Source organism: Peromyscus maniculatus, chromosome 17 (genome assembly GCF_049852395.1).
Source record: "Peromyscus maniculatus bairdii isolate BWxNUB_F1_BW_parent chromosome 17, HU_Pman_BW_mat_3.1, whole genome shotgun sequence".
Taxonomy (NCBI): Eukaryota; Metazoa; Chordata; class Mammalia; order Rodentia; family Cricetidae; genus Peromyscus; species Peromyscus maniculatus.
In genome coordinates this window covers 45452058-45518226 of record NC_134868.1, presented here as the reverse complement: position 1 = coordinate 45518226, position 66169 = coordinate 45452058, and the positions used below count along the sequence as shown (strand labels likewise).

The 66169-nt window shown below is 47.0% G+C and overlaps 1 protein-coding gene and 1 non-coding gene across 4 annotated transcripts; one reads left to right on the top strand and one right to left on the bottom strand.

Annotated features, from left to right (window-relative positions):
- Window positions 1-5569: 5569 nt before the first annotated feature.
- Rab11fip1 (RAB11 family interacting protein 1) lies at window positions 5570-42445 on the bottom strand. Of its 3 annotated transcripts, none has more exons than XM_006982918.4 (6): window positions 41979-42444; window positions 24492-24937; window positions 21966-22755; window positions 19198-20970; window positions 18195-18303; window positions 5570-6041 (listed from the first exon to the last, which is right to left on the bottom strand). In XM_006982918.4, exons 1-6 carry the CDS (start codon window positions 42362-42364, stop codon window positions 5823-5825), a joined length of 3723 nt encoding a protein of 1240 aa, XP_006982980.1. In that variant the 5' UTR covers window positions 42365-42444; the 3' UTR covers window positions 5570-5822. The 3 variants fall into 3 exon arrangements, with proteins under 3 accessions (XP_006982980.1, XP_006982982.1, XP_042118608.1); XM_042262674.2 differs by having other exon boundaries at window positions 5687-6038; window positions 41979-42445; XM_006982920.4 differs by lacking the exon at window positions 19198-20970 and having other exon boundaries at window positions 41979-42441.
- Window positions 32224-32334, top strand: LOC121823607 (U6 spliceosomal RNA). The gene has a single exon (XR_006065121.1). It is a non-coding gene; the product is annotated as a U6 spliceosomal RNA (small nuclear RNA).
- Window positions 42446-66169: the final 23724 nt, after the last annotated feature.

Genomic DNA, 66169 nt, shown 5'->3' with positions numbered 1-66169 from the left:
CAGCTCATAGGGACTAGTTCTCTTCTTCCATGGTGGGTTCTTAGGACCCAACTCAGGTCCCCAGGTTTGTGTGGGAAGTAGCTCTTGTACAACGCCATCTTGCTGGTCACCCAGTATTTAATATGAGGCTTTGAAAAACATTTGAGATTGAAAACAAAACAGTGCTCTTTCTGGTAAAGGGCGTCTACTTGTGTAAGAGGAAAAATCCTGTCAAGAGTCAGAGTCACAGCACTGGGAACTACTCAAGGCGACCTGGCTGACAGCAGATGCTTCCTGAGCCCTCAGGCCTTGGGAGTCAGCGTCTTCCAGCTCAGAAGTCCAGATTTGGGCAAGTTTCCTTTCTATGCTGTTCATATACTCTATTGCTATATCCCTTGTTTTATATCTGTCTATCTATAACAAAGGCTTTTATCTATCTATCTATCTATCTATCTATCTATCTATCTATCTATCTATCTATCTATAACCAAAGCTTTCTGTTAATAATAGTCAAGTTAAGGACAAGGTAAGTATCCTTCCTTGAATTGGAATTTGAAAACCCTAGGCTGACTGACTGTAAGAGCTAAGCTTGGTAGCATTAGCAGGAACCAAATTGAAAGAATTCCAAACAAGAGAACCGAACCTAGTCATTTATGAAAACTTAGGAAAAAATAAAAATTCCTACTACTACCATAAAAAAAAAAAGAAAAAGGAAAAAAAAGCTCAACCCAAAATGAGAGAAGAGAATACGAATGAATATGAATCTGTTTTCAAATTCCTTAATGAAGATACTCTATCAGTGTCCTATGGAAGCTCCTGGCCCCAACCTAAAGCACCATGGGCTCTGCAATGCGATCTCATCCCTGTGAGAAACAGTATCTGCCCCTCTCCAGTCTTCAGAGCAAGGCCTAGGAGCCATGCTCCACACCCAAGGCCAGCAAATGCTCTCCTTGCTCGGACAGACTTAGTCACACTCCACACCCGAGGCCAGCAGATGCTCTCCTTGCTCAGACTTAGCCTGGATGGGAAGTCGAGCTGAGGACTATAAGCCTGGGAAGAGAGGCCTTCATCTGCCCTAACAGCCTCTATCAGATCAGCTGAGCTGACTGACCCCGGATCTGCTTCTCAGATGGGGGTACTTCTGAACCCCCAGGCAAAGACTTCCCTCTGGAGACTTCTGGGTAGACATTCACAGGGTGTCAAAGCCATGGTCCCTCGGGATAAGATGAGGACGACAAAAAGTCAGGAGATGCTCTGTCCTTTCCACGAGGTACTCAGGCACTCTCTGGCACTGAGCGTGGTGGTGGCTGCAGGACTTCACAGGAGAGGCCATCGTGGGATATGACCACCCTAGGAAGTTTCCCAACAAGACAGGAGGAACTTTCTTTTTTTTCAGAGCAGAGGACCGAACCCAGGGCCTTGCTCTTGCTAGACATGCGCTCTACCACTGAGCTAAATCTCCAACCCCCAGAAGGAACTTTCATCACACCCCAAGTGAAATACAGACGCAAATCTTTGAAAGGTAGTATCATTTTATTTAGTGTTAGGAAATTTAGAGTTAGGAAATTTTAGGGTTTTGTTTGTTTTTAAGACAAGGTCTCCTATATCCCAGTCTGACTTATAAAACTCCCCATGCTGCTAGGATGAAGTTGAACTTTTGGTCACCTTGCCTTCACCTCCGAAGCGCTGGCTGGGATTACAAGTGTGCATCACAGTGCTCGGCTTCTGTAGTACTTACTGGCAATGGCGGGGGGAGGGGGTCAAACCTAGCGCTTTGTGCATGTAAGGCAGGCACTGTACTAACTGAGCTACATGCCTGATCCCTTAGGTATTTCTTAAAAACAATACCAAGTAAGTTCAAAATCCCCAAAGTAACACTCAGGGAGCAGTAATTCTGTAATTTGGAAAAAAAAAAAAAAAAAAAAAACAACCATTGAGCCTTCTTCAGCTGGAGAGAGGGGAAAGCCAATTTAGTAGCTCAGAGTGGGTAGGAGAATCCAGAGTTGGTGTGGGTTCGTGTTTCCCATCTAAGGCAACTGACAGATTTTTTAGTCTTGAAGGATCCTCAATCAATACCCTCCCACCCTCACCATAAAAAAAAAAAAAAAAAAAAAAAAAAAAAAAAAAAAAGAAAGAAAGAAAGAAAAAGCTGGGGGTGGTAACATACTGATATTCCCGGCACTTGGAAAGTGGAGACAGGAAGATTAGGAGTTAAAGGTCATCAGTAGCCTTAAAGCCATTCGGGGCTACATGAGAACCTGCCTAAAAAAAACAAAGACAAAAACATCACCAAGTAGGGTGGGGGGTCTAGCCCTACATTCTCCAGTACTTGATAACTCAGTGGCAGAGCACCGGACTGACGTGCACAAGACACTGGGTTTAATCCCCAGCACCAGGAAAGTGGAGGGAAAGAAAAAAGGTAGGCTGGAAGAACCTGGGGGGTGAAGAACTCTGGCCTCGCTAGAGCAATCGGCAAAGCATCACGGACCAGCCTCTCTTGACGCCCCATGAACCGAGAAGCTGGAAGCACACAGCTCGTCTCTCATGCATGTGCCCAGCTGTGGAGCATGGCACAAGGCAGGGTTGCTCGCTCCTTCCTTCTGCTGTGGAAGTAAGGGTTACATACCGGAGTAAAACAGCCAGGCCAGTCCACACGCCAAAGCCAAGAAGGAGATGATAGGAAACAACTGGGTCAAGGGCTGACTGTCCTTAGGAAGCTGACCTCCAATCGGAGTCGGCTGGCATTTAGTCCAATGCCCCCTCAGACCCTGGTTGGCCTTTCTGGAGGCAGCCAGGCAAGGGCAAAGAAAAAGCCCCTCTTTTTCCAGAGCCCAGGCTCCTCCAGGGCCTCTCACGCTGGCTTTGGTGGCAGCTACAGGCACAAACCAGTGGCCAACCTCAGGAGCTCCAGGGCTCACCACGTCACCAACCTCTGCCACCAGGCTCAGCTTCCCTTGGTATCTTCCCTCAACCCCCAACTGCATATTCAAGAACAGTTATTAAGTGGGTGTGACCTCTATGTACTTTGTGAGCTACAGCCAAGTTAGAAATGCAATGTTTTCCAGTGAAGACCTTGAAGTCAATTGCCCTACATTCTCCAGAGTTCCCAAGTGGCATTTCAGAGCACAGGAATTCACTCCACCTAGACAGTCCTCTCTAGAGCTGACTCAATAGCATACCGAAAGTCCTAGTAGCAGCAGAGACCTCCAAACCCATCATTAACAAGGCAGTTAGTTCTCCAGGCTGACTCCTCCCAGAATCTGTCCTCTCCTCCCCCAAGTACTTAGGTTATCACAGTAAAAATGCCTTTTTATCAAGTAAAAAAACAAAAACAAAAACAAAAAAAACCATGATGCAGAACAGACATATACATGTACATTTTCAGAGTTCAAGTGAATATAGTTCTTTATAGGCATGTTAATGAATTTCACAGTACTAAAAAAAATTACACATCATCCCAGAAATCTGCAGTGCTCCCTAGTATTGTAGGAGAGGTTAAATAAAAATAGGTGTGAATCATTAACAGCTAATTAGATAAATCAAGTTACAGTCTTGCCCTTCAGATTAAAGTGCTCCAGTGTAAGCAGTGCTCCTCATCTTCAGGATGATAAGGACACACAGAGAGAGATTCTTCATTGGAACGACCACCACCTCTACCCTGTCCATTCCACTGGCCCGTGACTCCCCCTAACAGAGATGTTAAGATTTCACGAGATTTTTATTACAACCAAGAAGAGAAAAATGAACATGAAACACTTTAATTCCAGTATGAGGTGACCAGCAATGAAATTCCCTCTATTGATGAAAATGGGACTGAGTTTAAGGAGGAAAAAAAAAATTTTATATATATATATATATATATATATATATATCTGTATTTTAAAACAAGATTGATACACATAAATCTAGTTTATATATAAATATATATAACTATAACTATATATCTATCTCACTATATATAGTTTTATATGTATAAATCTAGTTTAAAAATACAGCAGTCTACCAGGCATGGTGACACATACTGGTGATCCCAGTATTTGGAAAGACAGAAGGGACGAAAGTTTGAAGCCAGTGAGATCCTGTGTCAAAACAGCAGCAACAATGAAACGCCCCCCGATCAGGAAGTAGCAATCAAAAAGCACGTGGGGGGGGTGTCAAGCACTCGACCACTGAGCGCTTACCCAGCCCTGGCCCACCGCGCCTTCATCTTGAGGAATTGGCGGACTCTGGCTCCTCCCTTCTAGGAAGGCTGCCACCAAGACCAGCAAATGGAAGCATGGCCATGGCCAAGGCCCCTTCCTAACGTCATTCTCTACCTCACAGACTGTTGGAGTAAGTGTCCGGATCGCTTAGTCCTCTCTCCAGGCACCGGAGAGGCCAACTGAGCAGCAGGAACCCTGACAGCTGGAGAACAGGGACTCTGACCATTCCCCAACTCAAGTGAAAAGTGACTTTTGTTTTCTTTGAATGTGCACCGGTGCTGTGCCTGCATGTGTGTCTGTGTGAGGGTGTCGGATCCTCTGGAACTGGAGTTGCAGGCAGTTGTGAGCAACCGTGTGGGTGCTGGGAATTGAACCTGGGTCCCTCTAGAAGAGCAGCCAGTTCTCTTAACCGCTGAGCGGGCCTGAAAAGTGATTCTTTAATTCCTTCATATCTCCGGGACATGGCCCTATGGATCTACAACGCACAGGGTGTGTGTGTGTGTGTGTGTGTGTGTGTGTGTGTGTGTGTGTGTGTGTGTGATCGTGCAAGCGTGCTCGCATTTGTACATGTGTGGGGTGTGCTCACCCATGTGGGACCATATGAAGGGCAGAGGTTTATTTAAGGTAGCTTCTCATCTTATGAAGACAGGGTCCCTCACTGAATCCGGAGCTCCCTGTTTCAGCTGGAACAACTGGCCAGTGAGCCCCCAGGACCTGCCTGTCTCTGCCCACTCGCCTCTCTGAGCCCACCCCCCACGAGGCACCCGCCACTACTGCTGGCCGTTTTGCATGGGTACCAGGAATGCAAACAGATCCTCAGGCTGGCAGGGCAAGCCCTTTACCCACTGAGCCGTATCTCCCCACCCACGAGGAGCGTGTTTTTAAGGCTAGAAGGGAGAAGGAACTGGAAGAGGCAGTTTGTTCAAAGTCTAAGAAGCATGCTCAGAGGCGTTCTGTAAACAGCTGAGCTCCAGGCAAGAGGCCTCAACACGGTGGCGGTAATCCCAACACTTGGGAAGCAGAGGCAGGAAGATCAGAAAAGGCTAATCTCAGCTATACAGTGAGTTCAAGACCAGCCCGGGCTATACAACAGCCTTATATCTATCAGAACAACAGCCTATATAAATCAGAACAATGCCCCCCAAACAAGAACCCTACCAAAACAACCCTTGAGTCTGAGAAGTTTACAGGACATAAAAATTTAGCATCTACCACACCTGAGCCGCTCAGAGGCCAGGAAAGGAGGTGAAACAGTGCCCATAGTACAGAGTCCCTTTCTGATGGCACCCTAAGCCTGGCTTCGCGGAGGATACATCCTTGAAAATCTCAGGATCAAAGGGTGACAACCCCAGTGTTAAAATACATTAGTTCCGATGGTAGCCCCTGAATCGGTGGCTCAGGATCAAACCTTATATTTACAACTTAGTTAAAGGCACAGCGGCATTTAAAAATAAAACGCTGGGAATGTATAGAAAAGATACATTGTAATCATTAACCTGGTTTCAACTAGGAGAATTAACTCTCGACAGACAGCACACTGGCGACAGGAGACTGTGTGCTGGTTACTAGGCAGACCATGCCCTTGACCTCGAGAGGTAGTGGAAACAAGCTCACAAAACATCTCCGTTTCCTTCCTGCGATTCACATCTTTCCGGCCTTTTTGCCAAGCGGAGTGGACACTCGGAGGATGTTGGGGGTCTCCTCCATGACTCGGACCAGCAGGTTGTCGATGTAGTCTTCCAGCTCGCGCACCTGAAACTCCTTCTTGCTGATGGTTTCCTTCTGTTTGAGGACCAGCTGGATCAGCTCGTCGTGGGTCAGCTGTGCGTAGGCGAAGGCGGGGTCCGAGGGCTGGTACTTCTTTGGAGAGGGAAAGGAGAGAGAAACGGTTACCAGGCAACAGAGAAACCAGACACCTGAAAGGGATGCAAAGGGAATGTCAGCAGCCACAGGAGCCTCTCGGAAACCCATCTTCTTGTTATTCTTCAGCGTCTCACTGCGTAGCCCTGGCTGACCTGAAACTCACTCTGTAGACCAGGCTGAGCACAAACTCACGGAGATCGGTCTGGCTCTGCCTTCCAGGTGTTGGGATTAAAGGCGTACGCCATCACACCTGGCTTGGGAATCCACTTTCAACACAGGTTGAAACCAGGTGGCTGGCTGACTGAGAAGTACCATGGACTTTGTAGAGTGTGCATGGGTTGGTTGCGTGTGTGCGTTTTTACTTCCTTCCTTCCTTACTGTCTTTTTGCTCTATGATCCTTTGGCAACTGTAAAAACCAGGGGCTTGGGAGCAGCTCAACAGCAGAACACTTCCCTACCACGGGTAAAGGCCCTAGGTTCGATCCCTAGCACACTGGTTCAAAAGCAGAAACCTTCCTTGGCTTAAAATTCTCAGACCTCTGGCCCTGACTCTGGGTATATGTTTCCAAGAAATGTAATGAGGAGGCTGGAGAGATGACTCAGTAGTTAAGAGCACTGGCTGCTCTTTTGGGGACCCGGGTTCAATTCCCAGCACCCATATGGTAGCTCCTAATCACCTGTAACTCCAGTCCCAGGAATCCAGCACTCTCTTTTTAGCCTCCTCTGGCACCCCGCCCCCCCAGCCTCGGTAAAACAGCCATATACATAGAAAAAAAGAAAGAAACATAATGAGGCCTTGGTGGGGAGGAGGGGAAAAGAAGTAGGAGGCATCATCAGGTAGTAGTCGTCACATCATCAGCCAGGCTCAGGTTGGAGGCCGAGGCTGATGGACCACTTGATCTCTTAAGTTTGAAACCAGCCTTTAAAACACCTGCTATCAATACAGAGCTGGGATAAGCCCCAAGGCAGGGCAGAAAGACGATGTGGGGGAGCACCCTCCTGCCAACCCAGCAGGGTACCCGCCAACTCAGTCCGTCGGCCACTCCTACACCCGCTCCGGGACCCCACGGACACTTACCCCGCAATCTCAAAACATGTATAGTGTAGCTAAAGCCAAGTGCCACCAGACCGGACTGTCTGGGTACACGGTGGCCTGTCCCAAAGACTGACTGTTCCTGTTTCTGATGGGAACATGTACCCGGAATTGTTGCTTTTCGGGAGCATTTATCATCTGGGACAAGGAGACGGACTGCAAGCCCAAGGCCATGAGCGATAAAGCCTCGGTAAGAAGTAGCAAGTCACATCAAGGTCTTCGGAGGGAGGCAGAGGCAAGGCCTGGCAATCTGCTGCTTAACAGATGTACGAATTCAAGGACGCAAGACTCCAGCGCAACTCAAGGTGACTCCTGCCCAAAGAACTCCAAGGCAGGAACAGGTTTTTGCCCTGGGGCCCTGCCACTTTCAGCTTCTACCAGGAAGACCGATACCTTAAGAGCCTACCATCTCCAAGCTAGCCGAGACGGACCTAACAGTAATAGTTCAACAACAGCACAGAAGCCCCTGTCCCCTCCAGGGAGCAAACTGCCCGAGGAGACAGAATTCAGAGGAATCCCACTCGCTCACTGGCTGGCTTAGAAACACACGATGCCGTTTTTCACATACCCAGCAAGCTTGAGTCCAAGTCAGGTGGCCCAAGAACAGCTGGGCGATTTCTCCAACATCTGCTTCTCCCCTCCCTCTCCCCCCTGCTTGCTTTCAGCTTGTTGAGGATGTGCAGTCAGAGGGGGTGACCTTTTTGGTTCACCATTTGTGTTCTCGCTGCTAAGGATTAAATCCTGGGTTTTGTGCACGACACATAAATGCTCTGTCCCTGCAGTCACTCTGTGTGTGACTTCCAAAACTAGATCAAACCAGGCATGATCGATGGCACACGTGTAATCTTAGCACTCAGAAGAGGCTAGCCTGCATCATGAAGCAAGCTCCACGCCAGCCTTGGCTACAGCGAGGCAGTATCTCAACAACAACAACAAAGCGTTGTTGGACACACAACAATGTGGATGTATTTAACACTACTAAATTATGTTAAAAAACGGTAATGATGAGGCTGGGCTGTGGAGGCACACAACACCTTTAATCCTTGCACTCAGGAGGCAGAGGCAGACAGGTCTCTTCGAGTTTGAGGCCAGCCTGGTCTACATCTAGAGTCCTTGGCCAATCAGGGCTACAGAGTGAGACTCTGTCTCAAAAGAAAAAGGTATGGCGGGAAGCTTTCAGGTCATACACGCTTTTGCCGTAATAAAAAAGGTGTCCATTGATGTTTCACATCAAGAAACATGCCCTGGAGGTTTTTAGATCACACCTCTACAATATAAGGGTTTTATTAAGAAACACTAATGAGTGGTTGAATGTGTAGCTTGGTGACAGAGTGTGTGTTTAGCAAGCATGAGGCCCAGCGTGATTAAATCTGTAACTCGGGCCCTCTCCATCCCTTCCTTCTCTGCAAGCCTCGGTCCCATGCAGCCCATGCTGGCCCTAAATTCCTGACCCTCTGGCCTCCACCACTCAATTCTGGGGATTACAAGTGTGTGTTACACACCAGCTTTCTTTTTTTCTCTCCTCTTTGCTGGTCTCCCCTTCTTTCCTTCTTCTTCTTCTTTTTTTTTTTTTGGTTTTTCGAGACAGGGTTTCTCTGTAGCTTTGGAGCCCGTCCTGGACTAGCTCTGTGGACCAGGCTGGCCTCGAACTCACAGAGATCCACCTGGCTCTGCCTCTAGAGTGCTGGGATTACAGGTGTGCGCCACCACTGCCTGGCCCCTTCTTTCTTTTTGAGACAAGGTCTCGTGTAGCCCAGGCTGACCTCAAACATGGGTGGCCTTGAACTGCTGATCTTCCTGTCTTTCCCCAGGGCTGCCATTACAAGCATGTGCTACTATACCCAGTTTATATAGCCCATCAACCCCAGGGCTTCATGCATGGTAGGCAAGCACTCTACCAACTGAAAGAAATCCCTAGCTCTTTCCTTTTATTTATTTATTTTTTGTTTTTGTTTGTTTTTTTTCGAGACAAGGTTTCTCTGTGTAGCTTTGCGCCTTTCCTGGGACTCACTTGGTAGCCCAGGCTGGCCTTGAACTCATAGTGATCCGCCTGGCTCTGCCTCCGGAATGCTGGGATTAAAGGCGTGCACCACCACCGCCCAGCCTTTTATTTATTTTTAAGGGTATATTTTATAATGTTGGCATCAATGTAGAATTAAAAAAAATTACATCATTTATTTTCAGAGTGAGAGAGAGAGAAAGAGAGAGAGAGCTTCCGCATGTGAACCATGGGACATGTATGTAGGTCAGAGGACAAATTGGGGGAGTCAGTTCTGTCCTACTTTGCGGGTCCCAGGGACTGAACTCAGGTCATTAGTCTTGGTAGAGAGTTCATTTATAGCTAAGCCATCTCCCCTGAGAACAGCCTTGTACGTTACTTTGTACACATAATTAAATTTTAGTTGAAATTGATTTAATAGAAAAATTTAATTCAAGTATATTTTAACCATCACTGTACTACTAGATATTTATGTTGTTTTCAACTCTCACAATTATAGGTAACATTTCTTTAAAAAGATTTGATTTAATTTTGATTGTGTGTCTGTGTATTGTCTGTGTACACAAGGGTAAGTGCCCACGGAGGCCAGAAGCGGTTGTCAGATCACCTGGAGCTGCACACTGCAGGCTGTAATGACACACTCCTGCAATCTCAACACTTTGGAAGGCTGAGGAAAAAGGACCAGGGGTTCAATGCCAGCCTGAGCTATATGAAATCTTGTCTCAAAAAAAAAAAAAAAAACAAGAACACTGAGAGATGGTCGGTGGTTAAGAGCACTTGTTGCTCCTGTAGAGAACCCAGGTTCAGTCCCAGCATCCACATGGTGGCTCACAATCATCCTTAATTCCAGGGGATCGAATGCATTCTTCTGGGTCTGTGGGCACCAGGCATGCATGTAGCACACAGACATATATGCAGGTAAAACACATGCACATTAAAAAAAAAATCTCAGTCTGCATTCTGTAATCAAAGAGTAAAGGATATATCTACAACTTTGAAATCATTAGAAGCTATAAAATAATCCAGCATTATAAATAAAAAGGCATCAGTGGCCAGGAAGAGGAAAGGTACCGAAAAATATTCACTACTGCAAATGGTGGCCACTGTCAGGTGTGAGGTCTCAGGAGGGCTGTGTTGAAGGCTGTGCTGGAGTTTTCCCTTCAGGTTCTTGTCAATGACAAAAGTTCAAATGTGTGTCCAGCTTCTCCAGATACCACACACAGCATGAGACTTGTGGACCTAGATGGACTTCCTATTTTAAAGTTAAAAGCATTAAAACCATCTGGGTGAACAACACGCTCCTAGTCACAAGTTATCTGCAAAGACTGGAGGCGCTTCAGCCCTCAATGACAGCAACCTCTCCAGGGCACGGGGAACGTTCCGGAGGAGGGGGGGTGGGGATGGCAAGGAGCCTGGTGAGATGCTGTCTTCATGAACACACGGCAGGGGCGATTTACAGGAACATAAGGTAGGAGAAGTGCTGGTCAGGAGGAAAGGATGTCTGCACAAGTGGGAGGGGAAGGAGAACTATGAGGTGAGCATCATCACAACACACTGTCAGTCGCTGTGAAACTGTTAAAGCCAGCAAAGTGACTGCTTAAAAACAGAGGCCCTGAAACAACAGCCAAGGGGGAGAACAAAGCCAACACACCAAACACAGTGTTGCAATGACCCTGCTAGCTTCTCGCCGACTTTGGCTGTGTGGTTTCTCTTCCCAACTCGCTTATTTTGAGGTTATTCTTACAAACACTGACTGCTTTATGCTCACTACAAAGCTGCCATTCTCCAGGAGGCCAACAGCAGTCAGTCTCCAAGGAGCTTTCTATATTTACCTGGACTATTTACTTGGGAGGGTCGAAGACCAAGAGATTGACGGCAGGCCAAGGGGCAGCAGTGGGCACACAGGTCACGAAGTGAGAAGGGTGCTTTCCTTCTGTACTAAGTTGTTGTCTTACTCAGTCCCGGGAGAGAAAGCCTTGACCAGATGAACTTTGAAGAGGAAATAAAATGGGAACCAAGGGCCTTGCTTACTTTCTGAAAAGGAGGCATTTGCTTCTCTCTGGGCTCAATGCCTAGTACATCAGTCAAGTCAATCTGCCAACCAATCAAAGATAGATAGATAGATAGATAGATAGATAGATAGATAGATAGATAGATAGATAGATAGATATGATAGACAGACAGATGATAGATAGAAAGAAAGAATAGATGATAGACAGACAGGCAGACAGACAGACAAGGTTTGGTTTCCAATCCCCACATGGTAGTTCACAACCATCTTTAACTCCAGTTCTAAAGAACCTAGTGCCCTCCACTGGCCTCCATGGGCACCAGGCCCACACTTTATGTGTACATAACACATGTAGGCAAAACACTCACACATATGAAATAAAAATAAATAAAATCAGAAGAAAAAAAAACACAAAGCAGTCTGCATTAAAAGGAAGTGGGAAGGGGAAACTGCTAGATGGCTAGATTTAGTTACGTCATCTTTATGTTGTCCTCTGGCTCAACTTCCTAGTAACTACCAGGAAAACAAAACAACAAAAACCTTCTTGGCAGAAAAACAACCAACCAACCTCCTGGGAGATAGTGCTGTTTCTACCGGCAACTCTCACACAGAAGCCAGCAGACCAAGCCGGAGGATGGATGGAGTTACAACAGGTACAGACTGTGGGGGCTAAACCATTGCAGGTACGTGGTTCTGGCGCTGGAGGTAGCTCTGAAAGCAATGCTACCTTGTTGGCCCATTTTATAAGGAAAGAGGTCAAGGACAGAACTAGGTGATGCTAACGTGTCTTCAGCAAAAATTATCACTGCTAAGCCACTTTTATTCAAGACTCCAATCTCCAAAATCCAATGACCGATTACCCCAGCTCCTGATGGCAGAGGCAGAAGGGGAGTTAACCATCATTAATCACGGAAAAACGCCCGCAGGGGGCTGGAGCGATGGGTCAGGGATGAAGAGCATGTACTGCCCTTCCACAGGACTTGAGCTTGGCTCCCCGCAACCACCTGAGGTGACTCACAAACACTTGTAACTCTAGCTCCAGGGACTTCAATGATTATGGCCTTCTAGGGCACCTGCCCTCATACCCACAAAAAGACACCTATCTTAACAATAATAAAAATACAGTATTTAAAAAAATGCTTTTGGGGGCTGGGAACTGTGTGGTCTAGCATGCCAAAGCCAGTATCACACATACATACAACAACAACAAATTTTTTTCAGAAGTGACAGGAACATTTTATTTTTTAATTTTTTTCCAAGACAGGGTTTCTCTGTATAGTCTTGGCTGTTCTCAAACTCAGAGATCCTCCTGTCTCTGCCTCTATGCCTGACAAAACCTTTTTATTAAAAAATAACAGCCAGGCATATGCCTTTAATCCTAGCACTCAGGAGGCAGAGGTAAGAGACCTTTGAGTTTGAAGCCAGTCTGGTCTACCAGGGCTACATACTGAGACTCTGTCTCAAAAACCAAAACAAAATAACCCTTAAGAAACTATTATAAAAATAGGGTTTTTGTTTGTTTGTTTGATAAAGGTGTTAGTGCACACCTCTGATCCCAGCACTCAAGAGGCAGAGGCAGGCAGATCTCTGTGAGTTCAAGGCCAGCCTGGTCTTTCAGGATAGTGAGGGCTCAAAAACCAGAAAGCGTAGTTCTTAGCAGCAGTCTGAAACCCCCTCAAATATCTGAAACAGAACACATCCCTGGCCAGTGCAGGTCACCAGTCAAAGACCGGGGCTCCAACAAGGCAGTATTCTAACTCTGATTTTAAACTAGAAAGGGGTTGGGACACACCTCATTAGCAGAGTGTATGTACACTTAGCAAGGAAGAAGTCTTGAATTTTATCCCTAGCACCCTCCAAAAAAGAAAAAAAGTGAGTATTTAAAGGACAAAAGCCAAGAAATCATCCCAGAATGAGAAAGATGCACAGACAGGAGCTGGAGAGGTGGCTCAGAGGTTAAGAGCATTCACTGGCTGCTCTCCCAGAGGTCCTGAGTTCAATTCCCAGCAACCACATGGTGGCTCACACCCATCTATAATGACATCTGGTGCCCTCTCCGGCTGGGCACACATACTTGCAAATAGAACACTGTGTACGTAATAAATAAATCTTAAAAAAAAAAAAAAGATACACAGACAATACATCTAAATGTAAGGGGCAGGCCTGGATTGTGGCGCAAACCACTGAACAGGGTTGTCCCCTTGTTGGGAGAACCATGAAATACATGCCAGAGATGAGAAAGCTGTTAATTCAACAGTACACTTCTGGATTTTGAAGAATTCCAGTACACTTCAGGACTTTGAAGAATTCTTTTGTTCTTAGGAGTTGCACACTCAAGAATTTAGGTGGGGCTGGGGAGACGGGCCAGTGAGTAAAACGCTTGCCATAAGGACTTGAGTGCGGATTCCTAGCACTCACAGAAAAGGCCAAGTGTGCTTGCATGTGCCTGTGATCCCAGGGCTGGAGGGGTAGAGAGTAGGTAGGATTCCTGGAGTTGGACAGCCAGCTAGTTCAGATGGATCAGTGGGCTCCAGGTTTAGTAAAAGACCATATCTCAAAAATACAAGGTTTAAAAAAAAAAAGAAGCCCTGTGATAACAGACTGAGAGAGAATCAGGGAAACAATACTTTCAAAACAGTCTCCAAAGAAATATCTTAGGATAACTCTAATCAAGCAAGTAAAAGACTTACATAATAAAAACTTTAAGATACTGAAGAAAGAAATCAAAGACGGCATCAGAAGACAGAAAGACCTCCCATACTCATGGATTGATAGATTATCGGTGAAAATGGACATCCTACCAAAAACAATCTATAGATTCAGTGCAATTCCCATCAAAACCCCAAAACAATTCTTCACAAAAACTGAAAGGACAATTTCAGCTTCATATGGTAACACAAAAAAAATCCAGGATCGCTAAAACAATCCCAAATAATAAAAGAACTGCTGGAGGTATCACCATCCCCTACCTCAAATTGTACCATAGCGCTACAATAATAAAAATAACATGAAATTAGCATAAAAACAGAAACGTTCATCAGTGGAATCAAATTCAAGACCCAGACCAAAAATCCACACACCTAAACTGATTTTTGACCAAGAAGCCAGAAATACACACTAGAAAAACAAAAAAACAAAAACAAAAAACCCCAGCACCTTTAAAAAATGGCGCTGGTCAAACTGGACGTCTGTACGTAGAAAACTATAAATAGGTTCATACTCATCACCTTGCACAAAACTCACCTACAAATGAATCAAGGAGCTCGACATAAGGCCAGACACCGTGAATCTGACAGAAGAGAAAGTGGAGGATAGTCTTGAACTCATTGGTACAGGAAAAGGCTTTCTGAACGGAACACTGATAGCACAGGCACTAAGATCAACAGCTAATAAATGGGACTTCACGAACTGAAAGGCTTCCATATGGCAAAGGACATCATAATTCAGACAAAGTGAGAGACTACAGAATGGGAAAAGATCTTTACCAGTTACATATCCAAGAGAGGGTTAATATTTAAAATACTAAAGAACTAAAAAAAAAAATGGACATGAAGAAAATGACCAAATTAAAAAATGGGTTTGGAACTAAACTGAGCTCACAAAAGATGAAATACACATGGCTGAAAATCACTTAAAGAAACATTCAACATCCTTAGTCACCAGGGAAATGCAAATAAAACTACTTTGAGACTTCATCTTAGACCAGTCAGAATGGCCAAGATCAATAAAACAAATGATAGCTCATGCTGGTGAGGATGTGGACATGGGGGATACTCCTCCATTGCTGGTGGGAGTGCAAACCTGTACAGTCACCATGGAAATCAGTGTGTCGGTTCCTCGGGAAGCTGGGAATAGATCTCAAGAGCCAGCTGTACCACTCTTGGGCATATACACAAAGAACTCGACACCCTACTACAGAGACGCTTGCTCATTCAATTATTCATAGTAGCCAGAAAGTGGACACAGCCTAGATGTGTATTAGCTGATGAAAAGGTAAAGAAAATGTGGCACATTTACACAATGGAATATTATTCAGCTGTTTAAAAAACTAAAATCATGAAATTCACAGGCAAATGGATGGAGTGAGGGAAAAAAGAATCATCCTGAGTGAGGTAACCCGGACTCAAAAAGACAAGCTCGGTATTGTACCTTACATGTGGATGTTACCTTCTAAAGCTTCGATAGCTACGATCTATATAAGGTATACAGAGGTTAGGTAGAGTAAGGCGGGCGGGGAGGGGAGGATCTCCCAAGGAAGGGGAAATAGAATGTAGAGTTATGGAGAGAGGGGGGTTGGAACAGGAAGATTAAATGGACACGGGAAGGGAAGAGGAAGATAAGGGAGAGAATACAGGGCGAGACAATTACCACTGAAGGCCACTCGAGGAGTCATGTGGAAACCTACTACAGTCTACGTTTTTCAAATATATACACACATGAAGGAAATACAAATGGAGTCACCGAATAACGGGGAGGCAAAGCCTCAACTAGGCATCTCTCGGCACCAAGCGAAACCTCTAGCACCAGGAATGAGTTATATATAATTAAGTTACTGGCCAAAGGGGCCGCATGAATCCCCCAAACCACTCAGGTTATTCTAAGGCTGCTGGTTACTCCCCACAAACTGACGGAAAAGCACTATTGTCAGAGACAACACCCACAGAACTCACCAAACACAGAGAAACCACACTGGGGCCTAACTAGAGCCTTCACACTTCTGACCAGAGTCATGCACTGGAAGGCACTCTACACGCTACCAGAGGAGAAAGGAAAACGCCGGCCCAGCTACAAACCCTTCAATCTACAGCGGTGGTCTGCCTGCACCATAGCCTCGTGCAGTACGGGCACAGAAAGTCAGGAGGGGTGGCGCCCATCTTTAATCCCAGCACTCAGGAGGCAGAAGCAGGGAGATCCCTGAGTTCGAGGCCAGCTTGGTCTACTAGTGAGTTCCAGGACAGTCAGGACCTGTCTTCAAAAAAAAAGGTGGCTCAAAAGTTGTGGGAGTAACCAACCACTATCTGATTGGATTAAAAAGTTACTCCAGGAGATGGAACCCATACCCGACAACGCTCCAGTGGCAAGAACCTTAGACTAGACAGACCTGGACCTAGGAGAAAACCAGATACTGCTAAAGGAACCTAGCAATAAAAAGACTCCTAACTACACTCTGCTATGCCTATAGATCACTGTGTCACTCACAATCATCAGAGAAGCTTCCTCCTGCAGGAGGTGGGAAGTAATAAAGAGACCCATAACTGGACAATATGCCGAGACTGAGGGGTCTTAGAACAGTTAGTCCTAACTGGAATGTCTCTATTGAGACATTCTAATCTCTCCCCTCAGGCCTCAGGGAACTAACTCTGTGGAAGAGGAGGAGGAAGAGGGAATGGAGGACACCAGGGAAAGAAGTCCTGTTCTAGACACAACAGGACGGATACACGTAACGAACTCACGGAGACTGGGGAAGCATGCACAGCTTAAGGCAGACGGGGTCCCAGTGCCGAGAGGGAAAAGTGGATAGAATCCCCATCCCTAACCAAATAGCTGTCTCCAAATGACAACCACTTGCAAAAGGTTCCTACAGGGGAGTCTCACTGGGCACACAAACCACACTTTAGGGCAGGCCCATGCCCAGAGTAGACGGCCAATATAAAACAAACACAGTGGTATTTTTGTAGATTTTCATATTGTTTTGTTTGGGGATTTTTTTTTTAACCTTACTGACCTTTTGCTTGTATATCATCGTTTCCGATTTTGTGTTTTTATGGGTTTCTATTTCATTTATCTGTGCGTCTCTGTGTATGTGCTTTTTCTTTTGATTCTGGTTTTAGTTTTGGAGAGAGAGAGAGAGAGAGAGAGAGAGAGAGAGAGAGAGAGAGAGAGAGAGAGAGAGAGAGAGAATGTGCACACACCCACACAAACACCTGGAGATGCACATATAATTCACACCCAAGAACATTAGACGTGAAAAAGGACATGATGCATACAACCTACTTTTCCCATGGTTCAGATTTAACACACCCAAACTACACACGCAGTGGTGTGTGGAGAGAGAGCAGGCGGGACAGGAAGGAACAGGAGGAGACAAAGCGAACTGGGTCATCCGGAACAACGGGCGAATCTGGAATCTGGATGATGGTCGACAGGAGTTCTTTGTACTGTGTTTGCAACTTTTTAAATGTTGGAAACTATTTTGAAATACAGCGATAAAACCCAGTACATCTGTATCAAGAATTTTATATTCTTGCCTAAAGATAAAAAAGAAGCTGGGTGGTGGGGGGCATGCCTTTAATCCCAGAATTCAGGAGGTAAGGGCAGGCGGATCTCTGAGTTTGAGAACAGCCTGGTCTACAGAGCGAGATCTAGGACAGCCAGGGCTACACAGAGAAATCCTGTCTAGAAGAAACAAAAAACAAAAACAAAGAGAGAAAGAGAGAGAGAGAGAGAGAGAGAGAGAGAGAGAGAGAGAGAGAGAGAGAGAGAGAGAGAGAGAAGGGGAAAAGATGAACACTGCCTATAACACCAGCACTCAGGAGGCTGAGTCATGAGGATTGCCATGAGTTTAGGGCAGCCTAGGCTACACAGTGAGTTCTAAACCAGCCTGGGCTACAGAAACCTTGTCTTAAAAAAAAACAAAACAAAACAAATAAATAAAAAAGTACCACCATACTCGTAAACAGACAGTGCCAGTGACAATCGCGTTGCTAGAGACCGGAAAGAATTCAGTGAGAAATAAATAATTACAAGGAAATGTACTTATCCATTTAATGGACAGTCTGGGGGTCCTCAGAGGTTATCCGGACTCCAGACTCAGAGGTCTGCGTAAGTAATTCCCAGAATTGCCCAAGGTCTTTAACTTTTGCTGCTGTGTGTTCTGAGATAGCATCCTCCTATGTTGCCCGGGTTGGTCTCCAGACTAAATGAGCTCAAGTTCTCCTCCCATCAGCCCCCTGTGCAGCGGCAACAACTGAGGGCAGCTGTAATGGTGATGCTCTACACGCAAGCTCTGCAGATCTTAACAAACTGCCAACTCCTCAGAACACACACCTTTATAATGGCTTCGTTGATCAGGTTCTCACTGATGATGGCGGCAGTTCCCAGGCTAGGGTTTGCAATCTTGGTGGGTGTTGTGTTCATCGGCTTCACGGGATGAAGCCTAGAAAGACAAGAAAAGGATCCTTAAACTTTCCGTAACCGCAAAGCTGAGAACTACCCATCTCAAAGATGGCTGCCGGCAAGATGAGAAAGGGGGCAGAGAATCATCTCTGGCCCAACATCCAGCTTATGCATCAGCTCCTGTGGAATTCAAAGTAAAATAAATCAGAGAGCCACACACAACCAGCAAAGCTCATCCTTGTCTTTGGGGGTAGGGGTGGGGTTGGCGCAGTCCCCGACAGATACAAAGTCCTTCAGTCTCCTTATAGACACAAGAACATTAAGACGGTCTCTCAGGCTGGGACGCAGTACTTGCCCGGCATGCACGAGGCCACAGGTTCCATCTCCAGCCAGCACTGCAAAACAATTTTTTTTCATTAATTAAATAAATAAAATAACGTTAACAGTAAAGAAGAAACAAAGAAAGAAAGTTCCTCATCCTTGTGGGTAGCTACAGACTAGGACTCCACTGAGGGGTTCTCTCTGCAGAACCTTCTGGCTTCTACAGTAAGGGGGAGTGCAGATCACTCTTTGAGCAGTTCTCAGAGGACGTTTTCAGCCTTGCTTTGGTCTACCACTCCGTCTACCGCTGGCTTCTGAGACCCTGGAGACACAAGAGCCCCACACTTCCACAGCCACAGAGCTCCGTCACACTGGAGAAGCATTCCTAAGCAAGCTATCTTGGAAGACTTAAGTTCTTGCTACACTTGCTGCTGGATCTTGAGTGATTGCAAGCACAAAGTACATGGCCCTGGTGTGACCAGCCTTGCCAGCAAAACAGGCAAACTCTGGCATCAGGACGTCCCTTCGGCTTGAAGACATGGTCTCTGCAGGTAAAAGCAAAGAGAGGGCATCTTTCCCCGCGCACAAAGACAATCTCCCCATCATCTCTCACCTGTGCTTGGCTGCCCCAGCTCCAGCACTTGGCGGAGCTGAGACTGGGTGGATCTCTGAGGGTGTGACCCAGGCTTGCAGAAGGGGCTTCTTCTTGCCAACAGTTTCAACTTTACCAGCAGGGCCCTCTGCTGTTGCTTTGTTTGGAGGTTCCGCTACACTGCCGTGGTGACTGTCAGAATATGGAGAGCTAGGCAAAGAGCGTGCAGCAGGAAAGGTCTCAGAGGATGAGGGGCTGGGCACAGGAGGGTCCTGGGATATGTGGGGAGGCGGATCTGGCCTCCCCCTTTGCTTCACTCCCTCTTCCTCGACAGCCCCAGGGCCTGGTAACTGGGTATTCACACTGGAGCTCTGGCTCAGAGGTGGCTTAGGAGTTCCCAGTGCTGCTGTCTGCTCGGAAGGAGCCGCCGTGGGAGCTCTGGGCCTGAAGTCACGGCGATTCTCCGTGAGCACTGACCCGTGTGCCTTCTCCAGACGGGAAGGTGACATGTTCGTGGGTGAAACTCCCACTCCTGGATCAACAAGCCTTGCTCCACCCCCTCCATCCCCAGCCTCATCAACTCTCTCATCGTCTGATGCCACTTCTGGAATGGAAGGAAGAGACAAACTCAGGTCAGCCATGATAGGGAACTTCACGTCAGAGGCAGACGGAAGGTCACTCAGGGGGTCGGACAGCAGGCCTTCATGATCGCTGGCTTTGCTCTGATACTGAGTCACGAAGCCCTCGCTCTCCTCAACCCTCAAGAGTTGGGTGCTCCTTGCTGGGCTGGCCTCACTTGTGGGATCTTCTGAGAAACTCTGGCTTTCAGAAGCTGCCGTGGTCACAGGTCCCTCCCCTGTGCCTGCTGTGTGGGGACACTCTGGAGACTCTTCACCGAGCGCGTCTCCGGCGACGGCCCCTTCACGTGCCAGCTGCTGCGGGTGACTCTCGTCCTCTTCCTCAAGCTCAGTGGGTTTTTCAGTGTCTTCCTCCACAAAGAGCCGTTCAGAAAAGGACACGCGCTTCTTGGCTTTCTTTTGAGCTCCACTGGCGGTCGGTGTTCCTCTGAGTCTCTGTGCTGTGCCGCCAAATGGGGAGGCCGCCTCTTCCTCCTGAAGAGGGGGCGTCGCTTCCTTGACTGCAGAAGTCACTGCACCGTTCTGATCGTTCTCCACAAAAGACCTAGACCGATGCTCAGAGTCTGTGCTTCTCGCCGTGGGAGACTTCTCAGCGGGGTCTTCGATGCTGCCACTGCTGAGTGAAAGCACAGAGGGCACTTCCTGGGCCTCGTCAGGGGAGGGGACCCAGTGCTGCCCTGGGAAAGGAACCGTCTGGAGGTCTCTGTGCTGCCCCACGGGGTTGTTTCCTGACGCGTCACTGCGGCCTTGGCCTTCTGTCTCTGTGCCTGTCTCCCCGGCCTTGCCCTCTGAAGACTCTTCCGTCCCTTTCTGCACTGGGATGCTAATTTGTTTGCAAGGTGGTCCCGAGGCAGAAGAACCACTATTCGGAGCTGGTGTTAGACTCTCCTTCTGAGAAACTGCTTTGAGGAGCAAAGAAGGTTCTTCAGAATGGACCTCCCCCTGGCCTGCGGGGGGCCAGTGCTCAATTGGAGTGGAGGTGGAGATGGGAGCTGCCAGGGGAGATGAGAAAGAGGAGGAGGCAGAAGGACTTTCAGAGGACTGTGTCTCTGAAAAGACAGGTGCCCGGGTAGAGCTAGAAGGGAGAGCAGGAAAGAGAGCAGAGTCAGGGGAAGGAAGCCTGGCCTGGGGTTGAGCCGCTGGAGGGACGTCCAGTCTGCAAAAAGGACACAATAAAATCTGCACGTCAGTTGCAGATGCATTTCAAAAAACATAAAAATAGTAGTCATTAAAGGAGGACAGATGTTTTTACACTTGGGGCAGTATCTGCAAAGTCAAGGGAACCGCATGCAATTCTTGACGTACAGATGGGTCACCTTGTTTTTCCTCAGTGCTGGGGAATCAAAGCCAGGGCTTCGTACGTGCTAAGTAAATATTCCACAACCGCGACATACTCTCCCCACAGTCAGGGACGCCACTGAGCACCAAGCACACCTGTCACACAAGGGTCTGTAGCAATGCACAGCAAGAGACAGATCCAGCTGGAGCAACCAACAGCCTACAGCTCCCTTAGTGACACAGTATGACAGGGCAAAAGCATCTCAAAAGGCTTCACACAAGGCAACAGGTACGGATTCTGAAGAGAAAAGTGTGCACAATCTCCAAAAAGTCTGTCTCCCCGCCCCCATGCCAGAGAAATGTCAACGTGAAAGTCACTCAGAAAAGCAGCTCCTTCAGTTTGGGCAGGCTCTTATGATCAGGCACAGAGGAAACAGAGAAAGGTCACAGGTACACTGAAGGGTGGACCAAGGGTCTCTCACACCTGCAAGCCGATGCCAAGTACCGGGGGAGAGGCAGCCACCTCCACTGGACAGCATGCACGGAACACTGCCCATGTACCCACCACACCCATGAACGCCCAGCTCACACGCTCAGCATGGGCCACCAACTGTCTCCTTTCACCGGAGTCTGGTTAGCTCACTGAGAAAAACAACTTCCAGCGACGGATGGCTGAGCTGTGGTTTTAGGCTGGGAAACACCCGTCCTTTGTGCTGGGCAGGTCAGGCCAGCAGAGGTGACTGGTTCAAATGACTTCAGACTAACATACCTTCACATACACATCCTGAGACGGACCAGGTCTGCTCCAGTGGAGACCGCTAAATACGAAGTAGTGCCCGAGAAAGGTCCCATAGGTCAAAAACTAAGACTTACCTAGGCTTCACAGCTTTGGTCTGGGGAGTCCTTGCAGCGGGAACTGGTGGCTTTGGTTCAGACTTAGGCTCCAGGCCGGCTTCTGGGTTTGAGATCGGCACATCTTCAAAGGGGTTCAGGGAGTTGCCCCGCTGGGAGGCAACAGGCACAGCATCTCTCTCAGACCTTCTCCCGAGCTCTTCCTCTCCCAGCTGGGCTTCCACGAGCGCGGCTTTCCCTTCCTTCTCTTTCTCTGAGGCAGCGGGGAGAGGTTCGCCTTCGCTGCTTTTGGCCACATCTTTCTTGCCCGTCACCAGAGAAAGCAAAGAGGACTTCTTGGTCTCCTGCTTCTTGCTGTCTTTGGTCTCCTTGGTAGCCTCCACGGTTGCTGGGGACACGCTCTCTCCGCTCTCTCCACTGGTCAGAGGCCGGTAGGACGGCAAAGACATGGACTTCACAGACTCCTTGGTGGAAGTGTCGGACAGTCGCCTGTCAGAGGTCACGCCATCTCCTTCCCCCGGTTCCTTAGGAGACCGGACAGCCAGGTTTTCGGTGGACAAGAACAAATGCTTCTTCCTGAAACCCTGCGGGGACGGGGAATTCGAAGGGCTGCTGTCGCGGATCTCACTCTTGACCTCTGGCTGCTCCATGTAAACATGATTCCCGTTGATACAGAGGTTAGATCTTGAAAGGGAGTCATTCTTGGACCGGAGGCCTCCGAGGAAGGACAGCCCTTCTTTCTTGGGAAGGCTGAAGCTGGTCTGGTTCAGTTGTGTATGCTCTCCACTGGATGTTCTCTTGTGGGACAGGACTGGGAAGAAAATAAACAGCAAAAGGGGATAAGTTCTGGAGAGATGGGTCAGTGAGTGAAGGTATTTACTGCAAAGTCTGGTGACTGAGTTAAGTCCTCAGGACCCACGTGGTCAAAAGAGAACTGACCCCCACGAGCTAGCCTCTGACCTAACGACACTCTAAATAAAAAATGAAGCTGAGGATACAGTTCAGAGGTAAAGTATTTGCCTATCATGCACAAGGCTTTCTTTCTCTCTTTCTTTCTTTTTTTTCTTTCTTTCTATCTCTCTCTCTCTCTTTTTTCTTTTTCTTTTTTTTTTTGGTTTTCAAGACAGGGTTTTTCTATGTAGCTTTGGAAACCAGGCTGGCCTCAAACTCACAGAGATCCGCCTGGCTCTGCCTCCCAAGTGCTGGGATTAAAGGCATGCACCACCACTGCCCGGCCATGGAGTTCAATCTTTAGTGACGATAAAAAAGAAAGAAATTACAGGAGCGAGGGATTTGAGGAATAGCTCAGTGACGGAGATCTTAATCAGCATGTATGACGCTGTCATTTTCATCCTCAGCATTGCAAAGACAGGCAGAGAGGAGGTGCGGGGTGGTAATAAGTAGGTGCAATGGGTAGGGGCACCTGTCAATCTATCAGCATTAGCACACATCTTCAATCGTGATCACTGTCGGAAGGGGCTAGTGTAGCCTAAGCAACACACAGGATGGTTCTCCACAAGAAGAATTCCCAGCCCAGTCAGCAATGCTGACATTAAGAAAGTCTGTGTTAGGGACAAACAGCCAAACGAATGGAAACACATGAACTATGAACCAAAGGCTGAGGGGCCCCCAAATGGATCAGGCCCTCTGAATAGGTGAGACAGTTGATTGGCTTGATCTGTTTGGGAGGCATCTAGGCAGTGGTACCGGGTCCTGTGCTCATTGCATGAGTTAGCTGTTTGAAACCTGGAGCTTATGCAGGGACACTTGGCTCAGTCTGGGAGGAGGGGGCTGGACTTGCCTGGACTGAGTCTACCAGGTTGATCTCAGTCCTCTGGGGGAGGCTTTGCCCTGGAGGAGGTGGGAATGGGAGGTGGGAATGGGGGGTGGCCTGGGGGAAAGTGGAGGGGGACGGGAGGGGAAGAACAAGGGAATCCGTGGCTGATATGTAGAACTGAATGATATTGTAAAAGAAAAGAAAAGAAAAAAAAATAAAGAAAGTCTGTGTTAAACCAATGGAAAAGGCAATGTTCTCAACAGAGTAACAGAAGCTGGCCACTAAAAGGGATTCAGTAAATGAAGTTCAAAATCCACAACTCGAGTTAAGGAGACTGGACTACTTAGCTTCCATCAGGGATGTGCCGCATGGGAGCTAAGCACACAACAGAAGCTCAACAGACACCTGAGGAATTAATGAAGTATCAGACACACGACAACGTCCTCCAACTTCTATTCTTCCATATACAACAGGGTATGGGTCAGTGTGAGAGCATTTGCCCAGCATACCCAAGGCCCTGGGCCAGATCCCCAGGACTGTGAGAAAACAGAAAGCAGCAAAAAAGCCAGCCAAACAAACACAAACTCAAATGCACTTATTCTGTGAGCTCCAAACCCTTGGAGAAGACGTTTACATTCTCTTAGACAAAGCCCTAGTGAACTTCATCACGGTCATGGCTGTGCTAACTAAAACCTGTAGACCCGCGCCTCTCCCTCCTCAAAGTCAGAGAGACCGGGAAGGCGGGTGAGTGAGCAAAGACAGGAACTCACCATCCGAGGTGGAGGAGGACTCGTCCTCATTGTCATCACCGTCCCACCGGGACGGGAAGTCTCCAGGCCGCAGCAGCACTCGGTCCGGCTTTGAAGTAGGCAGGACGGACATGGATTGGGAGAGCGGCGTCTTCTGCAAATTCGACTTGGAAAACAAAGTCTTGATCTTCGATTTCTTTTTCTTGTCTTTTGAGGAGGAAGACTCCTCATCGCTGTCGACCGAGGGTGTCGTGCTGGGGACGATGGCAGACGCAGTGTCCGAGGCGCTCTCCTTATGCTTCCCTTTGATCTTGTCCTTCAGTTTTCCGAATGGACTCCGAGACTTATCTTTCATGGAGAGATCGAACATGCTGGCTGTCATGTTGTTTCTCATGAACTGGATATCGACCTCAATTTCCCCTCGCTCTTTGTCCTTCTTTCCTGGCTTGGACTTCAAGGTGTACCATCTGAAGGAAGGAAGGACGAGAGGTTACCTCTGGATGGAAGCAGCTCCAACGGGGCTCCCGATGCGTCAGTGAACTGTCCTCTCTGCCGCTCTGACCTCTCAGACAAATGCTCTGACACTGTCTCAGTGAGGAGGAGGAGTAAGCGGGCGTGGGATAATACAGAACTTCGCTTTTATTTACCCATTCATTTTTGTAGGGCAAAGGATCGAACAATGGAGCCAAGCAGAACAGGCATGTGTTCTGCCCTCAAGCTATATCCCTGGCCTTGCACTTTTATCTTTGAGGGTTTTTTTGTTTTGTTTTGTTTTAGTTTTTTTTCTATATGCTAGACAAGATCTTAGAACATTCAACCTTAAGTGAGATATCTCTATCAAATCCTTTTCCCCAGGGCTCAGGGAATGCTGTGGAAGAGAAAGTGGAAAGATTGTAAGAGCCAGAGGGAACAGAGGACATGGAGGAGACAGTGTCTTCCAGACACAACAGGATCTATGCACGTATGAATTCACAGAGATGGTGGCGGCATGCACAGGACCAGCACAGTTAGTCTAAGTCAGATGGGGGCCCAGCATCCCTAACTCAAAAGCTATCTGTTAGTATCCTGACCTGCTCCTTGGAAACCAACGTTAATATTCTGACCTGGCCCTTGGGGCTGCCCGGTGTCCTGACATAAAAGGAGAACCTCTCCCTTCTCCTCTCTCTTCCACTCTCTCTATTCCCAGGAGGTGTGTACCCTCTCCCCGTCTCCTCTCTCTCTCCCTTCTGTCTCCCTCTTTCCCTATCTTCCTCTTCTTCTCTCTATTATAACAAACTCATTTCCTCACGGATGCAGTGCCTGGGTTGTGAATGACATGCCACCGCCCGCTGCTACATCTGCCCGGCATGTTTTCCCTCACACGTGGGATACCCTGGCCAGTCGAGGTCCCACGCATGCAGTATCAACACTATCTCCAACTGACAACCACTTGCAAACAGAAACTAATTTTCTCCAACTGAGTCTTTCTGGGTGTACAAACCACACCTAAGGGCAGATCCCGTGCCCAACAGTAAATGGCCAACAAAGGAACTCAACAGTGTATTTGTAGACTTGTCTCATATTGCTTTGTTTGGATATTTTTTATTTTATTTTATTTTTTTTGGTTTTTCGAGACAGGGTTTCTCTGCATAGCTTTGCGCCTTTCCTGGAGCTCACTTGGTAGCCCAGGCTAGACTCGAACTCACAGAGATCCACCTGGCTCTGCCTCCCAAGTGCTGGGATTAAAGGCGTGTGCGCCACCACCGCCCGGCTTTGGATATTTTTTTTTTTTTTTTTTTGGTTTTTCGAGACAGGGTTTCTCTGTGTAGCTTTGCGCCTCTCCTGGGACTCACTTGGTAGTCCAGGCTGGCCTCGAACTCACAGAGATCCGCTTGCCTCTGCCTCCCGAGTGCTGGGATTAAAGGCGTGCGCCACCACCGCCCGGCGGCTTTGGATATTTTTAACCTTACCAATCTTTTACTTGCATATTATGATTTCCAATTTTGTGTTTTTATGGGCTTTGCTTTCTGTAATTTCTTTTTTTTCTTTTCTCTTTCTTTCTTCCTTCCTTCCTTCCTTCCTTCCTTCCTTCCTTCCTTCCTTCCTTCCTTTTTTAAATTCTGGTATGTTAAGCCAGGCGATGGCAGTACATTCTTTTAATCCAAGCACTTGGGAGGCAGAGGCAAGTGCATCTCTGAGTTCCAGGACAGCTAGAACTATGGAGAGACCCTGCCTCGGAAAAAACAAAACAAAAAAATTCTGGTATGTGTGTTTTATTTGTCTGTTTTTCTAAAGAAAGAAGCATGGAGTTGGATGAGTGGAAAGATCTGGTCTTGCAGCAATCTGGGTGAAGTTGGGGGAGGGGAAACTGATCAGAATATACTGTATGAAAAAATTATTTTCAATAAGAAAAAGAATAACACTCAAATGTGCCTGAAAAAAGCAAGACCCCACCTCAAAATACAGAGAAGAGTTCTATCAAATTAGTTCCAATGTCATATTTTCCTTCAGTAGGGACAGTTATTATACAAATTTATATATAAATATCAGATGGCTCCACAGTTAAGAGCACCGGCTGCTCTTCCAGAAGATCCTGGTTCAATTCCCAGCACCCATATGGTGGCTCATAACCATCTGTAACTCCAGTTCCAGGAGATCCAACACCCTCTTCTGCCTCCACAGGAATCGCACACATATGGTGCACAGACATACATTCAGGCAAAACACCAATACACATAAAATTAAAAAAAAAATTTTTTTTAAGCTTATAGAAAGGAATAAAGCCTGGCAGGGAGAAAGGGAACATATAAAATTCAGTTTCAAAAAGAAAAAGAGGATAAAAAAAGCTACAAGTGGCAAATGTTGTATTATGATGGCACTTACATGAGGTACCCAGGGCTGTCAAATTCATGGAGATAGAAAGTGGGACAGGGCTGAGGGGCCTCCCGGGGGGTGGGCGGACCAGGGAAGTCATGCCTGAAGGGTAATAAACTCTAGTCCAAACTGGAAAAAAGGAAGATTCTGGAGACAGATGGTGGTGCCGGTTACACGATGTGAAAGGATACACAACCCACACACTTGAGCTGGCTGAAATGGTAAATCTTAGGCTGGGAATGTAGGTCAGCGGTGGAACACATGCCTATAGCATTATGAGATGCCTTGGATTCAATCCCCAGGTTCATAGGAAATAAAAAGCTGAATTTTGCATTTTGTCACAATTTGAAATAATGAAAAACTGACCAGAAAGCATTCACGTCTGACTTAGCTATCAGAAAAGAATATTTCAAACATCATTCAAGTATTTTACATGGCCCTTTGCAAGCTACTTCAAGATACGGCAAACGCCAGGGTACCAGACCTATTCTGACCACAAACTTCAGAAGGGGATTTCCTTGGCATTTTTTTCCATCTGGAAACCTGATCTCTGGAGAACTGGGAGCTCAATTCATTGCAGGTGCATTATGGGACAACCAACTCCAAGTACCTGGCCTCCAGAGAGCCACCCACAGGCCATCTCACAAGTGGAGAACTTTTTTTTTTTTTCTTTTCTTTCAGTGACCTACTTAAAAGCCCAGGGCCTGGACTTTAAGGAAATGATGGTTTTGTCCAAATGAGTACAACTTCCTCTCTCACCTTCAACTGCAGCTCAGCAAAGGCCAACCTCTCCCCTGCCATTTGGCTCACTCTGTACACAGGCACGTAGAACCCTAACCCTGCAACTGCACTTGCAGCGTGCCCTGCAGCGTGTGCATTTGAGCCTCACAGAATGGCATGGAGTGGATGATGCATTCACTTTACAGGCGAGGGAGACGAAGCTTAGAGAAACTGCTACAATGCCAACGTTGCTGCAAAGCGTAGCAAGGATTCTCCATGTTCTGAGCTCCTCTTCCTTCTCCTGACCAAGAAGCTCTATTTAAGCTGATTCTCCTGATTCATTTTCAAATTCTTTCTGAGGAGAGTCTAAGACACTTTCTACCCTCTGTGTGTGTATGTGTGTGTGTGCATATGTGCACACATGAGTGAGTTTGTATGTGTGTGGTGGGGTGCTAGGGATCAAACTGCAAGGCCTCAGAGGTGGCAGGCAAACTGCTCTACTGCACAGCTACAACCCAGTTCACACACTTTCAACTCAAATATCCCAACAATCAATGGGGAGGGGGAAGCGCCAACGCAGCCTGCCACCTCTCATAACCTGTGAGAGGACCACTGAAGATCCCCCACACAGAACTGCCAGGAAGAACTTACTGCATCAACAATCTCAGCCATGACCCAGCAAAATGATGGGAGATGCCAGCTCGGACTGGCGAAGAGAAATCCTTCACGGATTTCTAAGCCACAGACGTGAAGGAGTGTCCAGGGAGAAACAGCCACAGCTGGGAGATGCAGGCCTTTTAACTTGACTCTCCCAGCAAGCCTCTTATCATTCCAGTATATTGTTGTTCCAGGGCAGGGCCTGGCCTGGAATACTTTGCATATTTGTCAGGAGGTTGAGAGGATTATTTGTATTTTTCTTCCCTGACAGTCACGTGGTAAACGCGGTTGCCTTGGTGATGAAAGGTGTCTGGCTTTTGTAATATTACTTGTAGGCACCTGAAAAGGAGAAGTGGCTGAAAGGTGAATGTGAAACTCAGTTGACCACAGCAGGGGCTGCAGGCAGTAAGGCCACTCAGGGAGAAGGGCTTGGGGGCAAGTGTTCCTCCACTAGTCTTCTGAGGTATGCAAACACATCCAAGACCTTCACAGCGCATGCATGCCACCTGACCACTCCTGGCAGCAGGCTTGCGTTGGTTACCTGGGCCAAAGCGCTTATTTTAAGCAAACTCCTAGCCAAGCCCAGAAGGCTCCCCACCAATTATTACCCGCCACTCAAGCCCTGGAGTGGACTGGCTTTGGAAACTTCCAGCACCACATGTGAGCAGGAACTTCACCAACTCTTCTTGCCGCTGATTTTCATAAGCAAACCTGAAGTCAGTCAGCAGGTGACCCAGGAAGTTCCAGGGCTCCTTTTAGGGGCGTGAAAAGCAGAGTCACGGGTAGCAAGCATCCCAGCAAACGCCATCTAGAATGTTCCGACTACAGCAAGGAAAGAAAAGGAATGCTTCTGCCAATACACTCCTGTTAAAAGGCTGGGCCACTGAGAGATGCTTGGCATCATTCTAACCAGACGCCACAGTGAAATCGCCTGGCAGTAGACAAGATGTTTTCTTTTTTTAAAAAAATTCTTTATGTACATTACATCCTGACCACAGTTTTGCCTACCTCCACTCCTCCAGCAGCCCTCCCCACCTTTCCTCTCCCCTAGATTCACCCCTCAATTTCCAGAGAGAGAGAGAGTGAGCGCTTGCAGGCATCCCAGGGATTTCAACTGAACACGGCATAACAAATTACAGTAAGACTAGGCACAAACCCTCATATCAAGGCTGGATGAGGCAACCCAATAGGAGGAAGAGGGTCCTAAGCATAGGTAAAAGTCAGAGATCACACACACACACACACACACACACACACACACACACACACAGTTAGAAGTCCCACAAGACCACCAAGCATCACAACCAGAAACCATAGCATAGAGGCAGAGGACCTACCTCAGGCCCATGCAGGCTCCCTGACTATTGATTCAGTCTCCGTGAGTCCCCTAGGAGCCCTGCTTGGTTGATTCTGCAGGTTGTGTACTTGTGGGCAGACGAGATATTCTAAAGAGACACTTGTGTCCCAAGTATTAAAATTTCCTCAGGAGTCTCATACCGAGGAAAGGAAAAGAAGGAAGCCTGGTGCCGGCTAGAGGAGGAAACACTCTCCCAGGAAGAGATGTCACTCGGTTCTGGCAACTTTTCATATGACTATGTAACAGGGTACACTGGAACCAGGTAACGCTGTTGGATGCTGGGGAGGGGGTGCCACACCACAACAGAACTGCTTAGTTATGCATACTGTTTGCCCTGTATTTATACCCACCTCAAGTCAGAGGGCTAGACCGCTTCCCACTGTGGCCATAAACCCCCCTTTCCCGCTTTTCAGTATTACTTGTCTCTTTAGTGGCACCCTGGGGTCGGTGGCAAGCCTTTGATCTGCCAGAGCCCAGGCTTTGAGCCTGAAAAACCCATTAACAAAGTTCACGAATGACTCACCCGCTGGAATCCCAAATTGGATTATGGCTGTGGGCTTTAACATTACTATCAACACCATTTTTTTGGGGGTGTTTTTTTTAATTCACTTACTTCCTGTCCCCCCAGAGAAGCAGTTAATAAATAATCTCTGATCCAGCATGGCCACGCAGCTGCAGCCGCAGTGTAGATGTTCCGGCATTACCTTTCACATAGAGCTGGAAAGCGTCCGTTATCTTTCGATCAGGGTTGGGCTCAGTTTTCTGTTCAAAGGGCAGAGTGCAGCAGGAAAGCCATAATCCCATGCAACAAGTTTATTTCTAAGGCCACGATATGAAAAATCTTTCACCTATCAAAAAGTAAAATCCTAAAATCTTGTGTATATGAGGCAAGGGTCCCTCTATCTATCTATCTATCTATCTATCTATCTATCTATCTATCTATCTATCTATCTATCTATCTTGGTTTTTCGAGACAGGGTTTCTCTGTGTAGCTTTGCGCCTTTCCTGGATCTCGCTCTGTAGACCAGGCTGGCCTCGAACTCACAGAGATCCACCTGCCTCTGCCTCCCGAGTGCTGGGATCAAAGGCGTGCGCCACCACCGCCCGGCTCTAGGTAATATTTTTAAGTAACAACCGGTACAGTATAAAAATTCTGATCGCATGAGATACCAGCGAACAAGAAGCTTGGTTCCTTACGTGTGTTGTCCTTTCCCCATGCTCTCCTAGAAACAACGACCAGTTCTGTATTCTCCCACGTGAAAAATAATCTACCTCGTGGTGTTTATGTAGGGGTTCTTTTTTTGGGGTTGGATGGATGAGGGCTCCAAGATAATATAACAGCTAAAAATATATAAAATACTGTTTATGTTTCCTAGATCTAAACAGTGGTGTCTTAAGGAAATAAACAATCACATTTATAATCCTAGCTAGCACTCGGGAGATGGAGGCAGGGGGATCATGAGAGACTGACCTGGGGTACTCAGTGAGACAAATCCTGTTCTGGTTGGGGACAGGGAGAAGGAAGAAGGGAGGATGAATTAGGGGATGCTGAGGAAGACAGGATCTTCCTCCGGAGATGAGGGAAAAGATGAGCTCTCCCATCACATCTCTGCAGGCGTAAAGCTCACACTGGTGGGTCAAGTGCCAGGAGCGCCTCAGAAACATTCTGTGGCTGGAGCGAACACGCCTTTCCCGTCCCAGAAGGGGGGCACCTGTAGAGACATCGTGGTCTTCAAGATCCCACGCAATCGTATTTAGACGCTGTGCACCGCGGTTACTCGGGGAAGGGACCCACGGCTTGACTCTAGCTGGGGAGAAGGGTCGGCACCAAACACCGCAAAGCATTGGTTGAACCGCGACAAGGACTGCCTGCGTTCTATTTCTTTAAAAAATTTTTTTTTGAAAATTACATTTATTTGTTTCTTCTTTATGTGTGCGTGCACACACTGTTTGCAGGGGAGCAGTCATGCCATGGCGGGCACACCTTGGAGGAGTCGGTCAGGAGTGGCTCCTGGGTACGGCAGTAAGTCCTTTCACTCACTGAATCTCGCCGCCGGTCCTGCTGCCGATTTCTAACTTTAAGCATCGGGAAAACTGCTGGACGCTCCCTCACTGTGAAGCATGCAAAAATATTCCACATAAAAAGACACTTCTACTGTGCTCACTCCAGCAGCACAGATACTGGAAGGAAAAAAAAAAAAAGGAACGCTACAGAGAAGATTAGCATGGCCCCTGCGCAAGGATGACACACAAATTTATGAAGCGTTCCACATTTAAAAAAAAAAAAAAAAAAAAGACACTCCTACTGAAGTACAAATTCATCACAAACAGGACTCTCAACTAACTTAAGCACAAATTGTCATCCCCATGGAAACCCAGCATAAAACCCCTGAGGGCTATGGCTCCTCCGGGAGGAAGGAGGAAGAGAACAGCACCCTAAGGGTGTTTGGAAGCAGGACACAGTCTTTTCCTAGACGGAGATGTCTTATGAAGCCGCTCAGGAACTGTCTTCCCCAGGGATTATAAATAGGGCAGAATGCCACACTGTGGGCTGCTGAGATTCAAAACCTCTCTGCCCTGGATAGCATGGCAGTGGTGTGGAGCAACAGAGACGGAGATGTTTATGACCTGTAACACGTTGGCAGTGTGTACTCTACAGCAGCTATGCAGTTGAGCAAGTTTTGTCGTGGAATGAGGTGGGCAGATGTCAACAGGGTCTAACTTTGATCACAGAGTTACCCATTGGCTAACCTTCCACTCCTGAGCCCTTCCTGCTGCCCACTGTCAGTCACTGGGAGAACGAGTCCGCCCTTGAGAGCAGGGGATGGATGGCTCCTGCTGATGTTTGAACACCACCTCTAAAACAGCCATTTTAGTAGCACTGAAAAGCTAGTTATCAGGAGCCACCAAACTTAGTCCCGAGAGCTGGTAAGTGACATGAAGAAGAAAACCCAGGAAAGGCGGGTGAAGAAGGATTTGGAGGCCAGTGAGATGGCTTAGCAGATAAGGGACTTGCAGCTGGCCCAGATGACCAGAGTTAGGTCCCTGGGATTCATGTGGGAGGAGAGAAGCAGACTCAAGCTGTCCTCTGAACATCATATGATGTGCACTGCAACACACACACACACAGAGAGAGAGAGAGAGAGAGAGAGAGAGAGAGAGAGAGAGAGAGAGAGAGAGAGAGAAAGGAAATGTAAAAAAATGCTTTGGGTTCTTTCTTATATGATGTCTGATCTTTAGAAATTCTCATAGAAAGTGATCAACACAACAGGGTATGGTGGAGTTCACTTGGAATCCAGCACTCTGACTTGAGGCAGGAGGATTTGGGATTTGAGAGAGTATTGGCTAGCCTGAGCTACATAGCAAGATCCTGTTGTCTCAAAAATGAACAAAAGCAAAAACAAAATCACCTGCTCACACACATACAAAAGTAAGACATGTTACAAGAAAAAGAAAAATCAGTATGCCTTTAAAAGTGCACTCAAGGGGCTGGAGAGATGGCTCAGAGGTTAAGAGCACTGGCTGCTCTTCCAGAGGTCCTGAGTTCAATTCCCAGCAACCACATGGTGGCTCACAACCATCTGTAATGAGATCTGGTGCTCTCTTCTGGCATGCAGTCATACATGCTGTATACATAATAAATAAATAAATCTTAAAAAAAAAAGTGCACTCAAGCCCATGCTAATCCAATGACTACAGTTTCATATATCTCCTCTACGTTTCTTTTCCTGTATAGTTAGCGGCTTCAAACTGAGAGATTTGCAACTTGCCTAACCCTTCTCTGGTTCCAGGTCCCCCTTAGAGACAAGGCTGAGGGGTACCTGCCTGCCTCGGAAGGATGTCATAAAGTTTAGATGATTTAATACATGTAAAGTATCTAGAACAAGACCTGCTGTGGGTTGCAGCTATAATTACTACTTAGCCAGAATCAGAATGCACAGGCAATTTTATTTGTAGCATATGGCACACGCCTTACAATCTTCATATCCCCAATTCTGATGGCTACATGACATCCCACCACCTGAGTAGCCTACAGTTGACCCAGTCACAAGGTTCCTGACACAGAAATGGAGAAGATGAACAGTTCTAACCATGTTACCAAATACTCAAACATGCCTATCTAACGTAAGTATCAATGGACTTGCATGTGAAGATGTAGGAAAACATTCACCTACACAATTGGTGTTATATAATGTCCAAAAGGGTGTTTTTTTTTTTTTTTTAAATGGAAGAACTTAAAATATCATGATCAAAGTCTAAGTTCTGGAACTTGTTGGGGAATGTAAAGATCATCACCGAGGGCTTTAGGACTTTTATCCCAGTGGGTGGATGGGAACCAGAGGCTCCTAAGATTAGCAATGCCACTGGGCACGACAGTCGGTTTCAGCATATGGATCGGGGTGTTTCTATGCAGACAACAATAATTCAAGCACCCTTATTAAAATATTTTCTAAGAATTAGAAAATTTAACTCAGTCAGGTGGCCATGGCATATGCCTTTAATCCCAGCACTTTGGAGGCAGAGGCAGGAGGATCTCCTAGTTTGAGGCCAGCCTGGTCTACATAGCCAATTCAAGGACAGCCAGGGCTGCACAGAGAGACCCTGTCTCGAAGAAGAAAAAGAAAGGAAGGAAAGAAGGAAGGAAGGGAGGGAGGGAGGGAGGGAGGGAGGAAGGGAGGAAGGGAGGAAGGGAGGGAAAGAAGGAAATTTAACTCATTTTTCAACATGGAAGCCTATCATCCCTAACATTATCTCCTTACAAAGTTGATCGTATTTAAGAAAGCCACAAATGGTACTACTGTGTAAGACCTGGGATCTCAGCTCTTGCCTAGCTATAACTGCCACTGATGTTATCCTGTTTGGCCTGCCAAAGGAATTAATTTATCACGACAGTGACATCTCTCACCAAAAGAGAATTTGGGGATGGGAAAGGAAAGCCCATAGTCTGATGCTTCCCCCAGGCCTTGGCCAAGACAAAGAAAACAAACCTCAGCGACCAACATCAAAGAACACTCAGTCCACTCCTTACCCTGTCAACAGATGAACTACTCCCCCCCAAGAGCTCCTGGCAAGGGAGCAGAGAACCTGTGATTTATCTCGTAATCACCGTAAGTTCAAAGCAGGAAGAAAACATACCCAAAGAATCTTATTTTAAAATCGCATCTTAATAACACATGATTAGTAAAAGTGAAAAGTTCCATGTTGGTGAACGGCGGGGTCACGTTCACTGACCATGAGGGACCGGTGCTCTGAGAGAGCACAGCCCTGAATAAATACCCCAGGACTCAGCCTGCTGGGGCTGCCCTTCAAATCAGACATTCTTGGTGATAACAAGAGGCCTTTTTAGGGCAGGCTTCCTGGAAGCTCAAATTCTTCGGGAGGTTAGCTACGTCCTTGGTCATAGAAGGGCACTAAAAAAATGAAGTGTGTGGTCACCACATCTCCAGCAATCCGTCTCCGGTGCCGCCTGTACCCGCCTTCCACTCGGGTAGCTCAAAGGCCAGCATTCAGGGAAGGTCATTTACAGCCGCCTTTCTTCTTTCCGAGGCACATTCCTCATGTCCCCCAGGGAGACCCTGGACGCTCAGACCCTCGGTTTTTCTTTACCAGATTATCAACGTATCCCTTCAGGAAAAGAGGCTCTCCTGGCCAGGTGTGAAGGTACACTCCTCTAATTCCAGTACCCAGGAGGCAGAAGAAGCTGGAGGCTGGTGGGTTCCACTAGACTGGACCACTTGTTTCAAACCAACCAACCAACCAACCAACCAACCAACCAACCAACCAACCAATCAGCCAAACAAATCAAAACCTTGAATGCAAACTATCATTACCATGCAGGAATCCCAGCTATTCACGCAGTAAGCCACTCACTGACTCTCAACAATGACCAAGTCCCTGATCACACAATAAACAAGACAAGAGTGGTCAGGTGAAAGCAGACACCTCAGGCATGGTTTCTTGAGGGCATGACCTCTGTCTGACTCAGGGCACACCTTGTGGGGACAAAGACCCGCTTGCCAGTACAAGGCTTGGATGTTACAGTTTTGCTGGAGTCAAAGGCCCTGAGGTTGAGGCCTGCGCTAGATCCAGAACCAAAGGGCATGCTGGGAACTGCTTTAAGATGAAAAGATCAAATGGTCTCCTATCACTCTCTCTTCCACCCCAGTCCTCAGCACCCTCATTCTTCGGGGCTAACCCAGAGCTGGCTGTCCCTCCTAGAGGAGACAGGGAGAAGCAGCATTTCCCAGGACAGAATGTTTTAATGGATAGCTGAGCGGCTACATGTTGGAGCTGATGGCGTTTTAATGAGTACACGTACTGCTTATAATATAATTATTACATTTCAAAGTTAACAACTACCATTCAAATGACCTATCAGATACTAACAAAACTCTTCCTTGGAGGGTAGCTATAGAAACACTATAAAGGTCTTTGGATAGAAGGGAACTTAGCAAGATGGAGAGACCCAAGTCTTTCCAACACTGAGTCTTATTTTCTGTACAGGGCTCCTCTCTCCATTGTCTTGTGATATTAGGTTTTCCTTGAAACTGTGACATCATCGACTTCGCAGAGCACACCAATGAGGTTACACCAGCCACACAATTAACCAATCGAGTCCCTGGCCAGCACTGAAACAATCGGCCTCTGTAGACATCCACATCCACACCCTGCTTTCAATGGCATGCCCGAGTCATTCCTTTCGACAGAGGACACAACTCACAAGTGGCACTGCCCAAAGTTGTCTTTGTCATGGTGACCTCATCCTGGTATCAGGGTGATTGCTGGGGTAAGAAAGCAGAACTATTTCCTGGTTCACTTTCAACACGTAGCTCCCTTTATTTACTTGTTTAATCTTATCACCCACCCTCACCCCCCCCCCTACCAGAAGCAGAGCAATTAAACCTATAAAACATTTCTGAAAGGACCCACTACTTCAATTATTGCGACAGCCTCCCATTTCATCTTTGGGATTCCAGACTGGGCTATGTTCAAATTGGCCCACACCATCCTGCATTTAACTCTTGGTGGCTTCCTATTCCTTTCTCTTTGAGTCTTACCCTATACACAATCAATCCTCCAGCTTCCTAGGTACCCCTGCCTCAGGACCTTTGTACAGCACTCCCTTGGATTCCTCTTTATTCTTCAGATATCTGTCTCAGAGGCCATCTTATTCATTAATATTCATAGCTGGGGCTGTAGCTCAGTAAGTAGTACAGCACATGCCCAGCATGCATAAAGCCCTGAGTTTAATCCCCAGCACCAAAGGCTTACCTATTATTATTTTATGATAGGCTCTTGCTATACAGCCCAGGCTAGCCTTGAATTCTCAGGATCAAGCAACCTTCCTGCCTCAGCCTTCCTAGTAACTGAGGTTAGAGGTACCATCATGTCCTGCTTTCCAATCTCCTTCTTTACAGCATACTCTTATTGATCATTTTTTTAAAAATAATTTCCTTTTAGATTATTTACTTTATGCATATGAATGTTCTGCCTGTGAGTATGTAAGTACACTATGTCCATGCACTATCCTCTCAGGACAGAGAGCATCAAATCCCTGGAACTGGAGTTACAGACAGCTGTGAGCTGTCATGTGGGTGCTGGGAATGGAACCTGGGTCCTCTGAAGGGGAGCCAAGTGCTCTTAAATGCTGAACCATCTCTCTAGTCCTGATCATTTTTTTCTAATAAATCTTTTTTCTAAGATACGTTTTTTTTTAATTTGGATTTTATGTGTGTGGGGGTTTTCTGTTGTCTTATTTTGCTTGCACATGCCTGCTCACCATGTGCAGGCAGTGTCCTTGGAGGCCAGAAGAGGGGGTCGGAAATCCTGGAACTGTAGTTATTACTGACAGTGTGAGTCAGTGCGTGCAGAGAATCAGACCCAAGTCCTCTAAAGAGCGGCCAATGCTCTCACCTGCCAGTGGTCTCCCCAGTGCCAACCTTTTGTTTCTGTAGCTTGCTCTTTTCCTCCCCATGAATGAGCACAATCCACTGTTTCTTTCTTGTGTTCCTTCGTTTATAATCTACTTCCCAAAGAGGCTCTGAACTTCCTGAAAGCAAGCACCATGCCTCTCTGGCACTTTATAACCAGCATCTGGCATACAGCAGTCCTAAAAAGTACTTATGGCTCGGTTGGTAAAGTGTCTGTCACTTTAAGCCGAAAGGTCCAAGTTCGGATCCCCACACAATGTAAAAGCCAGGCACAGCAGCTAGTGTCTACAACCCCAGCACTGGAGCAATTAAAGGTAGAACCTTGCAGCTTATTGGCTGGCCAGCTCAGGCAAATCAAATAATAATAACCCCGTCTCAAATTAATAAGGTGGAGGGAGATGGGGAGATGACTTAATGGCTAAAACCCTTGCCCCCCAACCCTGAGGACTGAGGTTCTGATCCCCCGCATCTATGTAAATGTCAGGTAGGTGTGGTGGCCCACCTGCAATCTGAGACAGGCACAGGGGATCCCCAGAACTCCCTCTATTCTTACTGAACGTGTGACAGGTGAAATCACAAGTAACAGCATCGTCACCTAGTGACATCTTGGAGGTCGTCTCTTCCTGTGGTCATTTCATCCCACGGCCAAGATGAGGGAGGGGTGCTTATCACAAGACCTACAGAGAGCCAGGAGCTCAGTTTTCTACACGGGAGTGGGAGGGGACCGTGCTGCCTGAGAGATGATTGGTTCCGGGAAGGCCCGACGTCTCGTCTTTAAGGGAAATTACAAGAAAGAAGGGGGTGGGGGTGGGGTGTCCGAGCAACCAGTAACAACATTGCTTACATTTTCCACCCTGCTATAAAACAACTTCAGTGTGCACAAGGAGCCCAGAGCACACACCTCCAACGGCTTACCTGTGACTTAAGACGTCGGGGTCAGCTAAGCCATTTCTCGACACTTAAGTCTCTCAGAAAAATAACTCCTCAGCTCTTATTTCCAATAACCCAAAATTTCCCACGGGTAACTTATTTCAGCATCTGACTGTCTTCTAAAACCTTTCACACCATCTAACCTCTACAACAGCCGAATGCTTCCCTAGGCAGACACTGGAGTCTCAACTGATACAGGAAACGGACCCCCCACCATTCCCTCCCTGTTTTAACATCCTGAAGATGACTGCAGCGCTATATTTTATGGTGTTTACTTGCATAATGGCCCTCCAGCTCCCAGGCCGAATAGATCTAGCCTAGAGATTATTTCCCAAATTTTGTTGCTTTTAGCACCTGCTTTGGTTTAAAATCAATCTACTACAGGAGACTAGAAAGCTGGGCTGGGGGTCTTACAAGCTGTTTACCTGAATGTACTTCCGACTCAAGTCTGCTGCTATCACGGTACTTAACTGGCTCCTATTTAACCAACACCCACTGAAACCTCAGGCAGGTCTTTAACAGATACAAGAGTAAAATGAACTCCTTTCTACCCTTCCTAACTGAAGGCCACACATTCCCTGCTGCTAAATGTATCCTGCCTATATATTAGGCTGCCCTATATAGTAGGCTACATGGTACTTTAAATATGTGTATCATCATATTAAACTCAAGGGCAGAAAATTCAGAATCATGATAAAAAGGCATATTCTCTTGTCTGCAAATAAATTTGCTATATAGGGGTTTATCAAGAGAATAATTAATAAGTGGGTTCTTAACATGATAATGGACCTCAAATTTCAGTGTCTGAAAACTAAAAAAAAAAAAGCCACCCTCTGTCCAGTAACTGTTTTGTTACACACACACACACACACACACACACACACACACACACACACACACACACACACACGAAGAGAGAAGGAGACAGAGACAGACAGAGAGAGCCAGCGCAGACCAAGATCTTAGATTTTGTTTTGTTTCTTCTGATTTTTAACGTATAAGGTGGACTCAAACCATTAACAACTAGTTCAAATAGATTTTCTAGCCAAACCTGTTTCTTTCTGTTAAAACTGACACCTCTCAGGCTATATCTCATTCTTCTACTCTCAGCTTCCTGGGGCACCTCGGAGTTCTACCAGGGCATCAGACAGGCTCAGTTTAACAGGGTTCCCCCCAGCGGCTAGGAAAGTCCCAGAAAGCGGTCATGGAAACTTTGCAATATCACCTACTTTCTGAAAAGCAGACATTCTATGGCAGTTATAAAAACCCACTAAGTAAGCACAATTTCCCTGCCAGTCAATATTGTGTCTAAGTGGTAACGCGCTCACGTGACAGAAACAGGAACAGCCATGTAGGCTTAGGATTACCTTAGGGAAAATGAGGAAAAATGATACAGAGCCGAAAGAGAGCATGAGGACGAGGGCTTTCATCCCTCACACAGCAGTGCAGGACCTTTTGAACCTTTACACTGGCTTCATTCATGCAGGAAGCAGCGACTCTTCACAAACATCAATTAAGGGCAGCAGCATGCTCTGCTTATAAATAGGGAAACTGGGGTGTTTAGAGCCAGAACAACCCAACGATGAGTCAGGACCAAGTGTACATCAGACCCAGCACTCTGGAAGCCCCATCTCTGGCAGGGGACACAATCTATCTTGCAAGGGGATGAAATTGTCATATAAGAAACAGAGAGTGAACAGAGACGTGAACATTCATCTTGGAACGCGACAATATGAAGAAGAGCCGACAGTCAGCAACCCAAGCCCCTCAAATGCCGTTTAGTCAAGACGGAAAATAAGGATGGCTTCCGCTTCCGCTCCACGGGAACGGTATGCCAACATCCATTGCAGGTGGATGTTTCTCTTGGGATACCCCATCCAGCCTCAAGTCAAGACTCTCCTTTTTTATAGGAGTTTGGAAATGCCTGTTCATCTGTGCCCATAAAAAAAAAAAAAAAAACGAATCAGACTCGCTGAAACTGAACCACCCTAGCATGGAAACTACAGTTGCTCTGGCTCCTCCTGCCCCACCCCCAAGTAAAAGTTAAAACACTCTGTGTATCTCAAGTGCAGGGACTGAACCAGTGGGTTTCATCAACTGGGGTTTAGGTGGTGACATAACCAGCATCTCTAAGGTCAAGCAAAGTAACCAGTTGGGCGAATCTAAGCTTTCTTTGGTACATGAGATGAACATAATCAAATGCTCCATTGGTTAAGCTGCCCTTTCCAAACACCAGTGAACGAGAACAAATGAAGCTCTAAGACCTTAAACTGAACTGGGGTTTGCCCAGCAAACCTTCAACTGAGGAGCAACAGGTGGGCTAGTGAATAGCCACCTACCAGGAATCAGGACCAGACAGAATTGACCAAACTCCAAAGAGTCACAATGATCATTTCTACTGATCTTGGAATCATCATCTGTCACTAATTCAGACCCCCAAGCAAAACACCAAACTGTTCTAGAGTTCATTCCGAGGGGCAGCTCCAGGTGGGAATCAGCAATCACCAGGCTGGTGTTTTGTTTTGTTTTGTTTTGTTTTAACCCCATTCTTATCCTCACCCCTCCTCTAGCCATTCGCCCAGCAACCGTCCAGCTCTGGGGTGCTGGGGCTTTCCCTCCAATTAGTTTTCTCTGCTCCCAGTCCCCAAGGGTTCTGTGCTCAAAGCGTCAAGCTTAACAAAATACCCAGGGGGCCTTCCACCTAAATTAAAGCGCGTATCAGGCACACACCACCCAACCTAACAGGAATTCTCCTACCCGCATATTGTTTCAATTCATCAAATATTCATCTAGCGCTGACTGTGTGTGCTGTGCGTTCCGAGGCGCCCGGAGGCTTCAAAACCTCTCCTGCCTTCCAAAAAGCCCCCATCCTGGGAGAGCTGGGACGTGACAGCCGGACGCGACGCTGGGTTAGGTGAGACTCGCGGGCGAGGCCAACGCGCGCGGTGGCTGGGTGGCTGGGTGGCTGGGTGGCTGCCGGGCTTGGCCCCCGGGAGCAGCGCTGCCCGAGCGCCCTTCTTCCTCCCCCCCTCCCCACCTCGACGCCCCGCGCCCACTCACTGCGTCTTCCTGCGGCTCTGGTCCCGGTGCAGCTCGCGCAGGTCCACCTCGGCGCGGCCCAGGAACTTATCGAGACCGAGCAGCGCGCGGTGCAGGACGGTGAGCTGCAGGGTGGCGGCGGCGGCGGCGGCCGAGGGCGCGGCCCCCGAGGACAGCAGTGGCGGCAGCTCGAAGGTGGCCTCCTCGCGCCACACGGGCGCGCCCAGGCTGCGCTCGGACACCGACGTGGCGTACTTCTCCTTGCCCACCTGGATCACCGCGTACGCGTCGCTCGTGCCCCCGGGACCCTTGGCCCGCAGGCCCCGCGCCTGTAGCACCGTCACCTGCACGTGAGTTGGGGACCACATGGTCCCCAGGCCCCGGCCCGCTGAGGCCGCCAGGGACATGGTGGCCGACGCCGCACCCGCCTCGGAGGCCACAAGGTAGTAGCCGCTGCCCTCGATCTGGACCGCCCACCCGGCTCCCGGGCTGCTTTAAGGCTTCCGGCCACGCCCCCCGCCACGCCCCCGGGCCCGCGCGCCACCTGCCTGCGGGGCGGGGCTCCCGGGGGTGGGGGCCGGGCCGAGAGCGGGGCGGGGCCAGGAGAAGGCGGGGAACCTAAAGGTCACGTGGGCTCGCTCCCCGCGAAGAAGCTTTTGGATGCGAAAGGCAGCCTTGCAACTTGAGGTCCTCAGCTGCCAGAGTCCCTAGGAGGGCACAGGAGCTAGACAGGAAGCTCTGGCTTGGAAATCATGCTTAACTTCTAAGCCTGCACCGGCAAGCCGCAGATGGGTGACGTTGGGTCGATGACTTAAAATTTTCTCTGCCTCCGTTTCATCACGGGTAAAACGAGGCAACAGTCCCCCCTTGGACTGCTGTAAAGAAAGTGATGCATTTACGTTCCCAGCACGGTTGCGTGCACGTGGGGAGGGTTCCGAAAGTGGTAACTGTGCGCAGGGTAAGCAAGACGACCGCCAGCACTGCTCCTCTTGCTCTGGTCCCCTGGGTACTGCTCTGACGGAAGGCAGGCAGGCGCCAGGGACGGTATAAGGATGTTATTTGGACCTGCGAAGGGGAACAGGGAACGGGCGGGACGGTAAGTGGTGGGCCAGCCTGTGTTTCCTGCCCTCGCCAAATAAGGTGAGGCTAGGTTAGGAAGAGCAAGAAGGGGGAACTGGAAATGGGATTGCCAAACCAATCCCCTTGGTTCCCCATTTCCTCCTACTTAGCCTCTTGCGTCTGTCCCTGGGCTCCATCTCTGACCTCCCACCCACCTGTCTGCTTTCTTGTTCCCAGTCTCTAGCAGACTGGTGACTCCCCCGGGTGTTTCAGGTCATCAGCCTTCAAAGGCTGAAGTCTCCTGTGGCGAGTCTTCAGATGGGACATGTAGCTCTGGAGGCTTTTAGGTCTCATGATTAAGGAGAAGTTCAGCAAAAGATGGGACACATCCAAGGTCCTGTGTTAAAGCTGGGAATGGAACCCTGGTGTCCTGCCTCCCGTGCTAGAATTGATGCACCTCCTCCTGCTCTACCACATTCTCAGGATACCAGGTCCGCCAAGGTCTCCAGGCTTTCCTCCCCTCCGCTGAGTTCCCGCCCACCGACCTGTCAATTGCTTCCCTCACATCTGGAACCCCTGCCGTCTTGCATCACTGCCAGCTGCATTGATTTCTCACTTAGAGACTTGAAGGCATTCCTCTTTGGTTCCCACCCCTATGTTTTCCTTGATTTCTGGACAAACAAGCCCAGACAGTTTCTCTCCCTCCAGACCCCAGCTGCTTCCGGTTGTCCTTCTGGCTGTCCTTGCTGCCCCCTATCTACCTAAGTACTAAGCACTTCTTCACAAAGATTTCCCCAAGGTTTGACTTGATGTAGCTACCTTGAAGGCAGGTGACTTGTTCAAATCCCGTTTCTCCGTCTTTAGGTGGTAGTGTGGTGGTGGTGGTGGTGGTGTGGTGATGGTGGTGGAGGTGGTGGTGATAGAGGTGGTGGTGGTGGTGGTGGTGGTGGTGGTGGTGGTGGTGGTGGTGGTGGTGATGGTGGTGGTGGTAGAGGTGGTGGTGGTGGTGGTGATGATGGTATGGTGATGATGGTGGTATGGTGGTGGTGATGATGGTATGGTGGTGGTGGTGGTATGGTGGTGATTGTGGTGTTGGTGTTGGTGATACTGGTAGTGGTATGGTGGTGGAGGTGGTGGTGGTGATGATGGTATGGTGGTGTGGTGGTGGTGGTATGGTGGTGATTGTGGTGGTGGTGGTGGTGGTGGTGGTGGTGGTGGTGGTGGTGGTGGTGGAAATAAGACTGCCAAGGTGGCCAGGTCATGCAGATTATCAACACCAGTCTTTGGAGTTTCTACTCAGTGTAAGACCTGGCAAGCCAGTCTCTGGAGGGCTGTGAGCAGTAGCATCCTTCAACTGTGCCCATTACCAGACAGCTGTGACAGCGAAGAACAAGCAGGTGACAGCTGTTTACCTTCAGTCATTTCCCCTGGAGACTCTCTTCCCTGTGCCGTCTGCCTGCACTGTGCCCATCCTTGCTGTCTACCCTCAACTGGCTGTCCTGCTTCTTCAGTGTCCCCCAGCTGGACAAAGTCTAGATCTGGCATCCAACTTAGGCTCTGGAAGGAAGTTTTCAGCTCTGATTTCCTCCGAAATTATTGGGGCTAGAGAGAGATAGCTCAGCAGTTAAGAGCACTATTGCTATTCCAGAGGACCCAGGTTTGATTTCCAGCACCCAAGTGGTGACTCACAGCTATCTATAGTTCAAGAGGATCTGATAGTCTCTTCTGGTCTCTGCAGGCACCAGGCATGTATGTGGTACACAGACATACATGCAGGCAAAAATCCCGTACTTATAAAATAAAAATGCTCTTAAATATTTATTTTTACTGTATTATTTATTTACTTACTTTTAAGAAAAACAGGGTATCTGCACGTACAGCAGGCTGACCTCAAACTTCTCTTCATTCTGTCTCTACTCTCTGAGGGCTGAGATTGCAGACATGGGCCATGTTGCTCAGTTCCCACACTCACGTTGTGTGTGTGTGTGTGTGTGTGTGTGTGTGTGTGTGTGTGTGTGTGTGCAATGCTTCCACAAGGAAAGGAGCAAGGATTAAGCCAGAGCTGGGCAGTCTCTCAGGGTGAGCAGGCGACAGCATCTCTTCACTCATGAAAGGGATAAACAGAGGGTGGGTAGAGTGAGGAAAGGGAAATCATGAGTATGTGTGACCTGGTGTGTTTGGGTTTCTGTGGTCCAGAGACTGACTAAGCAGGCAGAGCCGAATGGGGAAGGGCAGGGCCGCCTCTCCACCAGCACACACACACTGTAAGTAAGGTTCTTTTTCTCTCGGAGAGTGGACTCCCAGCAGGGGTCAAGTGAGTTGCCTGGGGCTAGGCACATAGTCAGGGAGGGAATCAGACATTTGTCAATAAAGAAGGACTGGTCTGTTTCCCGGCGAGTTGCAGACCTATAAAGGTTTTTTTTTTTTTGGTCTCATTCTTGGGGCCTCAGCACACTGTCCCCGAGACTCAGTGACTGAGTGAGAACTAGTCTGATCCCATTCTGACAACACCGTAACCTGGGTAGGGATACACAGGCACGATGACAGGACTTATGGCAAGGCTGGCAGACTCCGGGCTCTGGCTGCCCACCGATTGCACCACCCCACCTCCGCCCCTGGTGATCCTAAAGGCGGGTCAGCAACCTTCCCAGGCCATTGGGAGTGTTTGTAAATACCTCCCGCTGCCGGCCAGGGTGGAGAGAGAAGTTGCTCTTCCTCCCACCATGCCCCGCCTACTCCCGGGTCCAACTGAAAGAGGAAGAGAGTTTCAGTCAACCCTGAGCACACAGACAAGGTGCCCGGCAGGTTAGACTGGACAGGCGGGCCAGCAGCTGTCCTGCAATAGCAACAATGCACAGCCAGCAGCCGCGAGGCTCCGGGGCTTCTCCACGGGCAGTGACCGGGATGGGCAGGTAGCTCCGATCTGGAATGCAGATTTGTAGAAGCCCGGCAGCTTCCTCCTCATCCGTGCTGGGGGCGGAGAGAAGAGCTATTCAAGCCCAGGGACATTGCCACTGCCTTCTGAATGGCCAACCGCGGCCATAAGGTTTAACTAAAAAAAAAAAAAAAAAAAAAAAAAAAAAACCAAACAAACAAAAAAAACAACCTCTAGGAATTTTGGGTGGGTGATGTGGCAGTCCAGAGGAGGGCCTGGAAGAGTCTGGTAATAATGGCTGCCTGTTCTCGTTCTTTGCCGAAGATTCCAGGGTGTGGTGGTGACAAACGTCCACACACACAGTGATTCATTCACCCAGCTCTTGGGAAATAGTTGTCTAGCCTCTTGTGTCCAGCTGCCTTGGCACCTGCCCACTAGGTCGGCTGTGACTGCCTACCTTCTATTGCGAAGGTTTGAGGAACGTGCTGGTTGTTTTTTGTTTTTTGTTTTGGTTGGTTTGTGTTTTTTGTTTTATTTTGTTATTTGTTTTTTTTTTTTCAAGACAGGGTTTCCCTGTGTAGCTTTGGAGCCTGTCCTAGAACTCGCTCTGTAGACCAGGCTAGCCTCGAATTCACAGAGATCCACCTGCTTCCACCCCCCAAGTCCTGGGGATTAAAGGCGTGTGCCACCACCGTCCAGAACTGGTTGATTTTTGTCAACTTGACAAAAACCTAGATATATCTGGGAAGAGGGACTCTCCATTGAGAAAATGCCTCCATCAGACTGGCCTATAGGCATGTCTGTGAAGGATTTTCTTGATTAATGATTGATGGGAGAGGGCCCAGACCACTGTGGATGGTGCCACCCCTGGGCAGGCAGTCTTGGGTTATATAAGAAAAGCAGGTTGAGCAAGCAAGCCATGGGGAGCAAGCCAGTAAGCAGCACCCCTCCGTGGCCTCTGCTTCAGTGCCTGCCTTGACTTCCTGTCACTTTCCTTGGTGACTGTCTATAAGCTGTAAAATGGAAATAACCCTTTTCTCCCATGGGTTGCTTTTAGGCATGATGTTTATTACAGCAATTGAAAGCAGACTGCCAGAGGAAGGAACAGAGTCTCTGGGCTGACTCATTAGGGATGAGGAAGTGCAGGTCTCCAACATCAGGGTCTCTTTCCATTGCCCTGTGAGGCTTAGTGATAAAGCCCTTGTCTGAGATTCATGAAGTATTGCACAGTACTGAGAAGAAGAAGAAACAAACAAACCTTCCGCCAAAAAAATTTTGAGAGAAAAGCCTGGCAGGAGTAGACTGAGATAATGCCCATTGGTCTTTTTTTTTTTTCCCAGACTTAGTGCTATTGCCTTAGTTTAACAAGGCTGTCACAGATAACATGAAGGTGTTGTCAAGACCTCTCAGAGAAAGCTCTAGATCCCTCTATAACTCCAAGGTCGGAGGACAAATGTGCCCCCACTTCTACCCAGTATGCACAAAGACTTCCCATGTATTTCCTAGTGTGTCTCTGGGCCCTTCGACTGAACACCGTTTTACTCTAGGGTACACAGAAAATAGGCATCTCACCTCTGCACCCCCATTTCTAGCTTGCTAGGTCTTCCACTTTCTGGTGAATAGAAGACACCTGAGTCGGAGACATAAATGGCTCTCAGACTCCTCATTCATCTGTCAGATCTCTGCAACTGCCATGGCACTACCCTCTACACATACTTTTTCAAATTCAATGTGTATGTATTTGTTCTTATTGATTATAAAAGTAAAGTGGGGTATATAGCAGGAGTAGGACATTGGACTGCAGTGAGAAAGTCTTCTGTACTTCTAGCTGCAAGGCCCACCTGACTTTTCCAGAGCCTTTTGTGACATTCAGGGAAGGCAGGCCAAACCCCTTGAGTTGTCCCATCAAAAGCCACCCCTGCTGGACGGTGGTGGTGCACGCCTTTAATGCCAGCACTTGGGAGGCAGAGCCAGGCAGATCTCTGTGAGTTCGAGGCCAGCCTGGTCTACAGAGTGAGATCTAGGACAGGCACCAAAACTACACAGAGAAACTCTGTCTCAAAAAAAAAGCCACCCCTTAGAGGCTTGCTCCCTTTCCAGCCCTTCCTTCATCAGCCACTAGCATTTCATCTTTCAGCTGCTGGGACCCCTGGGCATAGTCCTCTACAAGGCAGAGCTGGCCAAGGGTCAGGTGTGGATTGCCTTACCTCCTGTTGACTCCCCTTCCATTTTGATGCCACTATATATGTACAAGTATGTGAACTTTGAACCTGAGGATCACACTCAGCCTCAGAGTCCTTCATGTGAGTCCACGTTGGGGAAATCCTACCCCCTTACCCACGCTAGGATGTATTTCACTCCTGGGGGTGTACATTATTCCTGGAATAACATTCTCTCGAACATCCCCCACTTCAAGTGGCAGCAAGTCCTCATCAGTTCAAGTCGGTGGCACTAAAGTCTTCTGGAACAATCAGGATGTCTGGAGAATTTCTCCTTACATTGGGGCGAGGGGTGTAGATCAGGGACGGGGCTGTAATGCAACAGTAGAGGGTTGCCTAGCCAGCATGTGCAAAAGAAGGAAGCTTCCCCAACACCAAGGGTGGAGGGGAGAGCCTGGGAGTGAAGCAGAGGGAGACAGCACAGACTGAAAAGGAGAAGCCAGGAGAAAGAGGCCGAGATTCAAGGGATGCATTGCTGAGGTTTGGATCTGGAAGGCCTCCTGTTGTGTATTTTATGTTCTCCAAATTGAAGCACTCCCTCCTGGAGGGAGGCTTATGAGAGTCAGCAAGGTAGGGCAACTTAGGAGGCTCAAGAAGCTCAGAAACTTACAAGATCAACAAGGCCCAACCCCAGGATTCTTAAAGCAGTAACTTGTTGCTGAGGGCGAGGAGAAGCCTGTGGAGCTCCTGGGATGAAGCTGTCCTGGGTGGCCTGGGCTCTTTGTGACTCAGTTTCCTCTGAGTCATTCACACTCCTCTAAGCAACCCTGGCCATGCTCCCATAAGTAACACCAATCAACTCATTGGTTCACCAAAGCTAGGCTTGGCAGATCCTTTCTTTGGTGCTCTATCTAGGGCTTATTCACATAATATCCTCCCCAAAGCTTATGGGTTAAAATCTTAGTCCCCAGCCCAGTAGCTAGTGTGAGGTGGTATTACCTCTAAGAGGTAAGGTTTAATGGGAGATCATAGGAGGAGAGTATACCCTGGAGGGACCAGCAGGACCTCAGCCTCTTCTGATTTCTCTCTTTTGCATCTTGAGATGAGGGTTTTCTTTGCCTCACAATCCCACCCTGTTGAGCTACTTTACTATTGGTCCAAAAGTAATGGACTAGCTGATTAAGAAACATCTAAAACTGTGAGCTAAAATAAGCCTGTCCTCTTTTTAAGTTAATCATCTCAGGTTTTTTTGTTACAGTAATGGGAAACTGACACATATGTCAGATCTACCAACTGGACACTGAAAGAGACAAGGAATAAATCTTGCTCAGAGTCCCTAGAATGAACTCAGCACTACTAATACCCTGCCTGGCTTTAGAGTACTAAACTCCAGAACACCAGGGAGAGAACACTTTCCCTTTTTTAAGTTACTAAGCTTATAGTACATTTTTATAGCAGCCAAAGGAAACTAATACTGGATTTTTAGGAATAAAATTACTATACATCTTCCGGTGACTCGGTGCATATACATAGATGAACACTCACACCCAAGAATGGAATTGCTAGGTCATGGGGTAAGTATATGTTTGTCACTGAGAGCTATTACCAAACAGTTTCCCAAAGAGGCTACGCCAATTCATACTCCTACCAATGTTTGAAAGACTCCGTTTTCCCACAAATTGTGTCCACCTTTACGATTGATGTATTTTAAAGAAGTATTTCCCTTCTGTGGGCTGAGTGGTAGTTTAAATGTGTAATTCCCCAATATCTAATGATCTTTTTTTTCTTTTTTTTCTCTTTCAGCCACCTGGGCAAGCTCTTTGTGATAGACTGGTGCATATCTTTAGTATTCTTTTTTTCCTTGTCTTCTTACTAATGTTTTTCTATCTCAGGTGACAGGAGGCTGAGGAAGGAGGGTCATGAATTTGAGGCAACCTGTACTACATAGTAATTCAAGGCCAACCTGGGTAATGGAAGAAGATCCTACTTAAAAAAATAAGCAGACAAGACAATATAATACACATATCTTCTCAGACTCTGAAACCCCCTTTATACACTCAGTGGCACTGTTTGCAGAAAAGAAGCTCCTAAGTGTAATTAAATGCAACTTGAGTTACCAATCTTATATATATATATATAAAAATATATATATAATTACTGCTTTGTGCCATGTCTAAAAATTTCTTTGTGATCTCAAAGTCATGAATATGTTCTCTTTTACAATGAAGTATTTAAAGCTTTCCTTTTCCCATTTAGATTAGCAAGCCACCTGGAATTTCTTTTTCTCTCAACTTCTTTTTTTTCAATTTGTAAGATAACATTTATTTATATGGGTGTATGTGTTACCATTTGTGTGCCAAGGCATGCATGTAGAGGTCAGAGCACAACGTATGGGAGTCAGTGCTCTCCTTTACCATGTGGGTCCTAGATACCAAACGCAGGTTGCTAGGCTTGGCAGCAAGCATCTCTGCCTGCTGAGCCATCTCACTGGTCCCTGGCCTTCAATTAGCTGTGCAGCGGAGGAAGACCTTGAATTTCAGGACTTCCTGTCTCTACTTCCCAAGTGCTGGGGGTCATGGGTATGTGCTACCAAGTCTCATTTATGTGATTCTGGGGACTGAATCAGGGCTTTCTCATGCTCTGTAAACTACCACCTGAGCTACAGTTTAACCCTAGAATAATTTTTTTTTGTGTGTGTGTATTGTTAAAAATGAATTGGTGAAGCAGAGGCAGAAAGATCTCTGTGAGTTCGAGGCCAGCCTGGTCTATGGAGTGAGCTCAGGACATCCAGGTTATACAGTGAAACCCTGTCTTGAAGCCCCATCTGCCCCCCAAAAATTAATTCTTATAAATGAAGTCATAAGGCCAGGTGTATGTCTCACTAGAAGAGCACATGATCAGCATGCTCTAGGCCTTGGCTATGATCTCCAGAACCCTAAGAAAGCAAAGACCTTAGCTCCTAATTGTATTATTATTATTATTATTATTATTATTATTATTATTATTATTAATTGTCATTGATATTTTTATTGATTTTTCAAGGCAGGGTTGCTGTGGGATGTTCTGTATGTCCTGTGGGAGTTCGTTCTCGGGTTCCTTGTGGCTTTACCCAGCAGGTTAGCATAGACGATGATTAGGACCATGGGCCTGAGTGCAGGTGTCTGAGATGGTCTGCACTTGGCTGTGCTGTGGGATGGTTTGTATGTTAAGTTGCTCTGATTGGTCAATAAATAAAACACTGATTGACCCGTGGCTAGGCAGGAAGTATAGGTGGGACTAACAGAGAGGAGAAAAAAAAGAACAGGAAGGCAGAAGGAGTCACTGCCAGCTGCCACCCTGACAAGCAGCATGAAAAGATGCCAGTAAGCCACAAGCCGCATGGCAGGGTATAGATTTGTGGAAATGGATTAATTTAAGTTATAAGAACAGTTAGCAAGAAGCTTGCCATGGCCATACAGTTTATAAGCAATATAAGTCTCTGTGTTTACTTGGTTGGGTCTGAGCGGCTGTGGGACTGGCGGGTGAGAGAGATTTGTCCTGACTATGGGCCAGGCAGGAAAACTCTAGCTATACAGGGTCTCACTATGTAGCCACGGTGGGCCTGGATCTCACTCTGTAGAGCAGGCTGGCCTTACACTCACAGAGATTTACTTGCCTCTGCCTCCTGAGTGAAGGGATAAAGGCAATGGATCACCACTGCCTGGCTCTAGCTCCTAATTTTAATGAATGTGCATTTATGTGAGGTGGGTGTGTGTACAGGTCAGGGAACTAGAAATGGGCTCATGAGGGGGAAGGGGACTCTAAGGGAGAGGGATAAAGAGGGGCCTAGAACACATGTGGTTTGAACAAGCAAGAAGCATGCGCAGGAAGCATGCTGGAATGGAGGATAAGGAGATGGGGTGAGAGGAGAGAGAACATCTGGGAAAGGTCAACTAAAACTCATTATGCATAAAAATGCTGTCAGGAAGCCTACTCTATGAGCTAATCAAAAATTAAATTAAAAAAGAAAAAGATGAAATCATGACTCTCAAAGGTAGGGGAACACAGCCTCGGTGAAGCAAAAAGATTCTTCCCAGAGCTTGGCTATGCCTGCACAGAAGCCAAAGTCTGCCCTGGATGAAGTTATGGAGATTGAAGAGGAAAAGAAAAGAAAAGAACATTTTTTTTTTTTTTTTTTTTTTTTTTGTGACAGGGTTTCTCTGTGTAGCTTTGCGCCTTTTCTGGAACTCACTTTGGAGACCAGGCTGGCCTCCAACTCACAGAGATCCGCCTGGCTCTGCCTCCCGAGTCCTGGGATTAAAAGCATGCACCACCACTGCCCAGCAGAAAAGAACTTCTTGAACAGACTTCTGGCTACAGCCTGGAATGGTCATGAAAATTACAACCACAAAACTTGGAGAGAAATCCTAGAGGGGGGTGTGGTTGAGGGAGTGATCGACAGATCCACAGCTGTGGGAAAGATGATTGAATCTCGAGACAGGCTCATTCAAGACAGTCATTCTGACTCCGGGAAAGAGAATTCTAGTTTTAAGTGGCAACTACGGAGGAAATAAAGGCACTCTAGAACCCATTGATGGGAAGGCTTTTTCAACCACTGTGGTTATTGGAACTGGGTCCCTGAAAGGTCAGAAACCGGAAGGAGTTCAATATGATGAGGACCTATCTAAGCTCTCTTGAGTTGAGGATATATATCAACACTTGGAAATCCTAATGCATCAGACTGGTATTTGCAAAGGCACTGAGAGAGTGGACTGTGTTAGAGGATTTAGTTGTTCGGGTAAAGTAAATAAGATATAATTGTGTCTTTGGAAGTATCAAAAGTAAATGAAACCCTTTGTTGCTGGCTGTCTAGTGTCCGTGGGTCTTTACTTGGTAGGGTGGAGTCTGTTGGGGCCATCTTGTAGAAGATGAAAAGGAGAAAATCGGGGGGGGGGGATTATGGGAAAACCCACAGCAAAAAAAAGCCTTGGAAGAGAGTTGGGGAGGGGTGGAGAGAGGTCTCTGAAAAGTTAGTCTCAAGTGTCTTCGTTGGTGACTCAGGGTAATGCTTCTCTTTGGGGCATTCTGGGAGTTCAGTCTCTTCACTTGGGATTTTCTGTCTTGCTTCATGTCTACCACTCTCAACTGGGGAAGAAATGTCTACAAGTCTTTCCTCATTGAAGGGCATCTCTAGTTATTTTTGGGTAATACACCAGCTTTCTTCCTGTCTCCAGCAAGAAGGTTGTAGGTATTCGAAGTTGATAGAACTCTGCTCATACACTGTCCAGAAGGTGTCCTGGAGTTTTAGTCCTGGGTTTGGTTATCTTGAGCAAGTGATGTCACTGGGTTCTGGTTATCAGGTACAGCCTAGGATGTAGTAGCCTTCCTGACTATATTTATATGTATGATAGCTATTCTTGGTTGTCAACTTGACTACACCTGGAATTAACTAAAGCCCCCAAATGGAGGGCACAGCTATGAAGAATTTATTGGTTTTTAATTCTCTCATATATTATGTCCAAACCACAGTTTCCCCCAGATCCAGGCCTCCTCTAGTTCCCTTCAGAAAAGAAGAGGCCTGCCAGGGATATCAAGAAGGAATGGATGTGCTGGCTGAAGTTCCCTTATATAGTATTCCAAGAGAAGGTGTGGCTCAGATTAAAGCTGTGCCTTCCAGCCTGAAGGTCTGGATTAAAGGCGTGTGTTAACCAACCTCAAATTCCTGATCAAAGGCATATTGGCTTCCTGCCTTGAGATCTGCATCACAAGTGTGCCTTTCATTTCTAGATTATAGTTCATTCCAGGTATAGTCAAGTTGACAACCAGGAACAGCCATCACAGAACTGATATATATATATATATATATATATATATATATATATATATATATATTTTTTTTTTTTGAGACAGTCTCTCTAGTAGCCAGGCTATGGTGGAACTTGCTATGTAGGTATAGCTGGTCTTGAATGCTGAGGTCTTTCTGTCTCCACCACCAGAGTGTTGAGACCCTGAGAGCTGGCCCTGAGGTACGCTGGAGAATTCAGCCTTGTGGTGAGGGAGGACACAGCAGAACTGGCGGGGTTGACCAACGCTACAGCTGCCCAGGCCCAGAACCAGAGCTATGACCAGGCCCGTCCCAACATCCACCCCATCTATGATCATTTGGAGCTTGAGAAGGGGCCAGTCCTTTAGACCCAAAGCTGCAGGATGTCCACAACACAGGGAAAACAAGGAGGGAAGGAAGGAAGGAAGGAAGGAAGAAAGGAAGGAAGGAAGGAAGGAAGGAAGGGAGGGAGGGAGGGAGGGAGGGAGGGAGGGAGGGAGGGAGGGAGAGAAGAGAGAGGGGGGAGGGAAGGAGAGAGGTAGTTTTTTCCTCTTTTTTTTTTTTTGTTCTTTTTTTCTCTCTCTTTGTTCATGTTTTCTGAGACAGAGTTTCTCTGTGTAGCTCTGGATGTCCTGGAACTCACTCTGTAGACCAATCCGGCCTCCAACTCAGAGATCCCCTACCCCTCTCTGCCTCCCAAGTCCTGGGATTTAAAATCAGCTGCTGGGCCACATTCAGCTTTCCGAGGCAAGGTGGCAAACCCAAAACCTCAAGGAGCCAGCAGAGCTACTGAAGGCAGAGTGGGCATCGGGATGCCTCTGAATTTCTTCACCTCTCCAGAAAGACTTCAGGTGGCCTCCACCCAGGACTTCAGCAGAACTGCATTCCAGAGGCATTTGGAATCTGAATCCAGGACACACACACACACACACACACACACACACACACACACACACACACACCACATTCTCACGATCACAGATCCAGCTGCCTTTCTTCCTACGGCCCACTGAGGAGCTCTAAAAAGCTTAAAAAGGAAGAAAAGTCCTGTGTCCCAAACCATATATGGCTGTGGTCCTAAAAGGAGGTGGTTAGCAGGCTACAGGTGACCAATTCCCAAGTTCAAACTTCAGGGTTCTTGTCAGTGCCCAAGTTTGCTAAACATCGCCACCTGCTGCCTCAAAAGCTGATAACCAGAAAAAGCCTCAGACTCCAGGACGCATCAGTGGGCCATTTTAACTCCCCTCCAAGAAACCCCACCAATTTCCCAGAGCTCTGTGTCCATTCTGTCAGCTGGACCGCAGTGATCCACCCATCCTCCAAACTTACTGCTGATGAAACAGCTCACAGACCCAAAGCCTGCCGCTGACTCCCATCGTGACTGACCCTAAAAGATCTGGAGGATTTATCGCTCAGAAGCTTCCCCTCCCACCCCGTCCCCTTTCTCTTTGAGACAGGGCAGTCTGGCCTTTGCCTTCCATGGCCTCAGTCTTTCTGTGTAGCTGAGAAAGTTTCTGGTCCTTTGAACTTCTGAGTGCTGGGATTACAGGTATGTGTTCCTACACCTGTTTTTCTTTCTTTGTTTTGTTTTATTTTTGTGGTGCTAGGAATGGAACCCAGGGCTTGGTGCCTATGAGGCAAGTGCTGTGCCAACCAACTAAATCCCATTATCAGGCTTGGGAAATTTTTTAAAAGGCATGGAAAACTCTGAGCTGCCTGGTAGGCTGATTATCTGAGTTTGATGTCCAGGCCAAGGAGAGAATTGGCTCTGGCAAGTTGTCCTCTGACCTACACATATACATAGATAAACAAATAAATAAATACTACATACATACATATAAAAATAAGGACTATAAGACAGGGTCTCACTATGTAACCAAAGTTGTGTTAAAACACAAGGCCATGCCTGGTGGCACATGCTTGCATTCCAAGTCCTCAGGAGGTGTGGCTCTGCAGTCGGATCTTGATTTGGAGGTCAGCCGGGATGCACAGTGAATTCCCACACAGCCTAAGTGACGCAGTAAGACACTGTCTCAAAGCAAAAAGTGTCTTGGTGGAATACACATAAAATTGACTTTGTTTTTAAGACAGGCTCCCACTATGGAGCTCAGGCTTGCTTGGAACTGCTTATGTAGACCAGGCTGGCCTCAAACTAAAGGCACTCCTCTCTGCCTCTCCAGTGCTGAGATTAAAGGCATGTAACAACGTACCCAGCAAAATTTGGATCTTAGGAATGCAGTTTAGAAGTGACATACAGGGGCTGGAGAGATGGCTCAGCAGTTAAGAGCACTGGCTGTTCTTCCAGAGGTCCTGAGTTCAATTCCCAGCAACCACGTGGTGGCTCACAGCCATCGGTAATGAGATCTGGTGCCCTCTTCTGGCCTGCAAGCATGCATGTAGGCAGAACACTGTGTACATAATAAATAAATCTTAAAAAAAAAAAAAAAGTGATATACACTCACATTATTGTGCAGCCACTCTTCAGGGCGCTTTTTGTCACAGTCCTAGAAACATTGCGGGGCACCCTTCTCCTGCTTTCTGTCACTTACCCCTGCGGGGTCCACACTGCCACCAGTGTTTCCCGAATGAGGGTTTACTGAAACTGTGAAGCTTCTGGAAGCTCCTGTTTCGCAGTCTCCCCACTGTCTGAGGGCAGCGTTCAATGCGGGGTTGATGGTTTACTGTTCTTGCATTTCCTCAGGCAGTGGCAATTTCCCTGCATTGGTGCCTCCTGCTCCCGTGAAGGCAGATGGGGGTGTAGAGACTAGTCTTCCTGCACCCGTAACTCTGGGGTGACCGCCTGCGAAGGTACCGAAGACGGCACCTGTCCTGACAGGGTCCCTCAGATGCTGAGGAGATGGTGGGGCTCACATGGTCCAAGAGCTCCTGCCATTGCATATGCGTTTTATATGTGCATGCGAGAAGATGTATTTTTCTAGGGACATAGGCCCTTACCTTAGGCCAGGAAGGCGAAGAGCCACCAGATACGCATCTGGGGTTTTCATTTGTCTCACGATCCTTTTCTGGAAGAATCAGGGACTGTGAGTGACGTGTCCTCCGGGACCACTGCTTTGTGTGGTTGGGGACTGGATGAGGGAAATCCAAGAGTGCAAAGGACATCACCAAGGTGAAATCGGAGCGAAGAGCTGGGGAGGCGGAAGTGGTGTGGCAGAAGGACTGCAATCTGCAAACACACCGCCGGGAGCGGTGGGCACGCCCAGAGGAGTGGAGGAGAGGAGGAGCGGTGGGCACACCCGGAGGAGTGGAGGAGGAGCGGTGGGCACATGGGAGGAGTGGAGGAGGAGCGGTGGGCACACGGGAGGAGTGGAGGAGGAGCGGTGGGCACATGGGAGGAGTGGAGGAGGAGCGGTGGGCACACCCGGAGGAGTGGAGGAGAGGAGGAGCGGTGGGCACACCCGGAGGAGTGGAGGAGGAGCGGTGGGCACGCCCAGAGGAGTGGAGGAGAGGAGGAGCGGAGGGCACACCCGGAGGAGTGGAGGAGGAGCGGTGGGCACACGGGAGGAGTGGAGGAGGAGCGGTGGGCACATGGGAGGAGCGGAGGAGGAGCGGTGGGCACGCCTGGAGGAGTGGAGGAGGAGCGGTGGGCACACCCGGAGGAGTGGAGGAGGAGCGGTGGGCACACCCGGAGGAGTGGAGGAGGAGCGGTGGGCACATGGGAGGAGCGGAGGAAGAGCGGTGGGCACACGGGAGGAGTGGAGGAGGAGCGGTGGGCACCCGGAGGAGTGGAGGAGGAGCGGTGGGCACATGGGAGGAGTGGAGGAGGAGCGGTGGGCACATGGGAGGAGTGGAGGAGGAGCGGTGGGCACCCGGAGGAGTGGAGGAGGAGCGGTGGGCACACCCGGAGGAGTGGAGGAGGAGCGGTGGGCACATGGGAGGAGCGGAGGAGGAGTGGTGTACACCCGGAGTCCCGGCACCTTACAGCCTGAGGGAGGAAGATTGTGAGCTTAAGGCTAGCCCGGCTGGGTAGCAAGACCCTATTTCGCAAAATAAAAACAAGCAAATTTGCAGACATTGGATGGAAGTGGGAGAGACTAGAAGGGCACTCAGCTGTCATTTATAACTTGTCCTGGCCCTGGGGGCTCCACACATTCCTTCCTGGAGACTTCAGTGACCCTGGGACTTGCTAGACGGCTCCTTCTAACTCATCAAGTCAAACTCCATGAAAGGGATCTAAATGAGCTTACCTGCCCTCACCAGACATATAAAAGAGAATTTTGTCCTCATTTCACACAGGAAAGAGCACTTAGAACAGGTAACTTCTCTAGTGTCCAGCAGAACATGGATTTGAACCCAGGCCTGTCTCACTCCTAAGCACACTTTCCAAATCACCAGACTTTCCTTTTTAAAAAAAAGTTGTAAGAAAATGTAGAAAAGCTAATTTTCTTTGGTTATAGACTCTTCCGCCTAGGAAACTCATTTCCATTGGAGGAACACAAGAAAGTTGCTGGGCAGGTGATGCCTCAAATCCTTGTTCTCCAAACTACAAAGACACATGCACACACACAGACACACAGACATATTGACACACATACATATACACACATACACACACAGATACACATACACAGACACACACATACATATATACACAGAGACACACACATACATATACACACATACATATACAAACAGACAGACAGACACACATGCACGCATGCATGCACGCACGCACGCACTCGCTCATGCACCACTTACATAGGGTTTCTTATCCCTGGCTGGCCTTAGACCTTTGACTTCTGATCCTTCCACTTCCACCTACCAGCTGCTGACATTTCAGGCATGCAGCCACCACACCCTTATGCCGTTCTGGTACATGCTAAGCAAGCATTCTACCAACTGACCTACAACCCCACCTTCCAAACTGCCTCTTCTAAGAAGCAGCATTGTATTGTGAGGAGCACAAACTTAGAGTCTGACCACATTGCCTGTATCAGTCAGGGTTCTTTTTTTTTTTTTTTTTTGGTTTTTCGAGACAGGGTTTCTCTGTGTAGCTTTGCGCCTTTCCTGGAACTCACTTGGTAGCCCAGGCTGGCCTCCAACTCACAGAGATCCGTCTGGCTCTGCCTCCCAAGTGCTGGGATTAAAGGCGTGCGCCACCACCGCCCGGCCTCAGTCAGGGTTCTTAAGAGGAGAGGAATCCATAGGATGAATATATTACAAAGGGGGTCTAGTAGAATGCTTAACATGATGTGGGCTAGGGAGTCCAACAATGGCTGCCTGCACACTGGAGAAGCCAAGAGCCCTGGTAGCTGCAGGCTGGATCCCTCAGCACCTCCAATCTGGTGCTGAAGGCCTGGAAAATTCCTGGAGAGTCACCAGTCTTCGGTGCAGCTTGGAAAGCCAAAGAAGCTGGATTTCTTTGTTAGTGAAGGATGGTGGTGGTGATGGCGGCAGCTGCGGTGGTGGCGGCAACAGCGGCAGCAGCAGCAAGGTAGATGCAGTCACTAGTAAGAAGAACAGTCAGCAGGCAAAGCAACACTGCTTTCCCTCCAGACTTCGTTATATCTGGGCTGCCATCAGAAAGTGCTATCCTTGCTGGGGATTGATGTGGGGTGGGGGGCAGTGGGGGCAAGATCTTTCCTGTTCAGTTAATGCTTTCAGAAAATACCTTCACAGATCAGATCCAGTCAAAATGACAGCCAAGATCAACTATAGGACGGCCCAAGGCCTTCAGGGGGCTTACTTTATAAACAAGCCAGACAGGGAGGAAATAGCTGCATTCTTAGTCAGCCAGGGACTCTGTCTGGAGAAAGGGACAGAGAGGCCTCATAGGGGGTTACTAAGTATGCTGTGTGGATCAAATTAACTTCTCTGTGGTCTGGGTCAGATTTGGAGGGACTCAGGGATGTGTTCGCCTTGTCTGGAAGAGAGGATCAGATAGAACTCAGGCTGCTGGCAGAATGTCCACCCCTTCTCAGTGCTTGGCATCTACTTGTCTCCTAAGAGCCGGTACCTGGGGGTGGGGAGGCAGGGTAGACAGGTGTTGCTGGGCAGAGGGAATGTGAGGGCTACAGTTATGTTTAAATTAAATTACTATATTTTTGGGTTTTCGAGACAGGGTTTTTCTGTGTAGTTCTGGTGCCTGTCCTGGATCTCACTCTGTAAACCAGGCTGGCCTCGAACTCACAGAGATCTGCCTGGCTCTGCCTCCTGAGTGCTGGGATTAAAGGCGTGCAACACCACCTCCCAAATGAAAGTGTCTTGAACACGTAAGGCCCACTTGCCCAAGGACAGATCACTTCCTAGAATACTGGGGGCCGTTGTTCATGTTAGATAACAAGCTATGTGTTTTAGATTCTGTAAAGAAGTTTGGTTGCCTCAACTGTACAGGATGTGCTCTACCACCCAGAAGGTGACATTTTTGTAGCCACTAGATGTGACTGTCCCTGAAGCTCAAGTGGCAGGCGAGTCATTTCTCAGTTCTAAGTGTCCTCAGGAGGGCAATAGGTTTCTCAGTTCTATGAAGTGCAGTGGAACCCATTCCCACTCTGCTGTGTTTAAGTTCTGGTCAGCCTGATGGGATGCAGCTCTTTATCAATTGGCTGTCCCCAAGGCAGTACATATTGTTAATACCAGTGGGCAAGAGTAAGACCATGACCACAATTTTTGAGTCAAATTTGAAGCAAGCTGTATCAAAGACCGACCAGGACGGTGGACACTGGCCAGGTTCATACCCAGGATTCCCAGAGAATGGCCATGAATTATGTTAGTTTGGTGCCTATAAAGGCAAAACCCACTTCCCACCTTCATCCAATGGGGGCAAACATACATCCTGACATACTTCCTGCCTGTGTAGCTCCTGCCTGTGTGTGATCAAGTACATCCTTTGCAGTTTGGTGACCAACCTTGTTATCTGTCCTTGGGCAAGAGAGGCTTACAGGTTACAGGCATTTTTGTTTTATGGATCTATTAGTCACAGTGATTTAAACTTAAAATATAACGTTAGCTGTTACAATACAGTTGGCTTAGGGCACAGAAACTCTGAGAACCCTGTCGCCCTTCTTGGAACAGGGCATGTGATGTGCAAGAGCCCATGATGTTGAAAATGAGAGAATAATGGTGTGGAAAGTAACTGGATTGGGGTGTTAGTCAGGAACAGAAACTATAGAGTACACACACACACACACACACACACACACACACACACACACACACACTCATTCATCCCATAAATGAAAAGTGATTGAGCAGGATGGTAAAATCACAATGGTAGTGGTAATAATTCATCAGTAGATTATGGACTTAAACCTCTTAGAACAGTACAGCTCTGCAGTTTATAATCTCTACAACACAGTAACCGCTCACAAAGCAGCTAGTGACCGTTCTTACCTTCTGAGGTGTAGTGACCATCTTTGGAACCTAAGCCTGTCTGTCTCTAGTATCTTGGGCTGAGCTGCTCCTATAGACTGGCAATTCTCTCCCCAAAAGAAACTGTTTCCCTTCCTGTTGATGTAACCAACCGTCTTATTAAATAAGAAACACAGAAACAATGTAAAAGAGAAAGCCGAGAAGTCAGAGCTCAGAGCTAAAATCTCACCCTTCCTCCTGCTGTCCCAGCTTCGCGAAAAGAGACCTACTTCCTGTCGGTTCATTTTTTTATAGTATGTTGTTCTGCCTTCTCATTGGTTGTAAACCCAAACACATGACTGCCTCGTCACTGTCTGAATGTACAGCCCCCTAGGTCTTAAAGGCATATGTCTCCAATGCTGACTGTATCCCTGAACACACAGAGATCTTATGGGATTAAAGGCGTGTGCCACCACCGCCATACTCTTGCTATGGCTCTAATAGCTCTGACCCTGAACACACAGATATCTATGGAATTAAAGGCATGTGCCACCACCGCCACACTCTTGCTATGGCTCTAATAGCTCTGACTCCCAGACAACTTTATTAATTAACATACAATCAAAATAATAATTCAGTACAATTAGATTACCACCACATTTCCCCTTTTCTATTTTAATAAAAAGAAAAAAAGCAAAAGGTTATAACTAACAAAAGAAAAACTATATACAAAAGTACAATAACTATATACAATATATACAAGTAATAAATACCTAAACATGTATTTGACAAATCAGAGAAAATAATTCCATTATCTATCCTATTTTGGTAAATCCAAGATGTATCTAATGCACTTTCTATCCTAATTAATTTTCAACTATAACTAACTAATCTTCAACCATAACTAACTAATCTTCAACTCCCTCAGAGACCCAAGAAGGAAATAATATTAGCTAACAAAAATAAAAACAGGAAGTGCATGCAAGCAACTTCCAAAAAATTTTGTGAGTTGACAGAAACAGCCAGCTGCCTGGGCAGTCACCTGAGGTTTCTCCGCAGTGTTGGGGCATCATCTTCAGCCTATAGGCTTAGTGTATCTGACAGACTCATTTGTGAAGTAGGATGTACACAAGGTCAACAGTTCAACCTCACATTGGGTGAGAGCAGTCCACGTACCAGAAACACCTGAATTCCACTAGTGTCCTGTCATGATTCAGGATTTTAAATTCTGGAAATTGTTGACAGTTTTTTAATTCAGCTGTCCATTCTTCTTGGCTGTGTATATATGGCTTCATCTCAGCATCCCCTTCTTCTCCACATCCCTCTATTAAATGCCAGTCTACTTTTGAGAGGCATGAGCTTTCAGCTGCTGTTCCATTGTACAACAGAATCCATCGGCCCTCTGCCTGTTAAGCTGCCTTCGAAGAAAAGGGCACTGTACCTTTTCCGGATGCGAAGGCCACTTCAGAGATGGGGCCATATTGTCCTGGCCTCAGAAGATGCCTTTTGATAAAGCCATCACCACACTTGTTTTGGCAAGAATCAGTAGTCCCTTGTTTCGTGATCTGTCTGTCCATTTTGTCCTGTTGATTCGAGGATACTTTGTTGTCCAGTGGCTAACTTTTGCCAGAATGAAAGTTGACTCCATATGCAGTTTCTTCAATGCCCATATTTTCTCTAAAGTAGATTGGTACTGCCAGGAGCCGACATGTCTCAAAAAAGAAAAATTTTCTAAGTTATTAAAACATTTTAAATGCCATATTCTGTAGATCTCTGAAGGGTTTGAAGATGACCTGTCTAAAACATCTCTGCTCAATTTTTAAAACATATCTAATATGACTACAAGTTCTATGATAATGTCTAACTACTAGCTTTCATTTCTTTATATCCTAATAGTTGATAATAATAACATTCAAGGATCAGAAATTTGCATTACATTGTTAAATGGATGGAATAAATACAATTAGAAATATACATATAGCATTTTCTAACAATATCAGTTTCAAATTTGTGTACAGTATAAAACAATTCAATCAAATGTAAAGTATTAAAAACTAGTAATTGTCTTTTTCTTTTCTTTCTTTCTCTTTTTTTTTTAATTTTAAACAAGAACCTTAAATCTAATCTCCTTTGCTTAGCCTTTTTCCTAACCCTTGACAATAACTTGTAACCAACCCCCCTAAATACTGAAAATTATCCCAGACCCAAAACCCATTAAAAAGACCAAAAAACCACCCGCCCCACACCACCTCTTTGGGAATGTGGGCGTCGTATTCTTAAAATTGCTTCCTGCTGGGTATGGGCGAAGTTTTCTTTATCCTGAAAGAAAAATTTTAGGTTAATTGTCAAATTCTAAGAGAGGTAACTATATCCTTCATTATCCAGTCTGTGTATAATGCCAAAGTTCAGGGTTTATCTCAAGTCCTTATTCAAGTAGTCTTTGAGACTGGATCATCTCAGCTAGTCATCTCAAAATTGCTCTGAGCATCTTATAGTTCAAAGCTGATCTATGGATGATGTTTGTCAGCTTAATGATATTATTATTGTCCACGTGGAATTGTTGTTGTTGTGGGGCCCCATCTTCTTTCTGGAGACTTCAGTTGATGTTAGGCCTGGCCGTGATTTCCTGCAGAAAACTGATAAGAGACTCGAACACAAAAACATATATATGCAGCTAGCCTTTTTTCTAGAATTAGTTAGTACTCTATGTGACCATTCATATCTTAACAAGTTTAAAATGTATATATATATATATATATATATATATTAATCTTGTAAATTTTGATATAAAATTTATACTTTGAGAAAAGTTTAAAGAATCAGAATAGAATCAAAGAGTTGAGATTAGTAATAGAATAGTCCCTTAATTAATTTTGCTTTTGTCCTGTACCATAGCAGAAGATGGCTCTTATTCTGGCATGATACAGGGAGTTTGCATTTTCCTTTTAACAACATGCTTGAGTTTAAAGGAGAGAGCCATTCTCCAACTCCAAAGTCAGCTTTAAATTTTAATTGAACTGGGACTATTAGAAAACCAATAGTGTTAAATCTTTAGAGAAAAGCAGAAACAAACATTTAGGAAGACATAAAATTTTTTTTTAGATAATATATACCCATACACCGTTTCACTCTGTTTCTTGGGATAGATGATTTGTCCCTTTTCTTCAGTTGTCTCATTTGTCCAGTGTTCTTCAGATTCCTTAACCTTCATTCTCCTAAAAGACAAAAACAAAAACCTTTCCCCAAGACTAATTTTGGGGATGTTTCCTTTTGACAAGTTATTATCCGATTAAATGAAAAGGCATGTGTTATTGATACAAGTTAGTTTAAATTGGATGTTCATGCTGGTTAATGAACTATCACTTCCTCAATTAAGAGGTCTCTCTTGTTCAAATCGAACCTTTATCAATTTTGACGGTACCCACAGCTTATCTTCTCCTGTAGAAACAAAAGCAAAACCACGTCCCCAATGTAATACATACCCTGGTTTCCATTCTGAGGTCAGCACATCCTTAAAGTATATAGGCTGATTTAATTCTGTAGTTTTTTCTATTATCCAATGTCTCTCTGCAGCTGTTGTTCCTTTCTCATTGGCATTCAGAAAATTCAAAGTTAGAAGAGCATTATGCAGTCTATTTCTGGGGGTTTTTGTTACTCCTTTCTGTTTATTTAGCATATCCTTTAGAGTTCTGTTTGATCTTTCTATAACTGCTTGACCTGTAGGATTATGTGGTATGCCTGTAATATGCTTTATATTGTAATAAGCAAAAAACTGTTTCATTTTAACAGAGACATATGATGGAGCATTGTCAGTTTTGATTTGTGCAGGTATACCCATGATGGCCATAACTTCTAGCAAATGAGTGATTACAGAATCAGCTTTTTCAGAACTCAAAGCAGTTGCCCATTGAAATCCTGAATAAGTATCGATAGTGTGGTGTACATATTTCAATTTTCCAAATTCTGCAAAGTGAAACACGTCCATCTGCCAGATTTCATTTCTCTGAGTACCCTTTGGGTTACATCCTGCTGGTAATGGCGTTTGATTGTAGAAGGAACAAGTAGGACATTTCTTTACTATTTCTTTGGCTTGTTGCCAGGTTATGGAAAAATCCTTTTTTTTTTTTTTTTTTTTTTGTGTGTGTGATATATATTTTTTATTTTACAATACCATTCAGTTCTACATATCAGCCATGGGTTCCCCTATTCTCCCCGCTCCCACGCCCTCCCCTTACCCCCAGCCCACCCTCCATTCCCACCTCCTCCAGGACAAGTCCTCCCCCGAGGACTGTGATCAACTTGGTAGACTCAGTCCAGGGAGGTCCAGTCCCTTCCTCCCAGACTAAGCCAAGTGTCCCTGCATAAGTTCCTGGTTTCAAACAGCCAACTCATGGAATGAGCACAGGACTTGGTCCCACTGCCTAGATGCCTCCCAAACTGATCAAGCCAATCAACTGTCTCACCTATTCAGAGGGCCTGATCCAGCTGGGAGCCCCTCAGCCTTTGGTTCATAGTTCATGTGTTTCCATTCATTTGGCTATTTTTTTTCAATAATTGAGTAAAACTGAAATTTATTATATGCCACAGTCGTCCTAGGGACCTCCATGCTATATATATAGCCTCTATGGTTCTATGGGTTGTGGTCTGATTGTTCATTTTATATCTAGAATCCACCAATGAGTGAGTACATACCATAACTGTCTTTCTGGGTTTGGGTTACCTCACTCAGGATGATTTTTTCTAGTTCCATCCATTTGCCTGCAAATTTCATGCTTTCATTGTTTTTCTCTGCTGAGTAGTACTCCATTGTGTATATGTACCACATTTTTTTCATCCATTCTTCCGTTGATGGGCATCTAGGTTGTTTCCAGGTTCTGGCTATTACAAATAGTGCTGCTATGAACATAGCTGAGCATGTATCTTTATGGTATGTATCAGCATTCTTTGGGTATATGCCCAAGAGTGGGATGGCTGGGTCTTGAGGTAGTTCGATTCCTAATTTTCTGAG

Coding starts and splice junctions, on each gene's coding strand:
- Rab11fip1 (XM_006982918.4), bottom strand. CDS start 42,364: ATGTCCCTGGCGGCCTCAGCGGGCCGGGGCCTGGGGACCATGTGGTCC. Junction 22,756..24,491: donor GTCCTCCTCCACCTCGGATG/GTGAGTTCCTGT, acceptor TTTTCTTCCCAG/TCCTGTCCCACAAGAGAACA. Junction 18,304..19,197: donor GCTGGGGCAGCCAAGCACAG/GTGAGAGATGAT, acceptor TTGTCTTTCTAG/GCTTCATCCCGTGAAGCCGA.